We start from the raw sequence: 71206 nt of genomic DNA, 5'->3' as shown, positions 1-71206 counted from the left end.
CAGGTGATGTTTATCTGTGTAATGAGGGAGGGTGTGGCCTAAGGAAATTAACACCCTATATCAAGGTGAGCATAATTATTAGGCAGCTTCTTTTCCTCAGGCAAAATGGGCCAAAAAAGACATTTAACCTACTCTGAAGTTAAATAAAATTGTAAAAAGACTTTCAGAGGGATGCAGCACTCTTGAAATTGCTAAGATATTAGGGCGTGGTCACAGAACCATCAAACATTTTGTTGCAAAAAGACGACAGGGTCGCAGGAAACGTGCAAAAAAAAGACGCAAATTAACTTCCAAAGATTTGAGATGAATCAAAAGTGAAGCTACCAGGAACCCATTATCCTCCAGTGCTGTCATATTCCAGAACTGCCACCTACCTAAAGGGCCCAGAAGCACAAGGTGTTCAACGCTCAAAGACATGGCCAAGGTAAGGAAAGCTGAAACCCAACCACCACTGAACAAGACACATAAGTTGAAATGTCAAGACTCGGGTCGGCAAGAACTATCTGAAGACAGTTTTTTAAAGGTTTTATGGATTGATGAGATTTGAGTGACTTGACGGACCAGATGGATGGGCCCGTGGCTAGATCGGTAGGGCACAGAGCTCCACTTCGACTCAGATGCCAGCAAGGTGGAGGTGAGGTACTGTTATGGGCTGGTATTATTAAAGATGAGCTTGTTGGACCATTTTGGGTTGAACATGGACTCAAAATCAACTCCCAAACCTACTGCCAGTTTTTAGAAGACACTTTCTTCAAGTAGTGGTACAGGAAAAAGTGCATCTTTCAAGAAGACCATGATTTTTATGCAGGACAATGCTCCAGCGCATGCATCAAAGTACTCCACTGCGAGGCTAGCCAGTAAAGGCCTTAAAGATGAAAGAATAATAACATGGCCCCCTTCCTCACCTTACCTAACAGGAGATTTACAGTGCAGGAAAACAGTACACCTCTCTGAACAGTGTCTGGGAGGCTGTGATGGCTGCTGCACAAAACGTTGATCATGAATGGAAGGATTATTTCTGTTTATTGACATTTTGGATTGACCGAGAGCACAGTAGTAAATACAACTTGCCTTATAATTGTGCACACAGTGTATATCAGAAAAACAGACCAGGTTGTTACACACATAGCTTTATTGTCAAAGGAGTACAAGTTCCGTAGCCTCAAACAGTGAAGCTTCTATGGCCACATGAATCTAATTTTGAATACAAATTTGAATCTTGAATTGGTTCCAGTATTCGTCACATAGTGGGGAAAAAAAGGATTTGAAGCGTGTATACATTCTCCTCAGGGTGCCATAGAGCAGTCCCTACATACCTAGAGAGGTTTCATGTGTTGTTTGCAAATGGTGATAATTTTGGTTTCTAAGTGGCTTCACCGCAGCAAAATAGTACTAACTGGTGCGCTAACCCTAATGCTGAAGAAAGCTATTCTGATAAGCTCCTTGAAGATGACTTTTTTTTTTTCTCCAAGCCTTGCGGAGGGAATATTTGGAATTCACCACCACAGCTGCAGCTGCTGTCTCCTGGAATCGCTGACGTCTATTTTGCGACCCTGAAGGAGAAGAGCAGTGGGCTGCTTGAGAATTACAGAAAACAGATACCAGTTTACTCCTGTTTTTGAGATGGGCAAGCACAACCATGGTTACTCTGTTGTGGTCGAAAATACGGCAGGAGCAAGTACTTATCAAATGTAATTAGGTCACCTGTATTTTGTGAGTAATGTTAGTACCTGGCAGAAGGAGATCATGCTTTTTTCTATGTGATCAATGGATGATCATACTCCAGACCCAACATTGCAGATTGTGTGGTAAAACATACTTATAAAAGTATTTAATCCCAATAATACTTTCCAATTTCCCACCTCCCACAGTTTGCTGTTTGTCATTGCTAAATTCAGTCTCGTCCTTAGCACATCTACCCTCAAGCTGCACAAGACAAGCAACAAACGGAAAGAGGAAGATGGTGCCCCAAAACATGAGATGCTGGTATTATCTCAAAGGGCTATGTACTTACACGGTGGTCTGTTTGTAGCGGTCCAGAGCCTCCTGTGCCACCACCTCTGAGAATTTGGGGTCACTCCAGGGGATGTCCCCTGGTACAGTGAAGGTCATGGGGGGGACGTCGAACAGCTGCACTGAGACGTTGGTGTCGCTTGGCTCTTTAGAATCCTCACTGCTCCTGCTCAGGATCTACGTGCAACATTATGAAGGTTGCACTGAGTATCAACTTCACAGTAAGTGGTAACATAAGGTGCAGCATCATTTGGTGTTGACCAAACCCTCACCGTTTTAACCTGAAAGAATCCATCTTTGGTTTGGGTGTTGTTGGCGAGAGTCGAAACCCAGCCGAACTGCTTGTTGAACATGTCCAGCAGTCTCGAAGTGTTGAACATCTCCTCCTCAAACTTGCGCAGGAGCCTGTTGTACTCCTGAGTAAACCCCTCTGCCCTTTCCAGAGCCCTCTCCAGCTGCTCCTTCACTGGGCCTTCCAGAGGCTTCTTTCCAGAACAGTCTAAGGAGAAACAGACAGGATTCTTGTGAACCTCTGTGCCCAAAAACACTATTTCAGTACATTAAAGGTACAGCGATTCGGTTTCGCAGTCAATCAAATTACACCTCTCCCTTCGTGATCTTAAAACACGTTGTTGTTTGGCTGGGATTGTTTATGGCTCTGTCCGAGCCACTATGTTTGTTTGTTTTGAGTGAGCGGACAGCTAGAGAACCATGGGAAGCAATACATTCAATTTGACAAAAAGTGTATGGGATTAGAATGGCGGACCTCCCATTTAAGTTTATATTTTTACAAGGCTTATAATGTAAACCCATGTGTCACCTTGCAAATCCAATATGGTTCTATGCAGTGGTAATATTAGCTTTTGTTGGGTGAACAATGTCTGGTTGCTGAAGTTCTGACAGGTGTTTTGACAGGTGTACACTGACACTGAAGTTTCAGGGGCTGTAGCCTTTGACATCAATGTACTTGTAGCAGCATTGCCCAGATGAAATGTCTCACTGCCTCTTACCAATGTGCTGGATTGCCTTGCATTTCCCGCATTCCTCCTTGAGTTTGATGCAGCCGGCCGAGTTCCTCCTTATTTCCCTGCAGGTCATGCGGTTATTGCCGAAGGGCTTGGTAATGACAACGTCCTCATTCGCACTGCCATCTAAGAGTAAATTGAACAATTATGCTATATCACAAAATATTATAACTACCCAAAATAAATCAGTCGACCTGTGAACACGGGACAATAGAATGCAAAAGACTAAACTGATACATTGATGGTAACACAAAGGTACTATTACCTCCAGATGGGTTAAATCCAAGGTCCCCATCACTGCCCGTGTAAGGTCCTAGAGAACCGAAGACGTTCCGGGCCATGTCCATCATTGGCTGGAACATGCTCTGGAAGCCACGGAAGTGCGGTTCTTCAATCAGGGACCGGTAGACACGGGTGCGGCCAAGGACACCAGGTGAGCCAAAAGGGCTGGCAAAAAAGGGGTGGTGGAAGGAGCGCATCTGGTCAAACACCTGCATGCTATCGCGGAAGATACCGTCCACACCGTCGGCCACCTCGGAGTAGCGCTCCTCCAGATCCTGGAACTCGCGGCTCTGTTGCTGGTCCTCCTTGGTCAGCGTGTCGATGTTCTCACCGTTGATCCAGATGGAGAAGGGAGAGGTCCTGTTGAGAACCTCTTCCAGCTGAGAGACCAACAGTGATTGAAACATGGGTTCAACAATTCACAATTACTCTCATGTATGGACGCAGTGTAACCAGCTGCTGTGGATTAACCTTAAATGCCTTACAAGCACCACAGACTAATTATATGGGTTAACTCCCTGTGATGATGGTAAATGATAGATTGTAGTTCACCAGTTTGTATGTGACCACATACACATTTGTGGGTGTATGGTTGAGGTGCTCCGTCCCACTCAGGCAGTGTGTGTGTGTGTGAGTGTGTGTGAGTGTGTGAGTGTGTGTGTGTGTGTGTGTGTGTGTGTGTGTGTGTGTGTGTGTGTGTGTGTGTGTGTGTGTGTGTGTGAGAGAGTGGTCTTGATCCATGGGCGGTGGCACTGTCTCTGCTGCTCACCTGTCTGCCCACCAGGCCGGAGCCGCTGGAGCAGGTCCTGGAGTAGAACTTGATGCAGGTGTTCTTCAGGCAAGGCTTGCACTCCTCCCAGAGGACCTTGATGGTGTCGTTGCACACCTCCTCCTCCTCCTCTAGCTTGGTCTCCATCTCCTGAGCTGTCTTCAGAGCCTCCTGTAGTGAGCACACACGGACATACAGTACATACACACACAAATCAGCGACACATTCTTATTCAACTTCTTATTCCTATTCTCTATAGTAAGCAGGTATAAGTCTGTTGCAATCAGTGGGATTTTCTAATGATCACAACATTTATAGCAGAGTTTCAAATTAAACCAGTTGGATTAGTGAAAAACAAAGAATGAAGATGTGACACATTGAATTGGAGCCAAAAACAACAACTTCCTGGATTTACTTGGATAATTGTCAGCAATGAACTGATAATATCTTAAATATTCATCTTGCTCTTGTTTACAGTCCACTCAGAGGTTATTTTTGCATTGTACATATAAAATTCTGGTTATCAATTTAGTTCTATCTGTGTGATTTTACAAGTGTATGCAAGTAATTGTTTTTCGCACAATTATGTTTGTTATGTGTGACAGCTCAAGACAAACACTGTGCTGCTGCAAGCTCAAACAGCTCATCTTCCCACAATACCTCTTTCTGTTGTTTTGTCTTCTCCAGAACGGTAAGGAGCTTCTTGTGGTCCTCTCCTGATTTCTCCATCACAGACTTCATCTCTTTCACCCCAGTGATGGCATTCTCAATCTGTTTGTCCAGATACTTCTCTCCCTGGACTGAGATCTCTGGGACACACAGAAGAGACATTCACAGGAGAAACAAACAATGACCAGATAGTTTCAACCACACACACACAATAAGAAAACACAAGGAAAACAGGTTAAAAGTTGCACACACACAAACACAACAATGTTTTTTTTTTTTTTTACAAAGACATACCTCGCTAGAATGTGGAGTTGTGGAGAATACTCTGAGGGGTATAACCCTTACCCTAACCACACAACATCCTTTCTCAATAATATTTTTTTTTACTGTAACATGACCACCATAACTACAGCAGGTGGATTCCTGATGTAGCTTTGTAACTCACGGCCGAGGTCTTCTTTGGAAGGGGGCAAAATACTCTCGGATAAGACGCAGAAAAGAGACAGAACTGCCACTGATCCACAGACCCTCATCTTGTGTGGCTCTCTGAGACCAGATTTTAGGTGCAAAGATAATACCTGAAACGGAAAATACATCAATTTGTCCTTGAGAGTTTGACCTAATGGTCAGCTGATAAGGGTTTTTCAAGATCCACTGTATGAACAGCTGCTAGGCAAAAAATACAATGCTAATATTGGAGAAGGCAAACAAGAATACAAACCACTATGAGTAATGGCACATACATAATTTATAATTTAAAATTTTGTAAATCTGTTGTGCAGCTTTAGTAAGTAGATTGAATTTCAGGAAGTGTAGAACTTCAAACCAAGGCTATACCCTAACTACATGGCAGCTTGCCTAAGATGTCCACCTCTGACCTTGTGGCATTTTATCACTGTGATTACTCAGAAACAGGCGCAAATCCCTGAAAGTCTGTAATCTCCCCTGATTATCTGTGAATACTCCTAATCCCATATGCTTTATTTTATGTTTCAGCAAGGCTTGTGTTAGGCCCTTGGAAATGTAACCCTCTAAAAAGTGTCTGCTGCTATTTCTACAGGATTGGAGATGGGGTAGCAACATACCATAATGAGAGAAGCAACATAATAAAAGACGGGGTGGGTGGGCTTTATATCAGATCACTTTTAATTAAAAACTTCACCATGGAGTTGCTGTACAGCTGCATAAGAGTCAGGAAGTTGAGGGAAATTGGAGTTCACCTCTCAATCAAGGGCAAAAATCTCACAAACATTATGTTTCTTTAGCCAAAATAGACACAGGGAGCCGTAGTTACATAAGAAGCATGCAATCCTCTGAACCTTTTTTTATATATAAAAATACTGCCTGTGGTGCAGTTGGTGGACTTTGAAAAAAGAGAGAAAGAGTGCTCTCTCTCTCTGGATTGCAGAGTCATTGAAACAGCTGTTTCCAGAGCAGACAAGTTGGAATAGGCTCTCCTCTTTCCTCAAGCAGTGAGCTGGACAAACATTGGGCGGACAGTGATGCGGTAGCTATCCACACAAATATACATTTCATAATTTAAATGTATATTTTAGTTAATCATTGACAAGTTGTTTTTGAGGCAGCATTTTAAACTAAAACATCTTAAAGACGTCTCTTCCACGCGCAGTTGACAAAAGCACTCTGGGCGGCAACGACTTGCTGCAGGAAAAACAATGCGCTCTACACTGCATGCGTCCTACGCTGCCGCTGGTTGTGGGTCTGCCCAATTACCGTTCATGTCAGTGGGACAGCGCGTCGAACTGCGTCGAAAAATGTATAATAATTCTGTGTCATTGTCAACTAAGATATTTGTAATCTGTGTCATTAGACTTGACAGCATTGCAGTGGTTGGCGGTGTTTATCGATTCATTTTTGTTTACCACTCACGTCACCTGGTTTTCAGCACAAATGTTTTCAACATTTTACAAACATTCGCCCACAAAATCTCTATATCCAATAAAATATCCTAAAACCGACTGATAGCACAACTCATTGAAGGGAGAGGTTACTAACTAATCATAGCCTAAACATTTTTGGCACATACGCAGGCATCCATCACATAACCGTTCTTTACATTCAAATGGTGGCTCTGTGTTGCATCTGAATGGGGATGGGGAACGTAACATTTCCACATACTTTACACAAACATATGGAAGCATTAGAACGCATCACTCACCTCGGATCTAGCCTTGTAGCCTTCCCAGTTGATGAAGTGCAGCAGAGACCGTTGGCCACCGCTAGGTATTTATACAGAGCAGCACGGTGATGCTGACTGGTGATTCACACGAGGAGAATGCCCTGTGGCTTTGGACTTTTCCAGAAGTTGTGTAATTTCTCGCGCAGCATGGATGTACATTTTACTTGGGCAGTAGAGGGCAGTGCTTCTCCATTAGATTAATGGTCATGTCCTGTGAGGGAAGGCCAACTGTTTCATGGGGGATGTTTTTTCTAATAGTCTAGAAATCAGGTAGCCTACACTAAGCATGTAGGATAGCATTCAGTTTTAATTTGTTCTGCAGCTATAACTTGCAAAAGAGTGTTTATGAAGGTATGTTTTTAATTTTTTCCTCTTCTCTACATGGGAGCGCCTGTGAATTTTCAGAAGCGAAGCTAGCAGGATAATGTGCTGACTCGAACGGATTCAGCCTCCAGTGGTCTACCGTCTGGGCCACGCCCATTGTGTCTAAATTACACTCCTGTTATGACATTACAACTCTTACCGGTACTTGTAAGCTAAGTGAAGTAGGCTACAGGACTTTAAACATTCTGTGGCTGGTAGTGTGTTCAGATAAAGAAACTAGCAGGAGCAGTACTCCTGTCATAACGTCGGGTAGAATTAAACCTGTTACCTCATGGTTCTATCACCATTTTACTTTTGCCAACTTACCAGACACGCGCCCTTTTAAAAGTTGTATTCTTAAAGTATGACTTTATTTGTGACGCACGAAGGTCATTATATGACTCCACTCAGACCCGAGGTTGGTCCAGACATTGAAAGGGGGGGGGGGGGGGGGGAATATACAGTATAAGCCAATATTTACCTCGTAAACACGGGGGCTTCACAGAGGCTGTCTGCTTTGGACCCATGCAGTGGGTGTGTACAGACAAGCATCCGTCTATGGTGCACCGCTCTGAGGTTTTCTGATCGGATCACTCTTCGTCTGCCACATTCGTGTTTTGCTCGTCTCTTGGTGTTTTTTTTTTGTCTAAAGGGCAAGGGTATGAAGTTGTCACATGTAGGGGAGAGTGGGGTGAGTTGTGCCAGTTTTTACTTAAAGTGACTTAAAAGCGAGGCCATGACAGAAATGCTTCCAACTAAAATGTGTACATATATTTCAGGATGTGGTGCATCCTTGGCAACAATCACTTTGGATCTGAAATATAGTATTTAAGAAATATAGCTTTCTGAAAAAAAGTGGTCTCGTGGCACTACTTGCCCCAGGTGCGGGGTAAGTTGTGCCTTTAAAGAGAATACATTGGGGTATACAGATCACTGGCACAACTTAACCCAGGCCCTTTGGCACAAATCACCCCAATCCCACCTTTTTGGAAAAAATGCATCATCCAGCTGTTTTGAGCTAAAATCATGCTAGCTATATAGACTTATAGTGTAGCTTACCAAAGCAGTAAAACATGTGTGAAATGTTTTCAAACTTGTCTATAACTGTTCAGACACAACAATAAAGTAGGGGAGAGTGGGGAGAGTTGTGCCAGTTTTTACTTAAAGTGACTTAAAAGCGAGGCCATGACAGAAATGCTTCCAACTAAAATGTGTACATATATTTCAGGATGTGGTGCATCCTTGGCAACAATCACTTTGGATCTGAAATATAGTATTTAAGAAATATAGCTTTCTGAAAAAAAGTGGTCTCGTGGCACTACTTGCCCCAGGTGCGGGGTAAGTTGTGCCTTTAAAGAGAATACATTGGGGTACATTTTGCCATTGATTATTGAAGTAAAACAGTATATTTGCATCTCAGAAACTGGGATGCTACATAAAAGCTAGACAAATTAAATGCAAAATGACTCATTTAAGGTTTATTTAAAGTTATTTTGCAACATCAAAGGCAGATTTTCTGCAAGCCTATTGTGCCACATGAGCCCATCAAAGGTCCATTTTCTTAAACAAGGCCTAGGGCTTCCTGAACACATCAGAATTTACATGAACACATGTTCAGAACAAAATTAAATTCAAATTAAGACCAAATTCAATGCAATTCTCTATACAGATCACTGGCACAACTTAACCCAGGCCCTTTGGCACAAATCACCCCAATCCCAACTTTTTGGAAAAAATGCATCATCCAGCTGTTTTGAGCTAAAATCATGCTAGCTATATAGACTTATAGTGTAGCTTACCAAAGCAGTAAAACATGTGTGAAATGTTTTCAAACTTGTCTATAACTGTTCAGACACAACAATAAAAAAACGTGATCATAGACATTTTACTTTGGAAGGCAAAAAACAGTTTTTTGAACTGAAATGTGTTTATCTCTCATGCAAAGAGGCTCTCTTCTTTGCAGGATGAGTTAAATGGCTGACTCTTAACAAATGTGTGGTCACTTGACCAATTTTTTATATGGTTCCCTAGAAATAGGGGGTGGCACAACTTCCCCACTGGCACAAATCACCCCACTTTCCTCTACGATGATTCAAAGAACACAGATGGCTCCGACGGTTTTGGTAAGTGGAATAAGTCAGGCATACGGCTTTCTGGCTGTGGGGGTTGGAGTTAGTTAACTGTGGTGGAAAAAAACAGGTCCATCATTCACATCATCCCCACAGGCAGTCGTCCAACAGGCCTGAGACCAACAGTCTTGAGACCAAGCGCTGTGTTTATGCTTTCCACTATCCTGCTCTTCCACAGCTCTGCACTTCTCAAGGTCAAACGTAGATCCAGTGACCCATTCTGCAAAGAGCTGCTAGCTCACACAGTGAGTCAAAGCAACATAATTTCGCTCTCCTTAATCTGCCTTCCACATTATGGTGGTATAAAACAATGCATTACTTGTACCCCCACACCCGAAATCATAGCATCCAGATAATAACAGTTCCAAAATGTTATTTGTATTTTTATGAACAAAAATATCGCACCTTTTAAGCTAAATTCATTATTTTGTAAAGTCCATGATTTATCATTATAGAAAATATGTATTTTAATCCAGAAGCCTCTCGGTGGAAGTGAGACTTGTGAATGTAACCTGAGTTGTTTAGCCAAGCATAGACCCGCACCAAACTCGCAACTTCGGACATGGAAAAGGGACGCGCCAGGTAGTCTCTATAACTTATGCACTCTGGCTGCGTTGCATGTGCAGTGCAGCTGTGTTCTCTGTTCATTTTCATTTCGGTGCCTATGTTAACAGGTCAGAGCATGCACACTGCCTGCGTGAGACTCAGTCTCAGTCGCCGCTCGAAAATCAATGCAAAAAAAGAAAAGTACACGCAGCCAAAACGCACATGCAAGGCAGCCAGTGAGAAGCTGGCCTTGAGTTCTCAGATGAACAAGTCTGATAATAGTAAAGAAATTAACTTGTGCTGTTAACAAAAACAATGGATGACTTAGTGACATTGTTTATTGCCTATGCCAGATAAAAGCCAAGATTAAGATGACCTACTGAAAAGATGAAGAACTGACTTGCCTAACAGGGACCTTTCACATTTAAAGCAACCATGGAACTGTATCAGAAAAAATATGGCAAGCAGAAAGCTCTACACAACATTTACAGTGGGTACAAAATTGATGAGCGTTTTAACTGTTTTACCTCAAGTTTGCATGCTTTACAGTACGTCCGCTAGATGGCAGTGTATTTCTTTCAGAAATATTAAATTCTACCTCTATGTACTTTTGTCAATGATCTGCTATTGCGCCATAATTTCATTGCAGTAGGATAGCCAACAGCCTGTTAGTTTCTTAAAAGTTTTTGACCTAGGAATCATATTAACCTCTCAAACCCCGTGCATCTGTTCTGCAAATCTTGTCGACTACAGTACGTTCTAGTACACATTCAATTTCATCCAAGGGTGGTTTTACACCTTAATAAAAATGCCCTGTAGTCAACAAGATGTTGTATTGTACAAACCTTTGTACTTCAAAGAAATCCTCTTCTTGGCTTGAGAATGTATTTTCCTTTCTGCCAAATAGTTGTTGTACATGCCTATGTTTCTCATTGCAGGGTGCACTGTGCCATCTGTCTAGAGATCTGGTGTAAATATATGGACTGTGCTTGTCTCAGAAACCAGTGACAGCAGGGCACTGACATGCACATTTGTTTTCCTAAAGATTGTGTTTCTTCAGATGTTTCTTGTTTTCCTTAAGATTATGATCAGAATCGATCTAACAGAGATGGAATATGTTTGACATAGCCTCAAAAGTCAGGATTACACCAGGAAACCCTTATGCCGCCAATGTGTGGTGGCCCTACATCATCCAGATGGGTACTGCTTGTACTCATATTGTTTCATTTATTTCAATTAATAGTCAAAATATCTATAATGTCTTTGCTCAGAACATTCAGTGTATGTAGCTTGCCTTCTTAGAACATGTCTTTAAGGTTCTTCTCAGATCCCCTTTACCAGTGAGAGATTATATTCATAGCAGAGTGATAGAGCAAGGGATTCCAGAAGGTGTTTTGTGAATAACTGTTTGACAGGAAACCTCTGTGGGTCGCTCTGTTGGATTATGCAAACAAGCCTATTGTATGCACGTGTTTATGAATTAATTTATGTGTATGTACATCAGTATATATGCATGTCCATGACTTTCTGTGCATATGTGGTAGCCTTGTGATTTCTTGTGCTTTCTAGGGCCACGAGCATGACCGAGGGGGAACAACATGGAGAGCTTCCTCCTGGTTCTGTCTGGAGGACACATATCTAAACCTCATCTGTCCCCTCATGGCTGGGAAAGACTGGAGACGCCTGGAATGCGTCTATAAAATATGATGTGAGGACGTGTTCTGCGAGAGAGAATGTCATTTGGCGCCACAGTAAAAACTAGTAAACAGCTCTGTCTCTCCAGCAGACTGACCAGAGTTTGGCCAGAAGCATTTATCTTTCTGTCAGGGGATTTATTCTTTTCCCAATAAAATTCAGCATCAGGATAATGTTCTATCAAAATTAGCTCCCTTATATTTTGTCTATGTTCTGTATCCTCTTATTGTGTTTATTTACATCTCAAGTCAGTCCGGTTGGAATCAGTTTTTGTCTGTCATTTCAAATGAATTGATCCGGTATGAATCTATTCTTGTGACGAATGTGAAGAATAGTTTTCATGATTCCAAAAAATCCACCAGCAGAATAACAGCATTGGCAGGGCTCAGGTACTTGTATTCAAGGAAGCCTTAGAGCAGAGAACAGAGAACAGTCTGCTGATGTTGATGAGTGTGATGGAATGTTGTCAGTTTTCAGCCAATTGATCTTGTTTAATTTGTCTGTATGCATGATCATAGCAGTGCTGTTGTTGGGGACTGGAACCAAACGTGTGCAAGTGGTTCAAGAGAATCAGGATGGAGCCCTTTACAGGTACGTGTTGAACAACTAACTGCTGGTGAAAGTGAAGGACACCCTGCATTCTGATTGGCTCTTGTACATTATCCACACCATCCAGTATTCTTTGCCTGGTGTGTTAGGCAGTCCCTCCAGGATTTCTTCACAAACTCTAAGATTTCCAGCATAGTCCTGGAATTTCTGCATTATTTGCAAATGATTTAATTGAACTAAAAATCAGCACAATTGTACCCAAGTTTTGGAAAATCCTAGAGTAAATACTGTCACTTTTGGCAAACCATTACAAGATCCTGGTGGGACTGGTTTTGTGTTTACTCTCAACAGGTCTCCTAACTTACTGTAGTTTCATTGTTGTTCTTCAGTTACAAGTCGCTTTGGACAAAAGCATCTGCTAAATAAATGGATGTCAATGTCTTTGTAAATGTAGGTTGGGATGGCAACCAAGTGTGCCTTCCTGAGATTGTTGCACCAGAGGTGGTAGTGAAGACAAAACATTGTGGCCATCAGAGATGGAAAAACTGCCGCGATTACTGATGGCTGTTTCATTTTAAAACAACTTCTGTGCATGCCTTCTGTCCTCCCCTGTGACGATAGATGACCATTACATCTCCCCCTAGGATTTTTGTTGTCTTAGGACAGGTGCTGATCACATCAAGATGAGAACGTCATCAGAGAATAGATGACTCTCAGAGCTCCTATTCGAGGGCCACGCATCTAACCATCTATCTGGAGTGATTTATTAAGCCTTGAAATTCCACTTCCAGCATGAGGCTAAGGGGGAGCAACCTAAAGCAAGTCCGTTTTGTCACTTGGAGCGTAAAACACATAAATGCCTGTTGTGTGTTTTTCACCACAGGCATTCCTGAGTCAACAGCAACGATGACGGCTCAAAAGCATCTGGATTCAGATGCACTGGAGTTGCAGTTGTGCGCAAGGAATGCGGAGCTCTCTCACACATGGACCCCAGAGGAGGAGGAGGAGGAGGAGAAGTGAAGAGTTCATCTCAGGGTAGAGAGAAACAAGTGAAAGAAAGAGACAAGTGAACGATATAGGAAAAGCTTCACCATATTGTTGCATTAGAAGAATGAAGCATACTTCTGTCCTCCTCTAAAGACTATACGTTCCCCCATGTGTGTGTCTGTCTGGGTCACTGGTTGTGGGTTATGTGTGCAAATTCCACATGGGAAACCACATGGGGATGATTCATGTCCTTGTCTATTGACCAAAGACTCCAAAACGTGTTCCATGATACCATGTACTTTAAACAACTCAAAATTGCAAAATTGTCATCACATGATCCATGACTAAATCCAACTGTTTATCCAATTTGTGGATTAGAGCCACGCGAACAAGTGCTGAACATATGTTATGAAGATGAAGGAGGATGAATAAGGCAAGGGAAGGAAGTTTCATATGATTCTGTTCTAAATTCAGACAGAGTGAACATCAGGTCTGTATTTTCAGGACTCTGTTGTGTAAAGTTTTCATTTTTCATATCTATTTTATTCCTGCTGTTCAGTAAGATGTGAACACTTCATTGTAACCTGTGTGAAAAACAAGAAATCGCTATTTTAATGTTGCTGAAAAGGTTAATCAAACACCAATCTTGCCGTTCTTTGGCAGAAACTTCTATAAAATCTCCACAACCTTCAAACGAACCGTTTTCCTGCAAGTTTGAAGTTGCTGTGCTCCTGTCCCTCTGATCTTCAGGATGTCCATTAATTAGTACTGGAGGTCCAAGCTAAAGAGGGCGGGTTAGAGATCAAAGCCTCAAAAACATCCACTCTTACAAGAGAGAGGGGGGGCTAAAAATGACATTGGCAATTGCAGGGCCTTGGAAGGTGAAGGTGAGCGTCTCTTCTTGTGTTGGGACATTTGTTGGCAATTAGGCTGCAGGACTGCACTGCCTCGCTAAAACATATGCACTCACCCTCCCTTCAGCTCTCGCTTATACTATCCCACCTCCCTCGCTCTCTCTCTCTCGCTCTCTTTCTCTCTCTCTCCCCTCCTCTCTCTCTCACACTCTCCCTCCTCTCACACACAAAACCGCTCGCTCTCATGGCATGTTGCTCCAAGCTGCGCATGGTTACTGTCCAAGGTATTAGTTTCTCTCTGGGGTTGAGGCAGTGAGGCAGCATGTCAGAGAGGGAGAGGCTCATGCAGACTTTTAACAACCATGTAGCTTAGTTCACTTCTTCCTCCTTCTTCCACTTACACAAAAAAAGATGAATGTAAAGATTTTGTAAGTTCTCCGGAGGTGTGGTTTTTGTAGCAGTGATCAACCCCAAAGAGTAAGTCAAACTTTTGTCAGTATCTGGGCTTCCAGCATTCCTGAGATCTTTCACCAACTGATGCTCTTGGATGATTGTGCACAGTACAATCTTGACAGTCAACCGGATCCAAAGCTTCCCCTTTCCGCCTCTTTTTCCAGAGGACTGAAGCGCTACAGGAGCATCCACTGCTTGGGGAGACTCTACAGATACCTCTAAACTGAGGGCAACTAAGGAGACATCATGAAAGGTAGGAGGCATTTTTTCTCTCCCAGTTTCCCGGCTTTTGAGTGGCTTTGTGTCTTGCGGCTGAGTAGGTGGAGAACAGCGCAAGCACGATGGATGTTTGGGGGAAGTTGAAAGTGCAGCCGTGCACAAATGTGCAGACGGCTCAACTTATGGTGGGGACCGCACCTCTCAAGGTCCCGGGGGAAAAGGTCAGTTTGTTGTTCTTGGATGCGAGACATCCTCTACCCTGGCTTTGAACAGGAGGAGTGGGTGTGTGTCCGTGTGGGGACGTGCATTACAGCCCGGCTGTTCACATCAGACACACTTTCATTTGCCCTCTGAGCTTCCTAAAGGGATCACAGCGTGAGCCACAGCCCCAGAAGGATAAAACCCAAAAAGAACTGGCCTCCGTCAACATTGCGTGAAATCAGAACCATGCCTTTCGCTGAGACCCTGGGAAGCCGGTGAACATGAGGCAAAATGGGGGGGGGGGGGGGGCAGGACAGTGAAGACGTGTTTAAAAAGTATGTATGTGTTTAAAGTGTGTATGTATGTTGTGTTGACAGGTAGGCAGTCTCTTATCTCCCTGTCTGATGTTTACAGCTGAGGAATCGTGTCCATAAAGCATGGACACTAATGCGTTCCTTGTGTAGCTCAGAGTGAAGGGAGACAGAAGGTTGGGGGTGGGAGCAGGGTGGAGCAGCAGGTGTGTCCAGGCTGGCTGCCGGGAAAGAGAGAAAGAGAGGGGGAAAAAATGGAAAATCCATCATTCCTGGGACGCTGGGACATTGCGTGAAAGTCCTGAAGCAGACTTTAATCAGATGAGTGTGCGCTCAAAACACATGGTATGTAAACAGGATGGCGCTGCTCTCGTGAAAAAAGGGGACATTGATGTTGTTGCCATTAATGAGGAGCGAATTGTTCACTTGTTCTTCAAGTGGAAACGGAACAAGTGCCCTTCTTGTTTTCATGAATTTGAAGACATGTGCGAGTGCTTATAAACACGTCGAAAACATTCCCTTCAAGGGAGGTTGGGGGGGGGTCAGGGATGGGGTAGGGTGGGGGACGATAGATAAAGACAAGTGCATTGTTTCAGCCAAGAACTTAACTCTTTCATTTCACACAAACTAATAACACATTTCCGCAAACTATGCTGACCCTGGAAATCACGCTGATATGGCACCAGTAGGTCTATGCGTTTCAAGTCTTGTGAGTGAATCCCACACATTCTTTTGTAAGTGCATCTAAAACAGTTGAACGTTGACCAGAACCCTAGGAGACACTTGTCTTTATTAGTTGTGGTTATGGCCCACATTTGGGGTTTGGAGGGCCCCTTCTTCCCTGTGTCTGCATTCAATTAGGGGGTTTTCAGGAATTTGCGTCAAAAACCTCATGTCAAACGTAATGAGCTGGATCGACAGGGGCCAAAACTACAGTAGAACCGACTGAATTCATGTCAGTTGTTTTTGAATAGCTAACCATCCCCTATACCCCCCCCCCCCAACAAAACACTTGAAAACAAGTGCTTTAACGGGTAAAAAAGAAAAAAAAACATTTGGAGAAGATTAATTAATTTGATTGTTTAGCAAATGTATAGTTTTAGAAAGAAGAACAATGTTTTCAGCAGCACACAGTCCAGTGAGACTAATAGGGGAATATACAGAGATTAAGTGAAAACCTTTGAAAGCAGATGAAAACAAACCACAGAGAGGGTTGATAGGGTCAGGGCTGACCGAGCCAAGGCAGTCATGAGGCTTGTGTGGATTCTGGGTGCTGACTGAAGTGTCTTGTTCTAACACCGTGTTACACAGAGTTCATCACAGCAATATGAGTGTGTGGGTGTTAGCGAGCTCTTGTTTCTCATCTGAGACAGTGCCTATTTTAATGGAAAAACAGACAAAAATTATAAAGGTCTGATGGAAATTTGAGTCAAATTGGAATTGTAACACATGCCCAGCTAATGTCCAAGTTATCCACATCAACATGGATGGGTCATAAAATTGCAGGAAGCTTTCTTTTGAAAGAGAACTATGGAATAGGACATATATCAAAGACTTTTAAGGCTATGATGTGGTGTCTGACTATTAGTATTTTAAACAATTGCATTTCCTGTGCTGTCTCTGCAGTTCTCACATTGGAAGACCCATCAGTCATAATGTGGATTGGTGCTTAATCACCTACTAGGTGCTAAGTCAACTACAAGATGGTTGTTTTTTACCATGTAGCTTGTGCTTCCGAAAAAATAATCATAGTGGCAATACAGAAGAATGGCCCAACCCTCTCACGTGAGACATCACTAACAACATAGCTAACACAGCCCCGTAGACCCACCACAATGGATCTCATTTAATTTGTGTCTGCAGTTTCGTCAAGCGCTGTACCCTCACATTGTACAGTAATGGAGTGGAACTATGGCATACCATCTTTCCCTGGCTATGTTTGACAATTTCAGATCAAACTCTGGGCCGAACCGCAGAACTCAAGAGTGTGCAAATGAGGTTTTCATTTTCATTAGAGTCAGAAAATGTGATGGATAAATAGCCAGGAACCCATTGGTCACAGTAGTAAAAGAGATCAGACACACAGATATAAATATCAGGCTCATATGAATACATAGCCATGTCTTCGATTTACATACCTGCCTGCTATTCTCATATGGATGTAGTTACAATCACTCACTGTTTTGAGTAGAGACCGAAAGGTACTATGTAATGAAATCGCTAAACCTCTAATGTTCCTGCTGTCCACGATGTTTCAGCAGGGCCAAGGACCAGTGTTTTTATAGGTGTCTGCCGGTGTCGAAACATCTGGCTGAGAGACGAATGAACCGTGCTGGCCTCTCTATGCGTTGTGTGGCTCCAAATTAAATAATGTAATCCCTGCCATACCATCGGGGGTACCAACCTCTCCAACACTGTACACGCCCAGCAACAGAATAATATGCCCCTGCAGAGTCCATAGCTACAGGTGAGACCTGTCGTCTGGTCTGCTCGGAGATCTCCACCGTCGTAACATAACCTGGTGGTTTAAAACTGCAAATTTTCAGAGAGTTTTACTATCGCTTTAAACCTCGTCCATGATGAGAGAACACTGTCTAGTTTCAGATGCCTCACGGTCTGTAATTATGACGTGAAAGTTCAAATATTTACTGGTGCTGGTTCCAGGTCTCCAGTAAGTTGTTTATTGTTTATACAGTTTGGCTGAAGCAAGCAGTGCCACTTGACGGGCTTCATATTCTTTCTTCAGTGTTGTTTTATTGTTACATAACACATACACCGCTAGTTTACAGTGCTTTGGGAGAAATCAAAACACCTTAAAATGCATCAGGGCACAGGATGTTTTTCGAGATTTTGGTATGTGTCTGCCTCTGTCCTTTTCCACACTTTCTTACCTTTTTGCACATTCATTAAACACTGAGACTGCATATTTACAGCTTTTCGTACCAGTTAATGATCAAACATCTTCTATCCAAACACCACCAACAAGCACCATATCCATCCCGACATCATCCGTTAAATATATACTTCAGGAAAAAAGACGGGTTTCAAATTCAGGTTGGGGAGGTACACAATCTGTTGCCATGTTTTTGTTGAACACATGTACTGAGTTAGTGGATCTTTTCTCACAGCATATTGTTACAGTGGCTCTTTCATGACACCTACCACTTGGCTGGAGAATTGTGCTAATGACCATCACAAATCCGCTTGATTGACATTAAATACTGGGAGTAGGACTGTTTCTGGGCTTTTTTGACCCCAGACTTTTCCACCCCTGGAAAACAGCTGTGTTAATGGACCTCGCATGCTGGTTGGCATGGGCCAGGTCGGGACGAGGTGGTTCTGCTGAACACGGGGCTTCTGCAGAGAGAGGTGGGGGTTCAGACTGCAGGGCACGCAGCCAGACCAGAGGGTCGACTCCTTTCTCCTTCTTAGCAGTGACTGGGGGAGTGCTGGGCAGGCCGGCCCTGGCATTGGCTTGCTGAGTTTGGGTTTAATGTTTCAGAGACACAAGTGAGGGTCGAGGCCATGGCAGGTTGAGAAATACCGCGTTTGAGAGCCGATGTTATATTGCTGTCATAAGATTTTGAACAGTTCACCAGTTTGACCAGTGTAGGGATCAGTTCCCTACACTGCAGTCTCTCCCTCTGTCTCTAACTATCTGTCTATCTCTTGTTTTCTTTCACGTTGAATGATCAGAAAACATGAGTGCGAAGAAGTTACATTCTTTCCACATCTCCGTCCATGTATTCCAAACTCACACGCATCTGACACACATCAGGCAGGTCTCCTCTTAGCCCCAGTATGCTCCAAACACCCCTCGGTAGAGCTGGATGAATGATAGGCCTGGAAAACTCCAACTCCAACTTTGCAAAGCTTTGCATTCATTATGAAGCCAAATAGGGTGTGCATATGACACTGAAAATGCAAACAATGGCACCATGAATGCTATAACATACATATGTAGGCAAAACAGCCAATCAGTCATCATCAATGACATGCCAAAATGTGAAAGCAATGTGTTCTAAAAGTGTAAGGATTGTAATGGGTAGTGTACGAACCGTCTGGTCCATGTCATGCTCTTCTTGGTGAAGCCTGGGTCTTCTCTGTGGAGTGGGTCTCACTTCTCCAAATGCTGTTTTTGTGGGATTTGCCGAGTTCCCCTACTGGAAGCCGAACTCATCTCTAGCTCAGGGTCCCCCTCTGGCTTCTCCCATGATCCCCTCTGGCTCAGTGACCACAAGTGGGCAACGAGCACTCCAGGAGTGACGCCATGGCGTCAGAGGCCTCCAGCGCAGCTCGCACACAGCACATAAACTAGTCTCCTGGTCTTGGGTTTCATCTAGGGTTGCCATGGGACCCCAGCATCTGACAGCCCATTTGTTCCCATTCTTCCCCTCCCCCCTCTCTCTCTCTCTCTCTCTCTCTCTCTCTCTCTCTCTCTCTCTCTCTCTCTCTTTCTCTCTCTCTTTCTGTCAGAAAAATATTGGTAGTATTGGTTTTACAAAAAGACCCAAGCACAGAGGAAACACTTCTCTCCCAAGCTTAAATTTGTGTAATTGTGTTCATGTAACATCCACGCCAAATATGACCTCATGCACTCAAATGAGCAGGGCTGAATGGATTGTGTCTAAGCGTGTGCACACAATGAGGGTGGATGTGTGTGAGTGTGTGTGTGTGTGAGAGAGAGAGAGTGTGTGTGTGTGTATATGTTCCTTGTGGTATTTGTAATGATTTATGACCAGAATAACAAGGCTTGTGCCCTGTTCTACCCCAATACCGGGTTTATGTTTCAGGCCGTTGACCTTAATTTGGTATCATAAATCTTAAACCACGCCCTCTTTGTGTTTTTCAGAGAGCTATTGCGGCTATGAGAACCAACTCTTTAAAGGTACGTAAAAACCTTGTCCCCTAACAGTGTTCTTTAAGTAATTCCTAGTAATCAGTGTCTGAGTGGTGACATCAGTAAGACAACACCTCTGTGCTCTCTGCTAGAAGCTCACAGGAAGCAGACTGCCGCTCTTGGGGGACCTGAGATTGTAATTAAAGCGGATTTAGTATGGAGATTGCCGTTTTGCTGTTATAACCCTGGAAACAATTAAAGTATTACAGTGACTCATGCTTCTCTTGCAGAGGAGGACCTGACCGGGGAGGAGGAAGAGATGCCTCCCTTCAGAGGTAAGCGGAAAGCCTTGAGGGCAGCTGAGCTATTTTAAGTCAACTATAGTCATCTGATTCACTTTGAGAGGCAAGGAAGATTTATAGGGGGGGGGGGTTACATCATTATCGTATTTGCATTGGCCCATGAGTTGTCGTATGTAAGCTATTTATCAAGTTGAACACAGTCCAGTGCTAGTGTGTTTGGGCAAGGAGATAATTTAAGGTCTCAAATTACAAACATATATGGAGCTCAGAATGGGGGCTGTCTAAATTGTGTTTGCTTTATATATAAAAGGCACAATTTAGTCGCTGGCACGTGTCTCTGGATGAGAGTGGCGTGTTGCTGTGCGTCGCTTGTTTGCTTGCTTCACATACATCTGCAATTACGCTCTTGTTTATGTGCGTGCGTTTTACATCTGTTTCAAATATCCATTCTGAGCCCAGTTCAACAGCGCTGGCCATCCCTGGTGTAAACTCCGAAAGAGAGGCCCGCTTGGCAGTGGGAGTGCAGAGCTCGGCCCAGCCCAGCCCGGCCAGTAGTTCAGTAGTGGTTAATAACGCTCAATCAAAACAGTTTACGGTCTTCGATGCAGGTATTTTGCTCCACTTTAGCCATCGCAGAGGAGAGTCAGTGATCGCTCGGTCTGTGTGTGTGTGTGTGTGTGTGTGTGTGTGTGTGTGTGTGTCTGTGTGTGTGTGTGTGTGTGTGTGTGTGTGTGTGTCTGTGTGTGTGCGTTCACAGGAAGGACACGGGGCGGATGTGTGAAGTGCCAGCAGACATACTCTGTCCAGTTGGCTGTAAAGGTGCTCTACGGCTTCTTTGCCTTCCTTATCATTGCTGTGGCCGTGTTGGCATCGCTCGGTGAGTTTAAGCCCGGCAGGAGACAGAGAGACGGCCGTTAAAATAAATCTTGCCTGAGTTCTCTCTGTCTCGTAATATCTCCTACTTGATCCCTCCCTTGCTTCTCTTTCTCAGTCTGTATTTTCCATTTGTTGCTTTCTGTCATGGTCAATCACCATATCATTTCACAGGTGACATGATAGTTGTGGGCAAAGCCATTATTTCACAGCTGTGTACACTCTTTAAGGTAACCCCTTGTTATAACCTGACTGAACAGCAAACATTTGCAGGACAGTCTAGGCCTGTGATTTCAGCAAATTACCTACTTCATGTGTCCAAAATGACCTCATCCCAGACATCATTCTGTCATCACATAGAGCAAGCATCAGTGGCGCTGAAATCATTTTCAGATTATTCAGAAGGCTCCTATCTCTCCCGATCTCTTCTGAGGCAGCTCTGGTTGTGATATGATTAAACTCAAATCCTCCAGTGATTGAAACAATATAACTCCTACGCTACTAGACCCCTGGGGCACGCCTAGAACACCACCAACCCACGTTTGGCTGGATGGCTGTGGTAATAAACACTATTAATCCCAGATATGGGTATAAGTGAAGCCTGCCGGCACCCTGGGTTGAACCGTCAAGCTTCACCTCCTCTGGCATCAATTCCCCGATCGAAACTCTCTCTCACTCCGTCATGCTTGAATCAGCCACACACTCCACAACTCTCGTTTATGACAGAGATGGGGTTTCAATTGATATCTTGCGGCTGTTTTCTGTGTGTGTGTGTGTGTGTGTGTGTGTGTGTGTGTGTGTGTGTGTGTGTGTGTGTGTGTGTGTGTGTGTGTGTGTGTGTGAAAAAAATGGCTCCCTGATTCCCAGCCATCAGGTGAGTTGACAGCTCTGCCTGGGATGCAGATGGCTGTTGGCCTGTCAGTGTGTTATGGCTGAAGAGAGCTGTAAATCTGATCTTACATAAGCAGTGAGCTCCTTTTGAGCCTGGGCCTTAACCCCTCCCCAACCCAGAGCCCATATTACCCCTACCCCCCATCCAAAATGGCCATGTGTTTTTATGAGCAAGCTGGGGGTCACATCAAAGTTTATATCAGCTTATGACACATCTCAGCGGCGAAAAGCAAAGCGAGAACAAAGCGGGGCAAACTACGAGTTGTGAAATTTGAAAGCGTTGTTGGCCTCGTATCACAGCGGCCGAGAGAGAAAAACCCCAGCCTAAAACAACAGGGAAATTTCCATATCACTTCGCACATCTGTTTCATATCGTCCCAGGATTCCAGATGAATGTTTTGTTACATAATAATAAGCAATCACCAGGTTGCGCAGCAAGTATCACATTGCACTTTATTATCATACTTGGTTCAGTGGGGGGGGGAAACTAAATCATAATCAATATGCCCCTGTCTGTACTGGCAGATCTGAATCTCAAAGGCTGTAGTAGACAGCCAGCATTAGCAATGAGAGCGGAGTTAAGTTCCCTTTTCACCCTCAATAGAACCAAACAGGTGGTATGTGCACATCTGGAACTGTTGCAAATGGCAAGAAATTGAGCCTGGCTCCGTAACGTGTTTTATTAATCCCTTAAGCCCCAAATAAAAAATGGCTTTGTGTGTGCTGTGTGCCGGAACTCTATTTGGTTCACAGTAACCAGTTCCTCATGAGATTTCTCCAGTTGTGTTCAATCATTTTCTATTGTTTGTCAATGTTATGATTTTATATCATAATCAGTATGTTATTGTGTGTCATCATTTTTTTTTATCTCCGTAGTATTCAGGAAAGTTGACAGTTTATCTGAAGAAGAGTCATTCTATAAAAAGAAGATAACCAAAGTTCAGGAGAGTATACAAGGTGAGATTAGTTTGCCTTTTTATTCATTAACTTTATATTTATTCTATTCATTCATAGATCAATCAGTGTTTACTTGGTATTCATCTTTCACACAATTGAACTCCATTTCTTGTGCTAAGGTTGAGGATTGTAAATAACACTAAGCATGAATGGATTAAAAAGGTGTTGGAATACTGACCCACGTCTGAGAGCAGGTTATATTGAACATATGGACGATCCCTCAGTGAATGGAACAGTATGGGTGACTGGAAGAAGGTCTTGGTTAATGTGTTTTTCAGTCTCGTGGTTGCGTCCAGTGGTAGGTGCTACGGTCTTCGGAGGCCCATATTTCACGGGCAGTCATATTATGCAAACAGTCACATGGGTCAGCTGCCCATAGAGGGAAAGTGAGAAAGCCTCTGCAAGATCATAAAGGAGTTCTGTCATTGAACTAGTTGAGCATATAGATTGTGTATGGGTTCAATTCCCAGTGAGCACCAATAACAATAAACTGAAAGCCTCCATTTGGAATGCAGGCCATAGTAAATTAAACTAAACAATTGAACCAGAGAAAATATTATATGTTTTGGAACAGCTAATGGTTCAGTAAAGCCCTCAGTGGAGTGTTTAAAAATCTGATCTGACAGTCTGATACTGTTTAGAATACTTCAGATAGCAAATTGCTTTTTGGTTCGAAGACTGTCTCTGAAACCACGAAAAACCTCTGTAGTCAGTAACTAAAATGTCAACACTGTTTAGCCATAGCAACCAAACTACAGGGACTAGCTTTGTTTCCCACCAAATATTGTTGATCCAAATATGTGCATAGCACCCAGAATGGACAGACTAGACGCCTCCGGTGGCCTAATCTCATTTTTATATCTCTCTGTTACAGATCTTGGCGCAACCAGCAACTGCACAGAATGCTTCAACCTTGCACACTTCCGAGAGGAGGTCAGCAAGCTGAAGAAGGAGTTTGAGGACATCCAGAAGATGGTCCTGAGCCAGGAACAGACTTTAGACCAGTCCTCTCAGACACAGCAGACTCTTTCACAGTCCAGCAACAGGATGCTCAGGGACCTCCAGAGCTACGCCATCACCATGAAGCAGATTAACCAATCGCTCGACCAGTACCTGGGCCAGGTGAATGGCTGGCAGGTTGTGATCAATGAGACTGACCTGGGCATGAAGACCCTGGTCCAGGACCAGTACGACCTCAAAGCAACGGTGCAGCAGGTGAACACAACAGTGGGGTTGAGTGCGATATGGATCGAAGCGCTGCGTTGCAAATCGGACGAGGAAACGCTGGTGCTGCAGAAAATGACGACAGAGTGGCAGAACTACAGCCGCATCCTGGGCACACTCAAGTCCAACTCGAGTGCCACCATGCAGGCGGTGCGCAGTGTCCAGAGTAGCGTCTCAGCCACGCACCAGCGCATTACCATGAGCTCGGAGATGGTCCACGACCTGACACTGCAGGTAATGAACCTGCAGATGCAACTTGACAACGTCTCATCGTTTATGGACGAGCACGAGGAGAACATGCACGACCACCAGTACCACTCACGCTACTATGAGAACCGCACCAGCGAGCGCTTTAGCACACTGGATGCCCGCATGAGCACCATCGAGATGGAGATCGACACCATCGCTTCCAGCATTAATGCCACCGTCAGCCACGTGCAGAGCATGTACAAGTACATCAACATCGAGAGTTCCTCCTGCCAGACGAAGCTTGGCAGCCACACAGAGGACCTGCAGAACCTCAACAACACAGTTCTCCTTCTGCTACACCTCGCCGACACCCTGCGGACCCAGTACATGCTCATGAGCGTGCGGCTTGATATGGACGTGCGGAACCTGTCCATGGTGACGGAGGAGATGAAGCTGGTGGACACCCACCATGCCCAGGCCCTTCAGAACTTCACCATCCTGAAAGGTATGGTTGGGGAAGAAAGGGAATGCCTTAGAAGAAAATGGTCTTTAAGCAGTCTACTGTCAAATAATGTCATTAAACAGTATAATGTTAACACATACATTTCACATTACTCCCTGTTCACTAGTTGACTCACCTGTTTGTTTCCCACCGGTCCACACAGGTGCTCCAGGACCACCTGGCGCGAAGGGAAATCGAGGAGAATCTGGCACTAAAGGATCGCTAGGCCGATCTGGAATCAAAGGAGACCGGGGGGTTCCTGGAACCTCTGGGCCCATGGGAACGAAGGGTATTATCGGCCCTAAGGGGGAGCTAGGTGAGCCCGGACCCACTGGGATCAAAGGAAACCCCGGAGTCAAAGGTGCCAAGGGATCTTTGGGGCAGCCAGGATCACGCGGTGACAAGGGCCAGAAGGGTGACATGGGAGTGCTTGGGAAAGATGGACTTTCCGGTCCCAAAGGTCCACCGGGAATACAAGGACAAGCAGGCTTACCTGGACTGCACGGCATACCTGGGCCAAGGGGAAAACCTGGTCCTGTTGGTCCAACTGGCCCGCCTGGAACACCAGGACCTCCAGGGTTATCCTTATCGGAGACGCACTGACAGTCAATTGAAAAAAAGGAAGAATGAGTACTTATTTTTAATTCCTCTGTGTGGATCGACGAAGAATCCACCTTTGACATGGGATAGGATCACGTGCTTCTGAGCCTCAAAACTCTTAAAACCATGGCCCGCTTTAGAAAGAAGGAGCCAGTCCTCCAGCCACAAGGGCCTGCTTTAATGTGCTGGAAATTCACAGAGTGGGGATTCATTTGCCTAGAACTGGAGCGTGGAAGCAGCTGAGTGTTTATAGAGGCATATTCTGTTGATACCACAGTGTGCTCAGCAGGGGAGCCCTTCTGAGTTTACAAGGCAGATTTTGGTTTCAATTTCGATGGCACTTTAACGCTTTTGATAAAGTGTAATATTGTAGTCCTGTTGTTTGTGTTTGCTTTCTGAAATATGGTCATTCAGAGCGGGTACTCTGAATAAATAACAGGTTTTAAAGTCAAAATCAGACAGTGCTAAGTAGTTATCCATCTACATAATATGTTGAAAAACTTTAGTTACAGAATATCACCTGAGAAAAGTCTAATACCTTAGCACAAAATTGGACTCCATAAGTCGGATGGCTAAAACCAATGAATGGTGAGAAAATAGATAGAGATGTTTGTCAACAAGAGGAACTACCTGATTCAGTTGGCCCTTTCTAACATGCTGAAATGATCTGTAAGGTGACAGTCAATCTGTCTGATGTGTACAGTGTACCTAAGTATATGTTTTGAAAAAACATATTTACTTGTTTTACTTGTCTTCGAAGTATGACACAGACTGTATTCAACATTGTTTTTAAGATGTTGTTATTTTCCTTATATTCTCCATGCACATAATCTATAATTCATGATGAAATTTATTCCAATTTAAGTTTTGCAGTGCAATTGCAAACAATAAAAAAGATTAATCTCTCAAAATCTTCGCTATCCACCAGTAAAGGGCCTATAGTAATAACAATAAGAGTGTTCTCCTTGTTTTATAAATAAATTCACTTATGGTGCTGCAACGTACTGATATTATTAGTTTAATCAGTATGGAGATTTTTCCTTTGAAAGTTTTTTCACTTCCCACAACACTTGTCATTAAATGACATTAAATTGTCTTTTGTACCTCAGGTAGTTTTCTTTGGGAGTTTAGCTGCTTATGACATATAGAGGTTGCAATGGCCCAGAGCAGACTCAGATAGAGACATTCAGAAGAAGGTCACATCGCTCCTTGTGTCTGCTGCTACCGGGGTGCTTTGCTACTGGCTCTAAGGGTGACTGATGAGTGTTCTCTGGAAGATTCCCACCTTAGTGACTTAACTGCGGCCAAGATCCTGAAGGAAAGTAAAAACAAGAAAACACACTAGGCTTTACTGTCCTAAGGACTGAGCTGACCTCGTTAAGAATTTAACTGTTCAAAGGTGTTTTCAGCAAGGTGACAAATTTGAGAACGCTTTTCATCGTTCAGACCTTGATTTGTGAGTCAACATCTGTTATTTTACAGGCTTTAATTTCTGCTGTTCCAAGGTATCATCCTGCAGAGCTGACATCTTGCTCTGTATATGTTGCAGTGTGACCATGCGTAAAAGCTTTACTCTTCTCAGCATTACTACATTTGGACAGCCTTCTGCTGGCAGCCATTCACCCTGAGCTATGGGCCAGGCCTCAGAAGATCTAAGGGACCTGCACTTCCACACAAAGAATTGTCCCATAAAGGTCTTTGTAAATTCCACATATTTGTGGCCAGATGGGTGTCAAGAGGAATTTCATGCATTTCTCAGCCTGCACCACACTTCATTTGCAGAGTGAGCCCCATAAAGAACAAAGCAGGTCAGCTCGACAATGCAGAGCCGTGGGGGCGGGGAGTGGGGCTTCTTAGGGATTGTGTAAAGCTCTTTTCTACGTGAAATCAGAGAACGTGCATCCGACTTCCATGCTGGGTTGTCTTAAGGCACCCCGTTAAAAAACACAGGAACACACGGCCCGGCTTCTCTTTCTTTGCTGTCACCACATGTGGCGCACAAACTGCCGCGAGATACCTGACCTCTCGCAGCTCCCCAAACCTTGCCAGATGTGCACCACTAAATCACCATCACAGCTATAGTGCACCGTGGGGGAGTGGCAGGCCATGGCATGACAGACCGTTACAAATGGGACGTCGCGGCCCCAAGACTACAATATTAACAGTCTGCGCGGAGCCGAACATCAACAGCTCAGATGCTGGTTGTGATGGATGTTGTGCCGAGCCTGTTTTGAATGGTACAGGATGTTTGAAGTTTTACAATAGGCAACAAATACCAGTACGTTTTTATGTTAGTGCTTTTTAAATACAGAGACGGAGTAATATTGTTGTGGAATATAAAGAACATGAAATGCTGCATTTATTGTAAAGCATTGGGCGACTGTTGGACATCCTAATGTGACTTTTAACAGGATTGAGCGGAAGTTCCACAAAGTTCCTTTTTATGTTTTTCGAAATCCGAAGTAAGTTTTTCATTGTAGAGAGACTTCAGTAAAGTAAAAACATGTGTGGTTGTTTTAATTTCGTATTTAAGTGCCAGCCACCACCAACGCCTTTTCTTGTGGACAGAACTGGTTGTATTAGTAAGTGATACAGTATTTTTTATGGACAAGACTAAAGCGAATAAGATAGTGGTGTCAGGTCACTTTTTGTTATTTCCTTGTTAGTCAAAGACTATCACTGCCTTCCTCTTTTTGACCAAAGTGATGATTAATTATTCTGAACCTCACATGGACCAGCCTCCATCCAGACTTGATCTAGAACTATTATGGTTATTTATATCCTAACAGTTCCAGATAGGACTGTTTAACCTTAGAGGGTTCTGCTATGCGGAAAACTGAAGTTCCCTTAAGGAATCTATTTTCTAAGACTGTGTCAATTTGTCATTTTGAATAACTTTGAACAATAGTTAAGGTGCCAATAATTCATGGACACCTGCTGGAGAAAGAACCATGGAATGAGATACAGAATGCAAAGAAATGAGAGCTGGATCCAAGCCAGCTACCTGCAACACTATGGCTGTCGATGAATTAGCTTTACTTTTTAACAACCTCTACCCAAGCTTGTTTTCACGTCTACCCAAGCAGCTACTCCAGTTACTGGGCCTGACAAACAGCATATAGACTATTTGGGATGTGTTACGGGCTAATGGCTCCTTAGCCTTTTTTGTGTGACTGCATTCTGCACTGTGCTCAGAAAAGAAAAGGAGAAAAAAAAAACAAGAAAACAGTCCCCATGTGTTGGCAGCTGGCGAGCAGGACAGCAGGCCAACGCCACTCCAGGAACCGAGTCACGCTCTTGGCTCAGGTCGCCTTGGCTCCACCTATGCACCCATCCATCCAGCCATCCTTTACATCCATCACCTCCAGGCCAGACTGCAGCGAGGCAGTGCTGTGTGCAAGCACCTCCTCTGCCAAGCCAAACACGGTGACCTCAGGCACAGTTAATCATTAGTCTTGGGGGCTGCTTAATTGATGGGCAGGTGAATATGTAATATGTGTGGAGGTTGCCGTGGCAAAGTCTACCCGTGTGTCAGAGCTGCTGGTTGTAATGAGTGTGAGGTTGGAGGACCACAGCTGAAATCCATCATATTACAGACTTCAATATTTGTCTGTCACTTCTTTCAAAAATGCATTTATGAACACTAGACTTTGGTCTGTGTTGTCAGCTCATGGTAATTGTTTTTGGGTTGGGAGATGTTTGAGCTTACTGTATCCTGGGGTGAGGAGGTGTGTTTGACCTTCTGTCAGACCAAGAGAACAAATGTTACGTGTGGAGCATTTCAAAAGCAGTCAATATAAAGTTACTTTGTCAGAACTTCAATACCACACATGGTAGCAACCTAGGGTGCCCAAAGTGAATGTTATAGACAGGAAAATCAAATGCAGCTATGCACCCGTGAAGGATGTAGGCCTGCTAAATACTTTCCTTTTCTGCCATGAACACCAACATGAAGTAAGTATACTTATTCTCTTTTGTATGGTATAAATAAATACAGTTGTATTTTTGGAAAAAACACAAGTTCATATTTCGGTTTCAACTGTTCAACAAGATATCCAAAAGTAAGAGGGCGTTGTGTTTTTGCACCTCATGGAAAACACAATAGCTGCCAGAGTCAATGAAGCCAGATGTTAAGACTCAGAACCCAGCCAATGGGGACTTTTTTACCCCTGGTGGAATATCTTTCGCACATATTCTTTTCCTTGTCATGCACTTAATGAAACATCTGCCACAACAAAGGGTGAAGACTTTCTTTACCCTTGTGTTTGCATTTGAAACTAAAATAGACACAAAGAGGTGATTAAGAGACTGGATAAGGAACTGGAGTTAGCACCAATCACATGCTGGATGTTACTGCTGTTGAAATATGCATTCTAATCATGAGTTCTTACCACACCGCCTTGTATATTATGCCCCAATCACCTTTATGCACACATGCACAAATTTGCAGATGGCATATTTACCGTAAAATGTGAATATTTAAATTAGCTGAGACGTTCACGGCTGCATTTCTTTTTTGTGCCCTCTGCTCTATGCCCTCTCCCTCTCCTTGAGTGTACAGAAAATTGTATTACCTCAGAAGGCTTGTGTCACATTACAGCATTCTTGAATGCCTGCATTTGCCAGCACTCAGAGGATAATTGAAATGGGGGAAACAGATAGCATCTAATTGCATGACTCCATTCTCCACTGCCAGCCAGTGAAACTTGATTATTTTATCCTTCAGTGATCTTTAGCGAAAGAGAGCTGTTGTGGAATGAGACAATGTCACTCTTCGGGCTCACTGCAATGACAGATGGGTCTTACTTAATGAGATTAATTAAGCTTACCATGAATGTGGTGAAATAACGAGAGGAGAGAGATGTTTTGAGGATGAAAAATAGCCACAAGAGTCTGGAATTACAAACTTTTTTTCTCTCACACATCTGGATTGTGTTTTCAGGCAGCATAACCTTGGATTATATGTTCAGTACATAACTGTTATAAGCAATAAAGCTGAGGTGAACTCAAGGTTATCCATCTGGGCAACAATTAAAACAGCTTTGTCTTACTACTGAAGTCAATGCTCATATCACGCACATAGCAAGGTACCCCCCTCACAAACACACACAGCCACACGAATAACCAACCTTTTCTTTTCCATTCTTTACTTATTTGGTAAGTATCCCCTATACTCTCCATATCTGTATTTGCAGGGCACTTTTAGATTCTTACTTCTGGTACCTTTCAGCAAAGCCACGTTGAGCTTAATACACCACTAAAACTGACGTCAGCATCTTTACATCGTCAGCAGACAGGCTACTTGGTACAGCTTGCTTGAAGAAATAGTGACCTTGGAAAGGTGTTACGGGCTGATTCCTCAATTACGTCTGTTTCCACTGCCAGTACGTAGTGACCAAAGTCATGGTACTTTACCCAAACTGGTACCTCAGCTGTACCTGTGCGAACACAGCTGTTCAAATACCTTGCAAAGAGAATTATGTCAGGTGTCTGGAAGATTGTTATTGTATATCACGCTGTGTAAACACTGTTTCAGTCTGGCTCCTCAAGTTGAACCCAACTCTGCTGCATGTCTATGGTGCTCAAACACAGACACACACACGTAGGCCTGACAAAACCGCAAGGTCACTGCACTGACATCATGCCAAGGCTGAAAATCTGCACAACGGAGGCCTGTAAGCTGTATGATACTCTTATAGGGCCCAATAAGATTTTGATATTGACAGATTCCAAACCATAGTGAAAATGTAAATGTTTAAAAGTGCAATATCATGAAGATTCACATTACTGTGGGCCAAGACAGGATTATAAATACATTTCTTATATTCAGGAAAACACACCCTGAAGGTTTGGACATATGAAGAGACATCACTCAAACAGTTAATTTTATATCTGTGTACCGAGCCAGATTCATAAGCTTAAAAAAATAAGTCAAATAAGGACAAGCTGATTCATAACTGATGCAACATTTCTAACAGAGGGTACCACTGTACACATTGAGGGGAGTTGAGCAACCAAAGCTGCATCCTCACCCCCTCTGTATGGGTGAAAGGCTGGCTCTGTAAAACTGTCTATCAACAATTTCAGTTAAACCATCTTCACAAGTTAACTGGGTCAATTCTGCAAATCACCAATCTTACTTTTGAGTTTGGATGCCATTGTCCAAGTGTCCCACACAACACACTTACCAGAGTCACCACTGAGGTACAAAGTAATTTGTGGTTTTAGTATCCATGTATCCTAAGATGGAGAATATTGCAAAATGTTGACATAAAACGTTGCATAAATATCATCTGTACTCATTCACAGCAGATGCTTCAGCAGACTGTATTCCTCTCTTCAGTAAATTCAGTTGAGGTTATAGTATAGTATACAGTGTCTGGCAGAGAGTGCTGTCGAAGGATCACTTTATTTCCACATCCTCTTAAAAAAGGACTGCTGGTTGTTGCCATTTCAACAATAATTAACGTTCCTTAGGTACATTTTGCCATGCTCATTTTCATGAGTCATTTAACTCTTTGGAGAGCCACAAACTGCAAAGAAACACAATGAATTCATGTTGAGCTTAAATGAATTTTAGTGTTCAGCTGCTGCTTAAACTAATAGGGTCTTAAAGAGGTAAAAAATAATTGTCAGTAAGGCCCGATCATGCTTTCGCATAATCTGATCACGTTTCGAGTCGACACAAAATATGGCTTGAATTTATGCTGAAACTAAACGGCGTGTAGAGGTGAAAGAGCAATACCATTTCAAACACAATGGTCTCACAAAAGTCTGTTATGCATTACTGTCATCATGCACCATGCACATGGGCGGAAAGGTCTCCCCCGCAAGCCACAAGATCACAAGAGGAGCGTGCGTGGTCATTTTCATCCGCCGGGGCGAACCTCCGCGCCGGTGACAGCGTTTTCATCCACACAGGTGGTCTCCCAGTGTGGGGGTCTCTCATTTTCTCCCCGGTTTGTGGAGCGCAACGCAGCTGCTCTCGAAACAGGCCTGCCAGCTTTGAAGTGCCTTTTACTTGGATTGTTGGACAGGTCCCATTCCTGCCCACACGTCGCAGAGGAGGGGTTTATGTTTTATTTGGACCACATCAATGGTAACCCCCTTTCACAAAGTCCATTATTTTCTTGGGTGCCCTTCCTTTCGGTATCAGCATAAATTAAAGAGCCTATAATGGGTCGGTGGGGACCTTCACTGCGACACGCACAACACCAGACCAAGCAGGGCGTCTACGACGTGTGTGATTTAGTATCGCCATCCCTTGATCTGTAACTTTGTTTCGTCGACAAATCAGATAACTCTCTGTTAGCATGAATGAATACTTTGTTCACTGCCAGGAGGCTGCATGAAATCATTACCATTTAGCCAAAGATCAAACTGTGATAACTGGACAATGTCTGGATGGAAAGTACAGCGGGCGCACATTCATTCAATAGATGCTTTGGTAGCTCAACATAATGAATGTTTCACATGCATCTGATTGATAGACGTCGGTTTCACAATTGTTCTCGGAGCAAACACATTATCTGGGAACAATTTAAGTTCGAGTCATCATTCATTATATTCGCAGACAACTTCGAAACGGGAAGTTGCTTCCAACTGTCTGCTTTTGAAATGTATGCAGAAACCAGGCCAGAGGCCGCGCATAAATCTGAGGCGCATTTGCTCAAAGCCCTGCTAGCTCAGTAACGACATACATTCTAAAGCCAAAAAATAGAAAATGGAATTATACTGGATGATGTCCACCTCTCCACAAAATTCTTTCGAGGGTTACATGGGAACAGATAGGGAGTATTTAGGAATTTACTTTAGTTCGAATCAGCTCAGAATCAGCAAACTACTGAAAAAACAACAAACATACAAAGGTAATCTGAGGGGATATACACAAAGTGATTGTCTAATAGTACACCAGACACACACACACACACACACACACACACACACACACATGCACACATGCACGTGATGCTTGCCACCCTTACACACTTCTTTGGCACATCCCCAGTGGACTCCAAAACACTTAGATCACTCAGAGCCTGATGCATTCCTACTGTCAGCTGGCATCTGTGTACAATCCCCATTACCCCAACCTATGTACATGCATACATACATACAGACATACAGACATACATATGTATTTCACATGCCACTCCATCTGAATCCATTTACACATGTACACACAAATACATTTTCAACATATCTTTTACCCATCTCTCCCACGTTTTGAGATTAAATTAGCACACACTCTAGCCTGGGGTCTGCTCAGCTGCTGCCGTGGGAGCCCCTCTGGCTGGGCCTTCCCATAGCAATCAGGCAGGAATGGCAGCGTTGAGCCGGGCAGGGAGGAGAGGACCGGAGCAGAGGGCCCGCTGCTGCTCCCCGCTCCCCCGGCCTTTTCTGCTGAGTTCATCATCTGCGGTTTGCCTGCGAGGAGCCCTGGGGGGAGGGACAGGACATGACTGGCAAGATGCAACTAAGCGAGTCCAGATGCTGAATACTAGGGAGAGAAAGCGAGGGAGGGAGGGAGGAAGAGAGAGAGAAGGGGGTCAGGACTTGTTAAGACAGCTGCGGCTTTTAGGCAGGGGCTATTACGGGTGGTGGTAACGTCATATTATTATTGTTGTTTGAGTTTGAGGGTTTCAAAAAACAGCCCAAAATGTCCTTTGAAGCCAGACAGTACTAACAATAAAGGGAGAAAGGAAATGGTGGTGTGTGAGAGAGAGAGAGAAACACAGGGCCAAATGCTCTGTGTGAAACACTCAAAACAAATGCGAGAAGCCAAACCTGTAAACCTGTGAGAAAAACAGGGAGAGAAAGTGAGAGAGAGGGAGAGAGAGAGAGAGAGAGAGGGGGAGGGGGAATGCCAACCCAACTGGCATGGCATGAAATGCAGCATTCATTCACTTCCTTGTTTTGCACACCTGGAGGAGTGAAAGTCATGACTCATCGTAATGCAGCTCAGTCCACAACACCAATGGGACTGTTAGTGTTCACATCAAACATTTTCTTTAAGGTCTGTCTCTTAAATGTCCAAAATATCTCTTAGCTTTTTCCAGGGAAAACCCAGATTCATGGCCCAAATGCAACCCTACATCCTGCAAAACACGACGGCTTATTCCAGCTCACATGTGTCAGCCCTCTGAAACAGGATCTGTAGTGCAGTGTATGTTAGCCTGGAGTGGGATGATAAGCAGCTGGAATATGTTGATGCCAATATGGACCTCGACAGACACGGTATAAAACCCTGGTAACAATGGAAAATAATTGCTTTTGAGTAAAACGTCACCATTTCCATTTCCACAGTTGTGGACTCATTAGAATTGTGTGGCATGTGGGGATGAACATTCGATTCTCGTTGTGTCAATGGCATTGTTTCCCATCTGCAACACTGAGAAATTAGCATAGCAGTTAGCAAGAAAACCTGATCAGGCAAGAAAACACATGTCCCGCGTGTCTGAGAGGAATTTACTTGTGGTCAATTTGCTTACAGTCCACTGGTTTGTCCATGACTCTGCAGGAAAACTGGAGGTCAGTCTGCAGTCACCTGGTCATGAAACTGTCAGACATCTGATGGATTAGTTTGTTAGCCGTTCTCTTCTGACAGCATTAGCCTGACAGCGCTCAGCTATTGAATGTCAATGGTCCGGTAAGAATCCATTTGATCTGAATTTGCGCCCAGAGAACAAGAGTCTAAGAGAGTCTTAGAGTCATGTAAACTGAAATAACCCAGCATGAAGTAATACATGCTATATCGCTAATTGTTTTTCTTTTGGATGTGGGACTACTACTGTACATCTTTTCCACGTTAACTATTGCATGAACTCATAAAATGTGCAAAGTCATCACACATCAAGTCAAACAACAAGTACAGCCCCCATGTTGACCCAAAATCGACCCCCTCCCCTCTCCACAGTGGATATGAACAAACAATCTGATTTCGACATGTTAGGAATGACTTCCAGACAGAAAGACTGCAGCAACGCCTCTCCCTAAATGTGGCAGTTTTTGCAACCGCTGTTACTGTGGTTAAATTCCAGTGTCATTGAGTTTAACAGCACAATGCAAGCAATATCTTGTATACTTTTGTGTATGGTGGGCATCTCAGAGTGTTGCTGACTTTCTTTGGGGGACCAGGGAGGTGTTATTTATACACACCATCTCAGCTCCATTTTTTCTCAGGAGACTATTTTAACAGGCCGCATGTGACAAATGAGTGTAAAGGCTTCAGCTGTTTTGGTCTTCCCAATGAAACCATTTTGGCCTCTGGTGGTCTATGTGGCCCAGAGGAATGTCAGTGAAATGATGGCAAAGATGAGGGGAACCATAAAAACAGGTGACCTTGGAGAGCAGCAAAGGGACGCCTCATGTGGTGATTGAAGTGCTCTCTTGTGCAATTCCTGCACATTTTTGTGTGTTTGACTCATAGAGGACTGGGAAGACCTTCCACTAAGCGACTAATAAAATAAATTATTTTTTTATGAGGTGCTCTAAAAAAGATGGCGCACATTTTAGATCGCTAACCAGACGCTGCTTTTTCAGATTTCATCAGTAGTCTGTGGTTTAAATCTTGTAACACTCAAAGCAGTCCCTACACACCCTAGGTCAGGTCTGCCAACAGGTGTTCAGCCTCAAACCATCAAATTCTAGGCTATGCTAAATATTTCGCAGGCCTCTGGTACTTTCAGGGACTGTTTCTGCTGTGCAGGTATTGTGCACACCCCTTCTGCAAAATGTTCAACATTGCCTCAAGTACAGTCTGAAGTCTTCTATGGGAATAAAAAACTTGCCATGTTTTGGTCAAAAACCCAGAAAGTTATGAGGATAACTAGGACATCATAGCCACCTTTGTTATTTTAGACAGCTGTCAATGGCCCTCGGGGTGAATCAGCAGGATAAAATATGCTGACAATAAATCCAACTGGAGCCCTGCCTGCTATCTTGCCCCTGGGGGCTGAGTCATGTTGTGAAATCTGAACCCTCAGGAACAAATGTGCTGAGCTGTGACTTTAACCCTTTCAGTGCGTGTCTAGCATCTCCAGTGAGCTGTAATGAAGTCTCTGCTGTTGAGGGTGTGACTTTCACCCTCGGATCCCTTTGAACCCCTCCGGAGGTTTTGCATGCATAGTGTTTTTGGTGCAGCCTCCATTTTAAAGGTTTTGTTGCGTAAATGTGATCATGTACCAGATGTTCTGAAGATGGTCATGTTATTTCCACTCTGCACAAGTTTTCGAAAGTCTACACAAATTGGTTCCATAAACTTTTATAAGAAGCATGCAGGACCATTCAAAATGACATTCATTGGGACCCTTGGACATGATGTGAGTTGTTGGCTTTGTTTTTTCTCCGCCATCATGCTTTTGGCTCCCTCTTTTTTCTCTCTTGGTACCTACCTTCAGAGTCACCAAGGGAGACAGTTAAACTAGCCGTCGTGGGCTATGCTGCTCTTCTCCCTCATGCACAGGAAGAGTTCTATAACCCCCAGGTGTGTGCCATATTCCTTTACATCAGGACCGGCCGTCTCCAGTGGGCTGACTCCCTGGCCTTGGTTTTTATGGCTTTGTTTGCTTTAGTTGGAGGCTCCATCTGCTCTGGCCAAACAGCAGAGAGAGAGAGAAGGTGGGTGGGGGGGGACCACAGTGGAGCTGAACATCCCCCTTTGTTTGTGTGGTAGTCCGCACCCCTGTGCCGCCTATGGTCCTCCCACGCAGTCTCCCTCTCTCCCTCTTCTCTCTCGCTCTCTCTCACTCTCTCTTTCTATCTCCCTCTCTCTCTCTCTCTCCCTCTGTCTCTCTCTCTCTCTATCTTTCTATATCCCTCTGCCTATCCGCTGCCTTCCTCCTCCTGTGTCCATGTCTCTGAGGTCTCGTCCATGTTGGTGTGTGGTCTCTCTTCAGCTTCAAAAAGACAGACGTCTGTTATGACCAGTGCTGGAGTGAAGAAACTTTGGTCCACTCCCAGGCCACATCTACCAGGACATTCTCCTCCGTTGTGTCTTTCACTCTCTGTCTCTCACTCTCTCTCTCTAACTCTTTGTCTCTCACACTCTCAACAGGAAATTACAGGCCCCTGATAAGGTATCATGCAGTAAGTTTTTGGACTCCATGGTGGAGAATTTGAGAAAGGCTCCCACACTTGCCTTTGGCAGCACATAGCCGTGCCTTTATCCTGGGAAAGGAAGCTGTGCGTGTGCGCTCTCTTGTGTCTGTGGCGGTGCAGAGAAACTTCAGCTCTGCTGGATCGTTTGTCGGGGGCCATCTAGTCCCCCCACTCTCTGGCCACTGTTCAGCTGCATGGCGTTGGAATGAACATGGAGTGTTTGGGGCCCTGCAGGGGACCCAACAGCTCGCAAAAATGTGTGATTGGAATGCAAATACAAGCACCACCTTGCCATCAAGTTGTCCCTCGCACGTCTCCCAATTATTTTTTTTCCATAACACCCAGGAAGCTAATGACTCGCTGGGGTCAGCAGAATTTTTAACATTTTCCTAAACGCACAAAACACACTGAAACAGGAAGGAAATGAAAAAGGGCTGACCAAGAATATGGTTACAGTTTGGGGAAAAAAAGAGAACCTGTTCGTTATTACCCAGCAGCCCTGCACTACATCAAACATGCTTGGCCATGTTGACTTTCTGGAGCTAAAGTGAATTAGGAACAATTTGCTTTCACACTAAAAACAGCTCCACTGGCTGTTCCTCCAAGTCAAGGCCGGTTCCGACGTCTCCACCCGGAGACGTCGGCATATACATATGGATCATTTTGCTCACCAAATATCTGGTCTGTTCTGGTCTTCACGTAGCAGAGGGGACCAGGGTGCTCGGCTTGTTCTGTCTGGATAATGCCATGTGGCTGGGTGAGGGGATGACTGAAAGTTTCCTATAAACACAACCTGGACCTCTGTGAGGGACACCAGGAGAGGCGGCAGAGGGGTCATAGTTTCCAGACCGAGCTCTGCTCTCTCTGCCAGTACGTAGACGCCTCTCCTGCACACTGAAGCCATTCTTCAGTGTCTTCTCTGAGAGCCAAGTGCACATGAAAAGAATATGGCAGATAGATGATGTGTTTGGACAGATGATGTGTCACAAGGTTAAAATTCACAATTACTGTATATAAAAAAAATATCAATATCCAGACCCTTTAACTCGCTGTATCTGAATAGATCGTTTCTTTTTCAAGTTTTCAGAAATTATGTCGATGATGGGATTTTTTTTCTCCCCTCCGCACACCTGTTGGCTTGCCACTGTCTCAAAACGTCTTCCCCAGTGGGTACATTACAGAGTGCTTAATCAAAAGCTGGCAGAGATGTTTGTAAAGCTGAATGCTGCCTTGGAGACCTGGGCATCCATTTTAGTTATGGATTCAGAATAGATCCGTTCTGACAGCGTTGGATGGCCGCCCTGCTAAGGCCCCCTGTCCTCATTTGTCCTCCGAGAGAGTGCCGGGCCTCGGCACAGTGCGGCCAAGTTATTGTCTCGTGTATTTCTGGGTGAAGCCTTTTGTCTTCCCTACTCAGCTTAAATTAGACGCGCCCTGGCAGAGACACATTTATTTTTTCCACTTGAGACTCCATGCAGACAGCAGCTCGTTAGCTGAAAATTCCGTGTGCTAACCCACACACCCCAAAAAACAACAAAAACAGTGTAATTGAAAAAAGAGTGAAGAAGGTCATTTGGGTTTTAATAGAGTTTTTCATTTACTTTAGGTTTTTATATTTGGTCTAAAATAACTATTTAAAAGGTTATGTGTGGGATCAGAAGGATAAGAAGTCATTTATTTAAATAGATACCACTTAAGTTATTAGTACTTTGAATGTTAAGCCATTGCCCTAAACCCAACCAAATACCCCCCTCAAGCAGAGATTTTGCCCTAACAGGGCTTAAAGTGGCTTAATATCTCTCCATATTTTTAGAGTGATTATTTCCTTATATGTCAATGCACTTACTAGGAGACAATACAATGTCTGTCAGTTACACCAGAGTCAGCATACTGAAAGCAGCACCAAAGGGAATGAGACATGACAGTTTTAAGACAAGGGTAAGCCTCCTCACAGTACATGCCTAAATGCATTATGTACACTGTTCTTGCATTTATATGCTAAACATTCCCTTAGTATTTGTTAATGCTACATTTATATTGCAACACAGAAAGCTAAGGTTGTTTGTCCAGTCCAGTGTTTCCACTTCATCACTGAGGTAAACTTTATAGGTCAAAGCTGCCATCTAGTGGCGTTTAGTTAAAAATGATATGAAGGCGAACTTTTTGTAATCTGCAGACCAAATATGGTTTATCTCTGAACTGAACCAAACAACACTACTTTATGCTCTTTTTATACCAACCCGGGAAGTGTTTTCCCTTGAATGGAGCATTCTGTGTTTCAAAAACTCAAGTACTTGCAAATACTTAATTCTGACATAGACTGCCAGTAGACCGACAGACACACATTTCAGTTGAATTTTGAGTTACAAGGAACAGAGCACAAACATACTTTTTAAACAGAAAATAATATAATAATATGACAGAACTCTCTGTGCTAACGATATCTGCTCTACTAAAAACCTTTCAAAGAATAGCCTTAATTCTTTCCTCACACAAGTTTTCTTTTACCCAACAAGCCCAAATAAGAGAAAAACTCCCCTAAAGATACATACTTATTGTTTTCTATAGTAGAGTACAGAAACATCTAATAATGAATGGTCACTATGAGACTTCAGGCCATTTGCCAAGAATACGATTCTATTACTGGAATGGTCTCGCACTATATCAAATGTGCAATATTTATACACTAATCTTGCAGTTGTTGTGTAAACGTGAGATTTCTGTGAATCATTTAGTTTGTTAATGATCCTTTCTGAGCTCTTTTAAGCCTAGTTAACTCTTCAACCCCAACACACTGATTCCATTTCTGCCATTTAGGGTATTGTTATTGTTGTCTGCATGAACTACCAAGAGCACAGAGGTAAAAGCTAAGAAAGAGGCATGATTAGTGCCACCAAAAGGAACTAAGGATACCAGGATTAAGCATAATTACACTCAGTGTTGCTAAAAAAAACACTCAGCCAAGAACTTGAAACATTATGTTGAAGCACATTCTGTCAGTTCAGCAAGGACAGCAAACTCATTTGCTCATCATAATAGGATGTTTTAATGAGGGGAAATGGCGTACACTAATGGCCTTAGTCTTGGGCACACCATGAGAGGGGACATGAACAATGCCTGTCCACACAAGTCCCCACATACGACTGCCTGATGTTCACATAAATTGTCTTGACGGTCTTTGTGAAATGGCAGCAAGTCAGGCAGTACTACGTGGGGGTAGAGCGCTCCTACAGTCAGGCAATGACAATGATCGATTCAGGCACCGTAAAGCAGAATCACATGCTGATCGAAAAAAAACAACAGAAAAAAGACTGCTTATGCAGCTGCCAGGGAAAATGATCAGTTACTGGAAACACATTGGAGATGACAATTCCTGTCATCTGGCCCCGTGCCTGTGACTCTAAGCAATGTTCTCTGCATACCATTCGGTTGTTTACTTGGAAGCCATGAACTGGCATTTCACCTATAAAAAAAAAAAAATCAGTCACAATGAATGCACCGGTTTCCCCAAACCTATTTAATTCATCATGACATCTATTTGTCCTCAAGGGCATTCGAATAATGCTTTCTCTTTACATGATTTGCAATGGCAACACATCATCATTTCACTCCAGTAACATGACAAACTCACTGACAGAATACATAACAAGGCGCAAAAAAGGTGGTAAAGCTTTATTTGGACCGGTCACCATCCTCTGTCACACTGACAAGAGCAAATCCTAGATAGAATTTCACAACATGAGGTTACTCTCTGGGTCCTGACTCTGCGGAGCAGCACTCATGGTGATGTAAATGATACATATGTTCCTGTTTACGTGTTAACCCATCGCCAGGGAGACAGAGCCAGAGCAGGACCATTGGCCGTGTATTTAGGTCTTCATGCAGCACTGACATTACCAAATGACAGAGACATCTTCAGAGTTAAGGACTGCAAAGTTCCAGGATTAAGGACGTATTCGTTATTCATTTTAACAAAGACCTCAAACCATCACAGGTATTTTCTGCAATTTCAGCAGGCCTGGTTAAGAGAGACCAGTGGTGATCTTGGTTTGTTGTTGTTGTTGTTGTTGTTATTATTGTTGTTAGATTTTGTAGTTGTTGTTAGATTTTGTAGCTCCGTACAAAGTGTAGCTGTTTGAGCACTGACATAGTCTTGGTATTGTGCTTCATTGGCACGACTGTTTATTTTTTCAATCACGCAGTGACCAAGTTCATCTGTTCATCAACGCACAATTGCAAATGCCCGCCCCCGATGCCCTTGACGTGGGCGCACGGCAGCAGTGGTCAGAGTAACGGTATGGAAAGACGTCTCCCGCTCCCTCGCCTCACGCCCCCAGAGCGCCCCCGTCTCTACATGAAGTCGTCCGAGTCGTTTCCGTCCTGTCGGGCGAAAAACAAACCAAAGAGCCAAGTCACAATCTGAGCAGACGAATGAGATCACTTCATTCCCACATCGTTTCCAAGCAAAGTTACCTCATTTGTGGTCATGTTTTCACTCTTCATGAGAGACGAGTAACTCCTGCAAGAGGAAAGAGATGACATTTCAAATTTATTTTGTTTTTAGCAACAAATAGGAAAGACGTGGAACTCCAATTAAATGAATCAGATAAACTCACTCAAGAAGACTAAAAGAAAGGGTAAGAGTGGGAACATTTTGACTGGGAAAATAGTTCGGCTGACATTTGAGGGGAGAGCTTCCAGCTTGACTTCACCCGCTGTGTGGATATATTTGTGTTTTCCTTTGTCTGTTTGTTTACCTCATGTCCTCCACCTCCTTCCTTTTCTTCACATCTTCCTTCTCCTTTTTCTTCTGGTCCTGAACTAGTACTTTCTTCTCATTTCGCTCCTCTCGGTCGCGGTCCTCTTTCTCTGCTGCCAGGTCTGGGTATCGCTCATCTTTTGTCTTCTCCAGACGGTTGGTGATCTCATTGATCTTCTTCTCAACTGCGACAGTTTTAACCTGTTTAAAAACCCAAACAAACAACATTCCATTGGTATATACTAATGACACATGCACTTGAGGTTTGTTCTGGTAGTACTGTCTATATAAGTCAAGACTGAGGTTGAAATGGCTGCATGATAAGGTTAGGTCAACATGCAGATACAGATAGATTGTGTACATCCTTCAGAAGGTCTGTACAACTAGAATTAAAATGGTAACAAAACAAAATGGTAATAAAATAATTGATACTGACTGAAACAAGGCAAATGTGCTGAGGCCTAGGAAATAAAAGTTGTGTTTCCTGTTTCCCGACCGACCCTAAAAAACACTGCCGACCCTAGACTTTTTATTTGGGGTGGGCCGCGTTTTCTAACTGTTTTCTTATGGACTTCGGAAGACCATAGACAGAAATATCTCTGAACACAGCTGAAGTGTTCTCAGGAGGATTCTTAAATTGAACTTGAAATTGAATAAGGTGCCATATTTCTAGAGACTTCCAGGCGAAAAACACATCGTTAACAGCCCTGTATCCAGGTTTGCCCAAACAGTAGATGCTGCGTGTGCTTTATATTATTGTGTACGCATGGCAAGTGTGAGAGCGCCAAAGTTACGTAGTGGCCGCGAGCGGTATTGCAGACAGCTAGAGATTTCCAATTGGATATGAAGATGAAAATCTGACACATAGTTTCAGCGTTAAACTAATACAATAATTGCTGTCTGTGGTTCTATATGGGCTGTGGAAATAATTTAGAAAAATTATAGTTTGAGATGGATTGATAATTGATATAATTGAGAACCCCTGGTTAAATGTTTTCTTGGTCACATCAATTTGAAAGCTGGACAAAAGTGTTTGATTTAATTCCATTACAACTAGGCCCAATACAAAGATAAGCTGTAAGTGCAGTTTGGAGTCTGGACAGTCTTTTTCTCTCGCCTCAATAGGTAGATCTTGGGCCTAAAAAGTTTAGGGACCACTGCTTTAGAGGCTTAACAGAATTATGTTCTTTGTGAGATTTGTGAATGCCTGATGGAATGGAATTAATGAGTTTGTGAAATAATGTTTGGATACTTGAGCTTGTTGCCATACCCACGGATAGACGATTACCGGGGGCTCGGTCCGTCACAATTGTTTAAAAAAAAAAATTATAATGATAAAAAAAAAGATAATCCCTACCTACCCTAATTTTTTCAGGGCTGAAACAGGAAACACAAAAAAATGTCCTAGGCCTGATACTGAAACAAGGCAATATTCCTTGAATGGTGGAAGTATAAGAAGTCTGATTAGACGATTTATAGTTGTATAAAGTCCATGCACAATACATTGTGTACTTAATGAGGCAACAGAGAAAAGACTTGCCTCCTTGTGCCGGAAGAAGCCTATCTGGCCAACATCCATGTCTCCTGTTTTCTTGAGGTTGCTCCAAGGGGTGTACACAACATTGATGTTATTCATCTTGCAGCCTAAGAAAAAAAAATCATAATCAGTCCTGTAAATAGTTAATGCTGATAGGAAGGTTATTGGTGATTGAATCAGTATTTACCTTGAATGCTGTTATTTTTCACCAGCTGTGCACAATCAATCAAGACCTCTTTAGGGATGGCATCAATAGTTTTACCCTTGGAATGAGAGTATGTGTCAAGTTAATCTATGTCCAGTCTATGCCTATTTGCTTAATACAGGTGCTAGAGCAAGATCCTAGACAATGGTATATTGTTACACATAGTACCACTCTTTATCACAAGAGGTTTGTGATCACGTTTTTAACTAAGTATGTGAATTAGATGGAACTGGAACGGCATGTACCTTAGGCATTCTGAGGTACACGTGGGCAGAGGATAGCTTGTCCACATGAAACCTGTAAAATACCCAAGTTAGGTTCAAGCAAAGTCACAACGCGGTTCCTAGTATTTCCATTTAGTATTACATCATCTCACCGGCCACCTTGTGGACACTTTCGTAAACGAATGCCTATATGTATTTGTGACATTAAATGTTTGTATACAAGGATCATTTTGCTCACCAAATATCTTCGGGCCATCCATATTTTATGAGGTCTTCATCTTAATACAGGAAACAATTAAGTTTAAGAGTAAAGCTTTGTTATATTATTAAATTATTCACAGCGAAGATGATATATGCTATTGACAAGAGCCACTTACTTTCATATTTGTCTTTTCCCATGTAGATCGTGTAAGGTGGAGTCACAACTGTCATAAACAGATAGTACCAGTCAGTAAAATGCCGTGTATGTGGCACTGGCACAGTCAATTAACTGCGGGCAGGTATATTGTTTCAGGAATAAGAATGACACCTGGAAAAGCTCATATTTCATTAACTGACAGATTTGCTGCGCTGGCTCTTTCGAGAGTAACTTAAGTTCTACGTTTAAGTTATCACACAAGACAAGACATTAGTGGCTAAATTATCTTAAATACAGTTAGTTGTTGACAAGTCACAAAGTAACGACAACAGCTAACGTTAGGCAAATAGCAAGCAGTCTAGTCAAACAGACGTTGCAGTTCAAGTTAGCTAGCTGGGCTATTAGTTTCCAAAACATCATTCCTGAAGTCCAGTAAATATTTATCTATATTATTTATATGTATTAAGTCAGAGTAACAGCTGATTTGTAAGAACGTAAAATTAAACTATTCTGATCAGAAGTGGCATGGCATGCTCTCCCTTTACTAGCCTACTGGCCCACCTGGTTAATGGCTAGCTTGGGGTGGTTCGAGTAACGTTAAGGTTAGCTTGTGAAAGCTACTCACCAGCGCTTGTGAAGTAAAATACCATCTTGAATAAAACAATAAAGTTGCTAATCCACTATGACAACGCACACTATGTCGTTACAAAGATGTCAGTTTGCTTTAAAAGTGACAGATACACAACGTTTACCACAAAATAAATAGCAAAGGTGGAGACAACCTAGCCGTTCATGAAGCGATACCGGAAGAGATGTATTAGGAAAAAGTCTACATATCCGTGGTGCAGTGTAGTAGGCATCAACGAAAAAGACATTTTAAAATAGGATGTTATGTATCCGGAATGTTTAAACTAAAAGCTAAAGCATACGGAGCGATGACAGAAAGCAAAGTCATCATAGGACATTGAACATATTTGCACATGGCTGTTTTTACTGTCGTTGGTCAAAATAAGCTTTACAATTTGATCCATCTCATGAACGAAAATCGTTACTTTTACTTTGAAATGTGTGAAGCATTGAACTTCCTCTATATACACTGTTGATTCTGTGATTCACGCAACTTGGCTACGCCCAGACGGTCTATCGTTGCACCAATGACTTTTTAGAGTCATTGCGTTGCACAATCCCGCGTTCGCGCGCGTTATTCAAAACAAGTCGTGAACCGCGGTCAAGAGGACAGGCATACTTGTTTTGAGCGGGTTACTCAGTATCAGCTGAATGAAGCAGTGTGGATAGTTTTTTTGTTGCTTCGTGTTTAACATGTAAGTTTTCCCCACCATAAACAATTTACTGAGAGTTTAGGTAACTTTTAGACCTACTGAACAGAATATAGTTTTATGTTAAAACCGATGTTCTGTTTTGCTTGTTCAGTTACTTATTAGCTGGAATGCCGTTTCGGCTATTTCAGCTAATGTAGTAGTTGCAGAAATGTTCACCCCAGACTTTTCATAACTGCGATGCAGCCTTTTTTCCAGTTACATAAGTTTTTTAATGATGATGGGATATGCAGAAAACATTGCAGAACTACTATGTCTGTTTAATTGCGCAATAGCTTAATAGCTGCAAGAGCTGGTTGGAGGCAAACTAGGTTAACAAACCAGTCAGCTAGCTGGGATCATAGGGCTAAGTTGGTTAACATAATCGGGTTGCTTTTACGTGCAACATAGCTGAAATAGTCTTTTCATCGTTATCAATATATATTTTAAATGTTTGTATTTATTTCAGGCACAGTTGACACGGTATTTGTTGTTACAGTGCTTATTTTAGCACCACACATTTTAGCTAGATTAAGCTAGAACGAAGTTAGCTACTGGCTGTGCTTCGCGGGAAATACCAATAACGTCAGATGTTACGTTAGCTATTTTACCTGCTAAATCAGCTCGGTCATTTCCATGGTGTTAACGTGGTAGCTATCATTAAACTGAAATATCTGGTCAGCTTCATTCGCTCAAGCATGATGATTGGAGGTTGCTCAAAATCTCATTGTTGTATTTTGCTAGAAGAGTAATTTTCCACGATGCATTGCTATAATCTACTAGATAGGATAACGGTAGATGTATTTACACACGTCTGTTTAATCCATTATTTTGTACTGCTGTCTTTTCCTTCCTTAACAGTGGTCCTGAAGATGCTTCCCAACCTTACGTCAAGAAAGAGGAAACATGGCTCTCCTGCTCTTGATGGGTAACTGTTTACGGCCTTTCAACTCTCACATCTAAACTTGATGTTAATGGTAGAATTAATCAAAGGTAGAATTAAACTTTACTTGCCATATTTTAAATGCTAAAGTATCCACCCTGTATTCGGCAATGTACATAAGTATATTACACTATAATGGGTAAGCATTACCTCCTGAAGTGTGTTCTGTCAAAGCCTATTTTTTGGCATTTGGCATGTGTACTTATAATGAGAAACTTTTAAGAAATAATTGCTTAGTATCTTACAAAATTAGATTTTTTTTCCCTTACAATGTCTAACTTTCTTAAAATGAGTACTCAATAGTACAGTATTATTTCATTATTTGTCATTATTTTGAGGAAGTATCTAGTCACAGGATCTATTTATCCATCGCATTGGTGGATTCCAAAGTTTTGAGTTGTGACGTAAACTTTAGAAATGTGGTTTAGACTATAAAGTGTACCAATGTACCCTAATTAGGAATGTCTCATTCCTCCTTTCAGAAACCCCACAAAGAGGCAGATCCTCAATGGCTATAGCCCTCCTCGGAGAGCATCCCCTCGCAATACCCAACCTTCCATCCAAAACTTGTGCACCAGTCACCAGGAGAAGGAGAACCAGTCACCCATAAAATCACCGGGAAGGAGACAACGCCCCTCCCCGCCAATGCCACTGACCCCCCAAAAGGGCTCCAGGAACTCTCTGCCAGAAGATCCCCCCAAACAGCAGAAGTCTCCTCAGAAACCCACTGTGGCAGGTTCCTTTTACAGTAAACAGAAAGTTATGTATCTCACGCCCTTGGAGAGGAAGCTGCTGAAGGAAACCAAATCTCCGCCATCCAAACCCATTGAGGAGAAGCCCAACCCTCCGCCTTCTGCAGGGACACCCAAGAGAAAGAGAGGCCGGCCAGCCAAAAAGGTAACGGCATCCAAAGTCCAGAAGCCCAGCATCAAGGGCTACCTTTCAGCAAAGACCAGTGTGTTTAAGGTGACTCCCAGCACCAAGACCGACACAGTGAACTCTGGATCAGAACCCTTAAAGGTTTCTTCCATGATTACCTTTGGCCACCTGAAGAACAAAGCCAAACCCAAGATCTTTGTAGGTGCTGCTTTCTTTGCCTCTGGCAAGAAACCTGCCACCATGAACAGAATGACGGTGCCATGGAAGCCAAAGCAGGCTGAGGGTCAGGAGAAAAGCAAGACTAAGGACCCTGAGAAAAAGAGCAAGGAGAAGGAACAGAAGGTGCGTTCCCCAGTTCGACAGGCTGTCTTTGTCAGGAAACCCCCACGAAAGGACATTCCCAGATTACCTGCCGAGCTCACAAACACAGAGCAACTGAAGGAGGTGGCCATGGACATGTCGCCGACCCCTTTTGAGGGGTCCCCCCAAGCCCTCCTGGAGAAGTACGGCATCAGAAAAGACATCCGAGTTGTGCTGAGCAGATCTGTGTCTCCCAGTGACTCAATGTCCTCCCCAGGCAGTGTCTGCCTTGTAATGGTAAGGATCTTTCATGGTCACTCTTATGCTGGCGTTAAGGCATCTGCATGGTTATCCAATTCACCTCGTACGACTTCACGAGAGACACGCCCTTTCTAATCTGATGATCGTACGACTCACCTCTACCTGCATGGTTCTACGAGGGGCTGTGGAGATTGCCAACGGTTTATTATGATGTTACAAGGCCATTACATCATCATCAACAACAAACTATAAAATAAGAAATCGTTTGTTTTTATCCCGTGTATTTTCAGTTAATGATCAGAGGCTGTTGTTGTGAAATGAATTACTAACGACAATGACCAAGCTCGCGGTTATTGCCGAATATTTTCTATTATTATACCACAACAGTTAACAGTTCTGCTTTTTTACGTCTACAATTCAGGTTATTTTACAATTTAATCATTTACACTGCATGCTCTGCTAACTCAAACACAAAGAGGCTGTTCGAAAACCAAGAAATGTTTTTATTATTGCTGTAATTAGACGACGTCTCCCTATGCTTTATATGCGGCGAGAGCCACGATAGAGCAAGGAAGAAGGGAGATGTCGGTTTTCCTCCTGCATCGCCGCTGGTGCCCTTCATAGTTTTTTTTCATGTTTACAAACTTGTCCCTGATCTTCCTCCAACTCCTAATGCACTCCTGTACCTCCAGCCCCAGGTTCCCAGCGATCTCTCAGCGATTTCCCAAAAAAAAACGGCGGTGCTGTCATATAGGGAACGAAACAGGAAACGTGATTTTAGCCAGGGGTGTCGGACAGCTCGGATCGGATAGTGAGAAAATTCAAGAGGTGCTCCAGAGGCCATCCGAGACCCTCGGATGGCTCTCCGAGGTGCTCAAAGGTGTGGTCCCACTTCAAGGAGGGCGTTTTAGGGCGTGCCTCGTGAGATCGGAGAGCACGATCGAATAAGCATGTGGGGGCCTTTAGTGTATGAAGAGTTGCTCAGCTGTGAAGTTGTGCGGTTGAATTGTAGGTGGTACTAATATAAGTTGGTACTATAATGACGGTATAGCTGGGCACTTATAGGTGGGTCCTCTTTAGTGCGTTTAATTTCTCAAGCGGGGGTGGCAGACCTGCCAACCTGCACGCATTTTGTGTACCAACACCTCCCATTTCCGCAGTGTAAGTCATATACACCCCATAGTGCACTGCAAGTTGCACTTCCTGATAACAGTTTCAATGGTTTGCCTGTGTGTGATAAAAGGGACGAGGGATTCTGCTAGTAAAAGTTCAATGGTTTTCTTCCCAGTTGTGCACCTCCATTTAATTTCCTGCTGGCTAGTTAGATTTAATACAACACGTTACAAAAAACAAGAGCCAGTCTGAGCACTGACATGAAAAATGCCTTGGTGACAAGAAAGGTGAGCATGGCTGCAAAGGGGACTGTCTGTCACATGGAAGGCTTCAGTGGGGCTCTGAAAAAGGGCCAAGTCGGGAAGCTATGAGGCAAAGCAGGCAAGAGCAAGTGCCACTGCAAATAGAAAGATAGGGTAGATACCTTAATAGGAGCTTTTAATTTTATTTTTTGGAGGTGCTAAATGATGCAAAATGTAAAGATCTCTTTTCATTAAAGGAATTCTTGTCAAGAATATATGATTGTATTGTTTGCTTCATAGCTGATTTATTATGTTGAATAACTAGATGATATGGCGATGAGTGGGGAAATGATCGTGTGCAGAGCCTCTGCCAAACTGAAACTGGTACTCAAAAAGTTGCTTCAAGGTTGGCAGGTCTGGGGTTGCTGATGCTTTACAATGGTTGTTTGTTTCAGCAGTCAACTAGTGAAATGGATTCAGACATAGTGTTGGACCTCAGTGACATCATTCATTCAGAAGATGACGGCAGTCAAAGTGAAGGTAATAGTATATTCATCTGTGTTCTAAGCTTTATCTTGTCCTGGTGAAAATAATGATTTTGGATGTCAAACGTTGAGGGGAAAAAGAGACTGTTGCACTGAAATAGTTAATACATTCTTTGTTCTCTTGTTAGAATCCTCAGCTGTGTACCCCATCTTTGGCTCCAAGAGGTAAGCAGACTGTTGCTTTTTTACAAAACCCTTTTCACAGTGCTGTGGCCTTGTCTCACTTAAGATGAAAACCTGGATGGCTACATGGCTGCTGTTCTCACTCTCATTTACTTGATCTGATTTCCGAGGAGCCAGTCAGGGACCATGTCATACATATTCCCTGTTGGAAATGAATATAGTCAAATGATTCCACCAAGTAGCCAGATAGGCACAGCTGCACACAGTTATTTGGGCGCAGCCTGTGTCTGGCTCAGACGTAAAATATCACTGATACTGGCAGTGAGACTGATGCACTGCCTCATGGCTTCAGGTCCCAAAGGAAGACAGGCCTGTCCTCCTCCCCCAGGACCTGCAGCACCCCTTCAGGCCTCCCCAACACCCTCACCCCCTCAGCCAAGGACAGGATCAGCGCCCGCACCAGGAGGGAAGGCAGGAAATGTGACGACGATGATCAGCTCATTATTGTGAGTTCATCTAAATCCATCTGTGTCGATCTCTATGTCTAACCTTACTTCCCTCCGATGTGCTGACTTCATCCCGATCCTGATTTCCAAAATATGTTGGTTTTGACTTCTCTTAGCATTACTGTGTAATCTGTGTATAGATGGACATACTGATTTCTGCAAACAAATAGGTATGTTGTAAGATGTAGTGTATTCGTGAGTGCAATCGCTTTGCAGGGTGATGCACGCCACAGGGGTATGATTGAGCTGAAAGTTTGTAATTTCCTTGTCATAATAGATGCATTAATGTAATGACCAAAAGAAAAGGCAGTGTCAGAAACCGTTTTTTAAAGGTCTTTTTGAAATATATTGAGGAGTGGTTGATATTGACTATGGTGTGTTGTATTTAGGATGCGGGTCAAAAGCAGTTTGGAGCCACTACATGTAGTTCGTGCGGGATGCTGTACAGCGCTGACAGCCCAGAGGACAAGATGCAGCACAGCCACTTCCACCAGCGCTTCCTCGACGCCATCAAGTTTGTGGTGGGTAGCTGGAGCTCAGTCCATCTATTTATCTATATTTATATATAAATAAATATAAATATATACATTTATATGTATGTATTGCTTTTCCAGTGCAAATTTTGCTTTCTGCTGCTTGTCTTTTTGGGTGAAGGTTCTCGATTTGATGGACCTACTTTTGTCCATGTCAGTAGTGGTTGTACTCAGAATATTGAAAGTAAAATTGATTGAATTCATTCTTGAATAATTTTAAATGTAATGTTTGCAATTGTTCTCACCTCTAGGGCTGGAAGAAGGAACGTGTGGTCTGTGAGTTCTGGGATGGTAAAATACTTCTTGTCCTCCCTGATGATCCAAAGTATGCAACGAGGAAGGTACGTTAGTTTTCAATCATCTTTCTATGAATCCATGCTGTAGAAAAATACCTTTGCACATTCAAGAGCTTAACCTGCACTGAAAAGGCATTCACTTCCTTCCCTACGAAACAACAAACTGAATAGACTAGCAACCTGTATTCGTCTTACAACCAGCAGACCTGTTATAGGGCATAATGAAGTGAATCCATGCATATGATATGTTTTGTAAATCGTGGAATGATGTGTCTGAGAGAGATAACCTTGATGACAGTATCCTAATGAGTGTCTGTCTCTGGCAGGCTGATGATGTGCGTAAGGTGGCAGACAGTGAGCTGGGCTTCCAGCAGATAACCTTGAGCAGCCCCAGCACTGCCAAAACCTACTTGTTCGTAAACAGCGACAAGATGGTGGTGGGCTGTGTGGTGGCAGAGCACATCCGACAGGTAAGCTGTGTGTGCGTGTGTGAGGGGAATCAAGCACTGTACACTCTAATTCAGGGGTGGGCAATTATTTTTCCCAGGGGGCCAAATGAGCAACTGAAAATATTTTGGAGGGCCGAGCCGAAATGCTGAACTCAATTATGCATTATATACATTTTATTTCTATATAAAAATCAGTAAATGGCATTGTTTTGACCGCTGGTAAGAGTGTATGTTATTATTTGGCAATTCAAATGTGATGTTAGCTTTCAAAAATATCATTTATTCAAATTGAATTTCCAAAATGTGAAACATTTGACTCATTTTCAGTCACATTAATAACAAAGGGCATTTTAAGTTTCATATACTATTGAAACAAGGATTTTCTTAGCTTTCTAAAGACATCACATCATCTTTGTAGCCGAAATAAACAAGACAACAAGTCACTGAACTGTGTAACTGTGTAAAGAAAAGTCTCCCAGTTTTGTTGCCTTTTTGACTTTATATGCCTATTCAGTGGTCCCCAAACTTTTTAGGCCCAAGAACACCAACCTTTGCCTTGGTGAAGGCAAGATCTACCTTTTTGAGGCGTTTAGAGAAAAAGACTGTCCAGACTCCAAACTGCACTTACAGCTTATCTTTGTATTAGGCCTAGTTGTAATTTAATTCAATCAAACACTTTGGTCCAGCTTTCAAATTGATGTGACCAAGAACACATTTAACCAGGGGTTCTCAATTATATAAATTATCAAATATCTCAAACTAAATTTTTTCTAAATTATTTCCACAGCCCATATAGAACCACAGACAGCAATTATTGTATTAGTTTAACGCTGAAACTATGTGTCAGATTTCATCTTCATATCCAATTTGAAATCTCTATCTGTCTGCAATACCGCTTGCGGCCACAACACAACTTCGGCGCTCTCACACTTGCAAATCTGGCATGTTTTCAGAACTGTGCAAAAAATCTAATTATCATGTAATCTTTCGCAGGCTGGTTAGAATCACCCGGCGGGACGGAAACATATTTTTCACACTAGTAATGTTAACTGGCATATTCTGAAAATTATGCATTTAATCTTCCATAAATACGGGACGTGTTTTATCGTTGCAGAAGGGCCTTTTAAGGATAGGTTAGCCGAAGGGATATTGGATGGCCCTATTGCATGTAGTCTCGTTTAAGAAGTTGATCTAGCTATCAATTTGGCTGCAAGAACGTAGCCCAATTAATTGACCAGATGAAACTGTAGAGAGAAAACGCTATACATGCCAAATGTATTTGTGGTATCGTAAGTTTCTGGTATCATGATATTTATGGCAGGTATTGTAGCAAAGTCATAATTTTGGTATCCTGACAACACTAGCACGGGATGCAAATTCTTTCCCCTCTGGTTTTTCTCCCTACTCTCATGTATTGTAATTATTATCTATAACATGTATATAACATTCATTACCATGTCCCCTTAGGCGTTCCGTGTGCTGGAGCAGCAGCCTGAGGAGAAGGCTGTTGATCCGGAGGACATCTTGGAGCGCCACCGGGCGTGGTGCTGCTCCACGGTGCCTGAGCGAGCCATCTGCGGGATCAGCCGCGTCTGGGTCTTCAGCCTGATGAGGAGGAAGGGCATCGCCACACGCATGCTGGACACAGTCAGGTAAATGCGCCCACACAGTGTGTCACACACACACACACACAGAGTGATGGTTGGTATAAAGACATTTTGCTCTTTGGATGTTTAGACACCAGAAATGAATGAAGCCATATAGTTAGAAAGATGAAATTACAACATTGTAAAACATGATTTGTGCCTTTCACCTTTAAGAGTAATGAGTATCCCATTGATAAAGTTCTGGGGTGTAATCATGAAAGATAATGATTTTTATTGAGAGGACGTCATGTGATCCAGGGCATGTGTCACTGTGGACGTTTGTTTAAGGGCTGAAATTATCTAATGATGTATGAAGTTATATTATATTTGTTTTGCGTGCTCTTATATTCTATAATAATCTCTTTTTTTTCAGAAACAATTTTATGTATGGAAACCATCTAACTAAAGAGGAGATTGCTTTCTCTGACCCGACACCAGATGGCAAACTCTTTGCCACCAAGTACAGTGGGACTCCAACTTTCCTGGTCTACAATTTCATTGGTTGATGTTGAAGTGTCTCAGCATTTTTTATTTTTTTTGGCTGATGTGATGGTTTTGTAAAGATTTTGTCAAGATATGTTGCATTCTTGTAAAAAAAGGAGATATTGTAAGTTGATCCTGTTTTTTACTGTTCATATTTAATTTAAAAAAGAACACCAATCATAGTTCGGATAGTATTATTTTTTATGTAATAATGTACAAACTGAACAGAGGATTTTTATTGTCCAAAATATATTTCATGTCAACTGAAAAGAATGACAGTTTAAAAAAAAAAAGAATTAACTGCATTCTGAAGTTCACTAGCTTGACCTCCATCTCTTGGCCTCTTCTACTTGGGCAAAGTCTGTTTATGAAAGTCACGTGATTTAATTTGAAAGTCCAATTATTGGAGTAGTTATTTTTTTCCCTAGGCATCCTACAGTTGCATTTAGTGCTAGATGTATGCTTTATTATATGTAAATAAAAACGTAACTTGTAATGAATTAATTATTTGGGCATTGTTTAATTACTCGGTTAACAGCAGAGAAAATGAAGCAGCCTAGTCTCCATGGGCAATCCTTAACCCATAGCAAGACCAGAGCAAATGAAAGGTGACATCTGTGGCCTCTTCCCATTTTGACAGTTACTGTTCAGTGCAAACTCTCGAATCCCACTCAAGATCAACGAAACAGGACGGGAAAACAGTGTTAGATATAGGCATTTTCATAACTTCACATAATATGATTACATCTCAACAACCCTGTGCAATATAGTTTGCATAGCACTAGGCCACAGCTATCAATATGGCACCTGGCCATTTGTCTATGTTGATGGGCCATCAGACCTGGTCCCTAGCTTTTGTGTGTCTCCGAGCCAGAGACATTAGTTGGCTTTTGTCTTCAGCCACGACAAGACTAGCTGAAGCAAAGACATTAGCATCCATATGGCCCTACCTGTTCATAGGTGTGTTCCAAGCTAGACATCCCCTTTGACCTCAAGACACACCCATACATTAATTCTACAGTATAAATGTATGTACAATGTTTGTAATGTTTAAGAAGAAGAAGCAAGGAGACCGACTTCTCAACATGCAGACGTGCCTTGTGCATGCTTGTGTTGTATGGAGCTGACCGTGGCATGTGATTGAATAAACACATTCTTTCGCTAAGCCGTCTTCCACAAGTCTGTTATTTTGAACAAGCTAACTTGAACCAAGCGTGGGCATCCGAGGATTTTGCCGGAGGACAGCACAAGCTTTCAACAGTTTTCCCAAGGGAGGCGAGTTGCCATATGTGTTCTTTGAGATTCTTTCATCTCATCTGAGTGTCTCCAATTAAAGGAACACATTGGAAATCATTTCCCATTCTGTGAAAAGTGGACACAAAGCAGCAACTGTTCAATTAATATTTTTCAGTTTTATATTATTATTAACACTTTCACTATGCCACAAGAGACATCATTGTACAATTTGTAACAAATCGTAATTGGAATTCAAAGACCCTGATGTGCACACTCATACCAAAAAAACACTCAGATGGAATACAAGCAGTCATTTTATTGGCCATGATCTGTGTGTGGGTATATATGTACCATTTAAAACCACATTTGACACTTATAAACATCCAAAAGGTCACACGACATGAGCACAGTACAGAAATAAGACATGACAAACAAAGGAAAACGAGACAGACAAAATGAATAAGCTTGATGAAAAGAAATTTCCAGTCCAGCCCATTTCAGCAGTGTAAATCTTATACATCCCTTAAGATGTGATATTTAGAACCATTCTGGTACATTCTCAAAGGAGAACCTTCAACAGTGCTTTGGGTTCTTGTGTGAAAGTAAATTTAGCCTACTTCAGTTCTAGTCGATAACTATGACCTGGCTGTTTGTCTCGTTGGCCTGTGCGTGGTTAGCCTCCAGAACCTGGAGGATTTGTGCGGCAGATGGGCGTTTGCGAGGGTCTTCCTCCGTGCACAAGCAGAAGAGCTCCACCATGCGCTGGTAGGCTCCGCCCAGCGTCTCTGTGTCCAGGGGCGGGCGGCTGCCCAACCGGTCGTAGTACGCGTCCTCGTCAAAGTCCTCCTCAAAAGACTCGTCTGAGCAGAGAAGTTGGAAGACAGCAAAACATGACTGATTATGACCACTTGCCAAACTTGATTGTGCAAAGTTTGGGCAAACCATTGAAGACGGCAACACCAGGGAGTAATTTAAAGGACCAGGCATAAGAATAGCTTAAGCCCCAACCCAACTCTCACTGACATCAAGCATAACTTGTGTATTGTGCAGAATTTGGGTAATTTGATCATAGACGACTTAATCTGTACCATCAACTTCATAATCATCGTCGTCCTCCTCATCCAGCATCTCAAGATGGGGCATGGACAGCGTCATCATCTCCCAAAGCGTCAGGCCGTAGGCAAAGATGTCCGACTTGTCTGTTATAATCCCTCCTTCCAGGGCCTCCTTGGGCTTCCATGGCTCTGTGCCTATGTAGTGAGCTTTTGGGTCACTCACTGAACAGAAAAAGGGAAAAATAGTTAGAGGAAGCAGTAGAGGGTACCCCCCAGGCCCCGATGTCAGAGAGTCTGGGTTTTTAAAAAGACGGTATGCAACAATTGAGAGGAAAAAAAAGCTTTAACAGCATTGCCTAGACATGAGTTAGAATACTTGCAAGCCTTTAATTAGTGCCAAGTGAGCTGCTGTTGATGTTTGTTAGGTGTTTGCATGCCTTTTCAGTAGTAAGGTGGCTAGTTTTCAACCCAAATATCTTACTGCTGCTTTAATACGAAAGACTTGAAGATTCTAGGGAGCAACGGACAAAAGTAACTAAAATGGCCCTTTACCCTGCATGTTTTCATCCAATCTGAGGGACACCCCCACATCACAGATCTTGACGGTGTCAAAGTCGCCCCTGATGACCACATTACAGGACTTCATGTCACCATGTAGAAGTTTCTTCTCATTATGGAGGTACTAGAAAAATACACAAAACAAAACATCACAATCTATACAGTAAACAAACACATTTGAACATAATAGAAGTCTGAAACACGACAGGAAGTGAGAATTAAAACAAGGTTAACAAAACAAGGAGGCAATAACGGTTATCCTACAGTGTTGAGGGTATGAATACCGATACAGTAAGTGACGAACCTTTAGGCCGCGAACCACATGCAGAGCCACTGTCTCGATGACTGGAGCGGGGAAAGGATTCAGCCCTTCCTCCCTCCTCTTTTCGATGAGATCATTGAGAGACTGCTCCCCTCCGTACTCCATGGCAAGGCATTTGGAGCCATCCTTCGCTGTGGTGAAAGCGCGGAAACCTGTGCAAGGGTCGGTGGGAAGCATTAGAAATGACTGGACTGAGATACTGGGAACATTGCACACAGACATTGTAATTCTGAGTACTGGCCGTCAATCAGTAGTTCTGTTCATAAATTGCTACATTTTTGTAAGAAGTGACACCACGTATGCTACATGGAAATTGGGTAACAATTACCAACAATGTTGGGATGTTGTATGTCTTTCAGAATCTTCGCCTCGTCATTCAGACGTTTCTGGTACACATTCTGTTGGGTCTTCGCACAATTGCTGTTGATTTTTTTAATGGCCCACGGAGATTGCGTCTGTTTCCCCATTCTAAAGAAAAGTTGACAGCATTGGGTACACTTAACGATACCAGTTCAAATTATATCAATAAAAGCCTTTCAGTAAGTTCAAAACTAGTACGTTTTAGCCAACACTCTTCCATGTGTGCCTACCTTTCCATGAGATAAACATTGACCCCAGTTCCACATCCAAGCTTCTTCATGAAGGGAGACGCTGGAATTGTGACGGGGGTTCCAGTTGCTGGATAAGGGGAGTAAAATGAAGTTACTTTTTTTCCTCGGTATTACAAGAAATGGCAACAAACAACGACGAAACCGACATTAACACTTACGAGGGCTTTTCAAGTTCCTCTTTTTGGGAGTCTTGAAGGCATTTGGAATGTTGTCTGCCATTTATCTGTCAGTGGACAAAAGGAAAACAGTTGAATTGACGTTAAGCAGCTATCATTAGCTAAGTTTACCTAGCCAGCGATTGGGTCAACTAGAACAGCACGATATGGCTACTGTATATTGTTGCTTCTATCGAAAAATTAACCATAGCTTGTCTTTGTAAATTCAATACAAATAAACTTAACTATTTGTCTATTTAACTGTTTACGAAGACTTCTTTCCTCGCGCCGGATTGTCTACTCAATTGGTAAAAAAAAAAAAAAAAGACCGCGCCTATGATTCAAAAACCCAGGGCTTGTCATGACGCAATTTTCTCGGTACAGGCACTTCAAGCGGACAAACCTTGCAAACGACAAAATCGCATCTAAATATTGCCTGTCGATGTCAGATACGTTTCTCCCTATTTGAAAGGCCTACATGGATTTGTATATTAAATATATCACGGTTTGACCATAAAGGCATAAGATATAATGGTAGGCTATGTGTTGCGATGAAAATATTACTCGTTTTCTTTATGATTAATTCTCACTCATTTTTTCAACCTTGTAAGCAGAGAGGATTGAGTCGGTTAATATTCTAAATGGTTGTTAACCTCCTTTTTTATATGAAATTCAGTGTCAGTCAATGGCAGGTCTAAGTGCTTTACACTTAAAACTAGGCAATGGAAGTTATAACTAATTAAAGCTTTCTGCTCATCTGTCTAAAAAGAATCTGTCTTTAATTTGCCATCTGCCAACAGTGGTTGTGAAGACAGCATCCTTTTCCAGTTGAGTGATGAATTTACTTCTTCCATTCCATGCATTGTCAAGTGTGGAATTTCCGATTCATGTTTTTGAGGCAGTGACTGATGACCTAGTTGCTTCTGTCAGAAGCCACATCTCTCTACAGTCCTATGCTTCCAGCAATAACAGTGAGATAGATGGTTTGCCAGATATACCAGGGGTTGACTTCTCCTCTAAACTATTTGGATTCTGTTGTCACAGCTGTTGGTCAGTTTGTGAATGACATGCATATGATCGCTGAGTGCCTTCAGTCCAATATGCCTGCATGCTAACCCAGTGGGCAAAGGCTTGTCAGACAGTGTCAATTCATCCCTCTTAATCCTCTGCTTCAAAAATACATCAAATCCTGCATAATAAGTGGAAAATTACTTTTACTCAGTGCTTTGTGTAATGGTTTAGGTAAACAGCTAGAGGTAAAATCTGCAATGAGCACTGTATTTGTGAGCATTCCAAATCTGATTCAAATGGATGAGCATCTGCTTCCTATGGAAGCCCATTTCCGCCAGTAAAAGAAAAAAAAGGTGGTCACAAAAAGTCATAATTATGAGATAGAAAGTCATAATTATGAGATAGAAAGTCAAAATTATGAGATAGAAAGTCATAATTATGAGATAAAAAGTCATAATTATGAGATAAGTCATAATTATGAGATAAAAAGTCAAAATTATGAGATAGAAAGTCATAATTATGAGATAAAAAGTCATAATTATGAGATAGAAAGTCAGTCATAATAATGAGAAACAAAGTAAGCATGCTTCACTTTGGCTTGAGTCTGATACAAAAATGGAGTACATTGAGGACTACTTTAAACGTGGCTTTACCACAAATTAAATGCTTGATTTGCTTGCTGTTTCGCATGGAGTTGTATTACTAAGCAAGCGTACTCTTGAGAGGTTTTTAAGCAAGAAGAAGTTATGGCGACGGAAAAATAAAACCGATGTGGCTGAGGTGGCAGCATTCATTGATCAGCCACCAGCGTTCCATTCGCTGGTTTGCAGTACTAGGACCTAAGGTTACGCTGTCTGTATCTGAGAGGAAGCTCTGCATATCAGCTACATGCCCATTTTCTGTCCCCAAATCAAGTCTAATTCTGGAAGGGCATCCACCAGCGTGGATCACAGCATCCATAAAGTACCCAGCGATGACCTTCGGATCATTGTTTGTTTTATAGGCTTCAACCCATATCATCTTTCTTGAAAATCTGTCTATGCATCCGCTGATTGCAATTCCAAATGGTTTAAGCTTATCGTAGCCATCAATGTGCCAGACGTAGTTTGGACCACAGCTGTGGTAAACACGCCGTCGTAGTCTGTTTCTTGATCTCAGATCAACACCTTCACCATCTAGTAATCGTAACAATATTCGAACAGTCTCTCTGTCCGTCACAATTCCATTTAACCAACACTTTTGGTGCATCCATCGGTACCCATGACACTGACCAGATGTTTGCAGCTGCAGTTCAATGAATGCTGCCACCTCAGCCACATCGGTTTTATTTTTCCGTTGCCATAACTTCTTCTTGCTTAAAAACCTCTCAAGAGTACGCTTGCTTAATACAACTCCATGCGAAACAGCAAGCAAATCAAGCATTTCATTTGTGGTAAAGCCACGTTTAAAGTAGTCCTCAATGTACTCCATTTTTGTATCAGACTCAAGCCAAAGTGAAGCATGCTTACTTTCTATCTCAAAATTATGACTTTTTATCTCATAATTTTGACTTTCTATCTCATAATTATGACTTTTTATCTCAAAATTATGACTTTCTATCTCATAATTATGACTTTTTATCTCATAATTTTGACTTTCTATCTCATAATTATGACTTTTTATCTAATAATATTGACTTTCTGTCTCATAATTATGACTTTCTATCTCATAATTATGACTTTTTATCTCATAATTATGACTTTCTATCTCATAATTATGACTTTTTGTGACCACCTTTTTTTTCTTTTACTGGCGGAAATGGGCTTCCATAGCTTCCTGACCCTCTAAGTCAAAGGGAAAACCTCCAAGAAACTGACCCTCAGGGATGCACTACAGAAGTAATGGCAGAGCTTTTGATGGCACTTAACGTCCAGAGCATAAAAAAAGGACACATCTTGTTTGGAAGAGGAATTTCCTGCGGCCTCATAGCCTGGGATTCATCAGGTAGATGGATCTATGTTGCAGCCTTGAGAATGAGATTGCTTGCATTTCCCCTGCATTTGTTGAGAATTGTAGTACTGAGGAGGCTGTTAAAGTAGTCATCCCTTTAACTGAGTCAATTCGAATTTGGCATCTGATATTGGTGTTGTTGAAGTGGTTGAAGGCATAAAGACCCTTTTGAATTATACATCCCGTGAAACCATGGCCAGCGCTAGCTCTGACACCAAAGGAAATGGTGAAAGAGGGTTGTCAAATTTACAGAAGAGGTCTATGTATAGAGGATTTGAATTTAATCCTCTCAGCTTGTTCAAAGTTTTGCTGAGCAGAGATGTTAGAAGTGGGGTTCAGCGACTGCTTCTATTTCCTGTATCAAAATGTTTATTTTAAAAATAAATGATGGATTGGTGCTTGAATTTGTCTGACTTTCATTTCTGTCTTTCATATCTCCCTACAACATAAAGAATACATGCTTTCATAGCCTGTAGGCCATGTTGTAGGTCAATATATCCAGACAGCACATTTTAGGCCAGTCAACGGTCCAGGTTTCTGGAAACAGTGTTCTACAAAAAGGCATGTAACTCCTCTCTCTGATATGTGCTAGTAACGTTAATTTGGTACATCGGTTTAGAGGTTATATGGTAATTGTTTTGGTAGTGATTCATCTGCAGCAAAAACATTGCTGTTGTAGGTTATTTGATACAAATAATGTCAATAATAATTCATGGGCACATAGGCTGCTTATAATTGGGAAAAACAATGACTATTTATCTATCTATCTATCTTTCCATACTACAAAGGATATATTTAGGGTTCATGCAGCGAAGCTGCAGAAACCTATTGTGTTTCTCTTTGTTCTTATTAGGTTTCCTCCGGTAGGAGGTAACCTATTGTTATTGTAGGCTTTCTTATTATGTTAGTACCATGGGAGTCAATGGCAGCCCATAGAACCATATGGTAACTTTTTGTGAAATTTGGCACACTCATTAAGGACAGTCCCTTCTTCATTCACACCAAGTTTCATGGCTCTCATTACACCACTCTAGCGCCACCAACAGGGCAAAGTTGGACTTTTGTAACACACACAACTTTTGAACCGTATGACCGATTTTCAAAAATGAGGTACCATTGGATTCCCTGGATCAAGACGAATTAAACCCACCCCATGGCGTCAATTTCCGGTTATATAGATTTTCCGCTATTTCCGGTTTTATCAAAAACCTTTGAAAGCCTACTCCTCCTACAATTTTTGGCAAATCTTCTTCAAAATCACCAGAGATGATCTTCAGACCTAGCCTCACAAAAGTTACTTTTTAGAATTTTGATCCTCACAACCGTTTGTCCGGTACAGCCACTCAAATTCAGCAGAAAAGTCGCCAAACAGGAAGTGAGGTCATATCTTGGCAAATCTTTGACAAATCAACACCAAACTTGATATGTCACTGGAAGACACTACAACATGTTGCCATGTGCAAAGGCAACTTCATATCTTGAAAAATGATTGATATAAAGCAAATTGGATAGATTGTTAACGCTAAAACAATGCTTTACACATCAACAGGTCAAAAAGTGATAATCTGATTGAATCACAAGTTCATGTGAAGACACTTGAGAATGTTTAGAACACAAATCTGAAAAAAATTTGACTGTAAGATGAAAAGTAGATTTTTGGTGAATATTTGAAATACGCATGCTTGGCTAATTGCTAGGGTGTTTCTCAAGTCTGCCTCTCTGGTCTTGCGCGCGTGTGCGCTCTAGATTCTCTCTCACACACACACACACACACACACACACACACACACACACACACACACACACACACACACACACACACACACAGGGACAGGCTCCTTTGACACGCGCAAGCACACACACACATCATTTAAGGAAATTTAGGGATGACCACACCCCTTCTCACTCTTAGCTTGAAGCCATGGCCCTTGAGGATCTTCAAAGTAATGCATTTGAAATGTAATATCCCATTGGCAAGTCTGCAGCATGGATTTTTCTATACAGTGACAAATTGTCACAAAAATACATTTTTCCCTGGTTCGCAATGTCTGGAGGAGGAAACCGCCATCGCTGCTTGCAGCTATATTTAGGTTTCCTCCGGTAGGAGGTAACCTCTTGTTATTGTAGGCTTTCCTATTATTATTAGGTTTCCTCCGGTAGGAGGTAACCTATTGTTATTGTAGGCTTTCTTATTATGTTAGTACCATGGGAGTCAATGGCAGCCCCTAGAACCATATGGTAACTTTTTGTGAAATTTGGCACACTCATTAAGGACAGTCCCTTCTTCATTCACACCAAGTTTCATGGCTCTCATTACACCACTCTAGCGCCACCAACAGGTCAAAGTTGGACTTTTGTAACACACGCAACTTTTGAACCGTATGACCGATTTTCATAAATTAGGTACCATTGGATTCCCTGGATCAAGACGAATTAAACCCACCCTATGGCGTCAATTTCCGGTTATATAGATTTTCCGCTATTTCCGGTTTTATCAAAAACCTTTGAAAGCCTTCTCCTCCTACAATTTTTGGCAAATCTTCTTCAAAATCACCAGAGATGATTTTCAGACCTAGCCTCACAAAAGTTATGGAAATAATTGTGATCCTCACAACAGTTTGTCCGGTACAGCCACTCAAATTCAGCTGAAAAGCGGCCAAACAGGAAGTGAAGTCATATGTCAGCAAATATTTGAGTGAAATTTACGCCATAGGGTGTTTTAGTTCGTCTTGATCCAGGGAATCCAATGTTACCTCATTTTTGAAAATCGGTCATACGGTTCAAAAGTTGTGTGTGTTAACACAAGTCCAACTTTGACCCGTTGGTGGCGCTAGAGTGGTATAATGAGAGACATGAAACTTTGTATGAATAAAGAAGAGACTGTCCTTAATGATTGTGCCAAATTTCACAAAAAGTTACCATATGGTTTGTCCGTTACAGCCACTCAAATTCAGCAGAAAAGCGGTCAAACAGGAAGTGAAGTCATATCTCAGCTAATCTTTGAGATATCAATACCAAACTGGTATATCACTTGGATGACACTACACTATGTTCCCATGTGCAAAGTCAACTTCATATCTTGAAAAATGATTGGTATAAAGCAAATTGGATACATTGTTAACGCTAAAATAATGCTTTACACATCTGCAGGTCAAAAAGTGAAACTCTGATTCAATCACAAGTTCATATGAAGACACTTGAGAATGTTTAGTACACAAATCTGAAAAAAAGTTGACTGTGAGATGAAAAGTAGATTTTTGGTGAATATTTGAAACATGCATGCTTGACTACTTGCTAGGGTGGTTCTCTATGTCTCTCTGTCTCCTCATCCGCGCGGCTCCTAAATCTCACACACACAGTCTCCCCTTAACACACGCGCAGGCTTTGTTTTACGCACACACATTCTCACAGACACACAGCTTGCTGTCACACACATACATTCTCACAGACACACAGGGTAAGCGCACACACACAACCTCCACTCAGTCTTAACTTCAAGGCAAAAGCATTGTAAATGTTGGATTTGAAATGTAATATCCCATTGGCAAGTCTGCAGCATGGATTTTTCTATACAGTGACAAATTGTCACAAAATTAAATTTTTCCCTGGTTCGCAATGTTTGAAGGAGGAAACCGCCATCGCTGCTTGCAGCTATATTTAGGTTTCCTCCGTAGGGAGGTAACCTATTGTTATTGTAGGCAAAAATTCTTGTACCATGGGAGTCAATGGCAGCCCCTAGAACCATATGGTAACTTTTTGTGAAATTTGGCACACTCATTAAGGACAGTCCCTTCTTCATTCACACCAATTTTCATGGCTCTCATTAGACCACTCTAGCGCCACCAACAGGCCAAAGTTGGACTTGTTTTAACACACGCAGCTTTTGAACCGTATGACCGATTTTCAAAAATGAGGTACCATTGGATTCCCTGGATCAAGACGAATAAACGGACCCCGCTCCGCGAAAGCGTCCGGTGTATAGATCTTCCGCTATTTCCGGTTTTATCAAAAACCTTTGAAAGCCTTCTCCTCCTACAATTTTTGGCAAATATTCTTCAAAATCACCAGACATGATCTTCAGACCTAGCCTCACAAAAGTTATGGAAATAATTTTGATCCTCACAACCGTTTGTCTGGTACAGCCACTCAAATTCAGCTGAAAAGTCGCCAAACAGGAAGTGAAGTCATATCTTGGCAAATCTTTGACAAATCAACACCAAACTTGATATGTCACTAGAAGACACTACAACATGTTGCCATGTGCAAAGGCAACTTCATATCTTCAAAAATGATTGATTTAAAGCAAATTGGATAAATTGTTAACGCTAAAACAATGCTTTACACATCAACAGGTCAAAAAGTGATACTCTGATTGAATCACAAGTTCATGTGAAGACACTTGAGAATGTTTAGAACACAAATCAAAAAAAAAATTGACTGTAAGATGAAAAGTAGATTTTTGGTGAATATTTGAAATACGCATGGTTGAGTAAGAGCTAGGGTGATTCTCAAAGGAATGTGTGCCTTTGCGCCGCGTGGTTTAGACACAGTGACGACACAGGGTACCCATAACAACGCTGGAAGGTGAACAGACAACCATTTTGTCACTGAGCAATGTACACGATTTTTTTGGAGTCTAGAAGATTGTCATTTACATTTGACCGTAAGTAATGGAAGCATGTCTACTACTGTTTAATTTGTATGTTCAATTCAATACAATTGAATTGTGTTTGTATTCTCGGTTGCTGTGTAAAGTTGAGGTGCTGAATTAATGTGTGTTCGTAAGCAATGGGCTATGTCTTTTAGCATAGCAAGGTATAAAACATTTTGACTTGTGGGACGGCGAGTGAAGTTAATGTAATGTATGTGCATGTACAGTTAGGTTATTTGTTCGTCATGTAACTAATTGTGTTGTTCAAATTTCTGGCGGACTTGGGCTGGGCTTGGTTATTACTCTGTTGAACGCTGATTGGGCTTGGACAGAAAAGTTCGGCCCCGTTCATGCTGTGATGTTCATGTGTTTGCAGAGGTAATTGTGTAAGCTTTAAATATTAGCATAGTTGCAGGGCTCGACTAGAAGGCAATTAACAGAGGCAATAGCTAGATGTGTTCAGAAAGTGATTTAACCAAAGGATAGAACTTTGACACAGTTCGTTTGCGTTGATGAATGAAAAGTAAAGCTTTATTGACATCTTCCAGCATCGCTTTTTGGTTTCGTATTGTGGATGTTAGATGTGGTTTCGTATTGTGTTGTGGATGTTAGCCTATAATTAATATCTTGCAGAGATAATCTTCCAGGTTCTCTATCCATGGGGGGGCAACTATCTCAGCGTATATGGCAGTGACGTAGTTAGGCCTAGTTCAAATTGTATGTGGAATGTTGACAAGCGGCTATGGCTTGATAATACAGTAAATGACGTGTGAAATGAAACTAAAACACATCACAGTTAAAGTTGTATAAATATTGATTGATTCACAGCTATTTGAATGGATGACATGACTAACAAGTGGTCGAAGAGTAATTTGAAAGTATTTGTTCAGTGAATTAACGCGTTCGGTCAAACAATCGGTCACCTTTTTTGTAATGTTTACATAGCCAGGCTACCACACAACTTTCATCTGAAATAGCATCCTATGTCGCAACATTTTTTGAATTTGACAGAATATTCAGTATGGAATGGCAATATCAGACCAGTATGGTTTTTAGCGGTTGACATTATTACGGTTTGACTGCTTCTTTTGGACATATGTTTTTTTAGGCCAAGTGGAAAAGAAATGGTCTTTGCCCACTTAGATAAGGTAAAACTCAAACAAAATAAAATGCCATTTTGGTTTTATGGGCAGCTTGAAGGTTGTAACGACAGCCCATCAATTGTGAGCTAGCCATTTTGTTGATAACTAACGTCAGTTAGTTGTATTTAATATTTCACTGGGTATTGCAGTTGTTTAATTAACTGAAATAATTATGAAATGTTATGTTCTATTTGCCATTCACTTAAGCAAGTTAGCTACAGTATTGGCAAGCATTGATAGCATGAATCTATTGAGAGACATGACACTTTGTGTGAATAAAGAAGGGACAATTTTTCTATACAGTTACACATTGTCACAAAAGTACATTTCCCCCTGGTTCGCAATGTTTTTAGGAGGAAACCGCCATCGCTGCTTGCAGCTATATTTATTATTATTATTATGTTGCTGCAATGGAAGTCAATGGCAGCCCCTAGAACCATATGGTAACTTTTTGTGAAATTTGGCACACTCATTAAGGACAGTCCCTTCTTCATTCTCACCAAGTTTCATGGCTCTAATTACACCACTCTAGCGCCACCAACAGGTCAAAGTTGGACTTTTGTAACACACACAACTTTTGAACCGTATGACCGATTTTCAAAAATGAGGTACCATTGGATTCCCTGGATCAAGACGAATAAACGGGCCCCGCTCCGCGAAAGCCTCCGGTGTATAGATCTTCCGCTATTTCCGGTTTTATCAAAAACCTTTGAAAGCCTTCTCCTCCTACAATTTTTGGCAAATCTTCTTCAAAATCTCCTGAGATGATCTTCAGACCTAGCCTCACAAAAGTTATCAACAGAATTTTTATCCTCACAACCGTTTGTCCGGTACAGCAACTCAAATTCAGCAGAAAAGTCGCCAAACAGGAAGTGAAGTCATATCTTGGCAAATCTTTGACAAATCAACACCAAGCTTGATATGTCACTGGCAGACACTACAACATGTTGCCATGTTCAAAGGCAACTTCATATCTTCAAAAATGATTGATATAAAGCAAATTGGATAAATTGTTAACGCTTAAACAATGCTTTACACATCAACAGGTCAAAAAGTGATACTCTGATTGAATCACAAGTTCATGTGAAGACACTTGAGAATGTTTAGAACACAAATCTGAAAAAAAATTGACTGTAAGATGAAAAGTAGATTTTTGGTGAATATTTGAAATAGGCATGCTTGGCTAATTTCTAGGGTGATTTTCAGTAGAAGGACTCTCTCTCTCTGCTCCTTTGCGCGTGTGTGCTCCAGATTCTCTCTCTCACACACACACACACACACACACACACACACACACACACACACACACACACACACACACACACACACACTGACAGGCTCCTTTGAAGCACACACACACAACATTAAAGGAAATGTAGGGATGACCACACCCCTTCTCACTCTTAGCTTGAAGGCATGGCCCTTGAGGATCTTCAAAGTAATGCATTTGAAATGTAATATCCCATTGGCAAGTCTGTAGCATGGATCTTTCTATACAATGACAAATTGTCACAAAAATTAATTTTTCCCTGGTTCGCAATGTTTGAAGGAGGAAACCGCCATCGCTGCTTGCAGCTATATTTATTATTATTCTGTGCTGGGATCCTATGGCAGCCCATAGAACCGTCTGGTAAAAAGTTGTGAAATTTGGCACACTGATTGGGGACAGTCCCATGATTCATTTCACCAAGTTTCATGTAGGCAGATGTAGCGCTCTAGCGCCACCAACAGGTCAAAGTTGGACGTACGTTCACACACGTAACTTTTGACTCGTTGGCCCGATTTTCAAAAATGAGGCATCCTTGGAATCCTTGGACCAGGACGAGTTCAACGCACCCTATGACGTCATTTTGCGCCATGATGGATTTTCCGCCATTTTGGATTTTATCAAAAACCTTCAAAAAGTTTCACGGGTCACAATTTTTGTCCGATCAACACCAAACTTGACACAAATCATCTTCAGACCAAGCCTCACAAAGGATACTGAATTACATCTTCGCAACTAAAACCGTTCGCCCGTGACAGCCAATCAAAGTTTGCGACGAAGTCGCCAGACAGGACGTTGGCTCATATCTCAGCAACGATTTCATATATCAAGACCAAACTTACTACATGGACCGCTTACCTCATCAGGAAGACGCTTAAGAAATTTGGTGACCTTTGACCTCTAGGTGGCGCTGTAATTACAAAAAATGCATTTTGGCCTGTAGCTGTTGATGTATTTGGAATTTCAACTTACTAGTGGGATCCATACATGCTCTTGGAGGTCTTTAGATTGACACATGCAAATATGTGACATTATCATAATTGATCAGGGCGCCATATTGAATTTAGTCAAAAACACTAAAAAGCAAACACAGGTCACAAATTTGATCTGATCTTCACCAAAATTGGCGCAGACCATCATTGGACTATGCCTTATAACTGCATTAGTTTATGGAACAATTGATGAAAGCGTTCGCCAGTAGCAGCCAATCGAATTAGGCGGCGAAGCCGCCAAACAGGAAGTGAGCTCATATCTCGGCAACCCTGTAATGTATCAAAACCAAACTTGGTACATGGACTGCTGACCCCATCTGGGGGACAATCAATACATTTGGTGACCTTTGACCTTAATTTAATCCAAAACACTAAAAAGTTTGCACAGGTCGCAGATTTGATCCGATCTTCACCAAAATTGGCACGGACTTTCTAAAGACCATGCTTTATCACTGCATTGCGCTCTGAAAGCATTCGCCTTCAACAGCCAATCGAATTTGGCCGATTCGCTGCATGAACCCTCCATTGCTGCTTGCAGCTATATTTTGGATTGGTATTAGGCCTAACAACCCTACAAGGTCTGACATAACTGTTTCACCCACAGCTAATAAAAAACAAGACAATGCTGTATTTAGGATACGCAATGTAACGGAATATGTTACAAATTAAATTTTAGGACATGTATTCTGTAATCTGTAGTGGAATGGGTTATAAAAGTAACCCTCCCAACACTGGCTATATGTAGCCTTTAGCCACTGCCACCTCTATTTACTAGCAAGTGTTGTCTGCTAGCAGTGTCAGATAACATTAGTGGTTACTCTGTAACTGCTCAAGGGCTTTATTGAAGATCTACAGGGGTCTGTTGGCCTCGACTAAGTTTATGTAACATAGTAACGGCAATCAATGTACAGAAACTTCACAGACAGTTGTGGGCAAGCCATCTTTTAATCATAGAAATGTTTTTTTTTATATATTTGTTATAGCCTTCACCATTTTGGCCAGACTATTTTGTTATTCCCACCCCTCTTAAGAATATCACCTATTACAAACTTCAGACTCTTAGCCTAAATGACTTGTTTTCACACCGCAGTAAAAAAAAGATTAGTTCAATGTTAACCACTGCTGCAGGGCAGACCACCCTGACAGAACCCTGAGGGAAGCTGAAAGAAGAGTAACACCTTAGCAGGCAGAAGGGGAAGGCTATGCCACCCCACAAGAAACAGTTCAGCATCAGGATGGGCAGGTGAAACCACCCAGCAAGAGACAGCTCAGATCACAGAAGAAGCTAGGGGAAGCCACGGCGCAGCTAGTCAGGCGGTCTAGGAGGCTGGCAGCAAACTGACAAAGCAGTCCCTCGGTGAGGAGCGGGTCATTGCCGCCCAGATGAGAAAACATCGACTCGTCAACTAGTCAGACCACCAGGTCACCAACGAGTTGCGACAGCACAGACTTGAGAGACAGAGAAATGACGAGCCGTGCAGAAAACCTGGAAGAACAGACAGCAAAGAGAGGCAGGGAGCAACATCAACAGGAGAATCAAGCGACAGCGAATAAACAAACTTAATTAGATAAAGAACTGAGTCAGGAAGTTCACGAAATCTATAAATACTATAAAATGTAACCAGAAGGCTCAATAACGTATATGGGTCATTGTGACAGTCTAAGTAGTAGTGCAAGTTCTCGGAGCAGTCCCCAAACCAAGAAGTAATGGCAGAGAGTCGGCTCACATCTTAAATCAAAGGTAGATCCAACCAGCA

General features: G+C 42.4%; 5 protein-coding genes across 5 annotated transcripts; 2 read left to right on the top strand and 3 right to left on the bottom strand.

Moving 5' to 3' along the window:
* Positions 1-1158: 1158 nt before the first annotated feature.
* Positions 1159-7041, bottom strand: clu (clusterin). Its single transcript, XM_080833730.1, has 9 exons — positions 6938-7041; positions 5204-5336; positions 4750-4898; positions 4090-4260; positions 3304-3700; positions 3024-3164; positions 2286-2512; positions 2015-2190; positions 1159-1553 (listed from the first exon to the last, which is right to left on the bottom strand). Exons 2-9 carry the CDS (start codon positions 5289-5291, stop codon positions 1541-1543), a joined length of 1362 nt encoding a protein of 453 aa, XP_080689856.1. The 5' UTR covers positions 5292-5336; positions 6938-7041; the 3' UTR covers positions 1159-1540.
* Positions 7042-14389: 7348 nt separating this feature from the next.
* Positions 14390-26494, top strand: scara3 (scavenger receptor class A, member 3). Its single transcript, XM_080833525.1, has 8 exons — positions 14390-14558; positions 14699-14787; positions 20118-20153; positions 20396-20440; positions 21165-21284; positions 23048-23128; positions 24003-25046; positions 25207-26494. Exons 2-8 carry the CDS (start codon positions 14781-14783, stop codon positions 25644-25646), a joined length of 1773 nt encoding a protein of 590 aa, XP_080689651.1. The 5' UTR covers positions 14390-14558; positions 14699-14780; the 3' UTR covers positions 25647-26494.
* A 14916-nt stretch (positions 26495-41410) lies between these two features.
* On the bottom strand, positions 41411-45619 carry ccdc25 (coiled-coil domain containing 25). Its single transcript, XM_080860664.1, has 9 exons — positions 45451-45619; positions 44845-44892; positions 44706-44745; positions 44489-44540; positions 44226-44301; positions 44042-44145; positions 42500-42702; positions 42216-42261; positions 41411-42122 (listed from the first exon to the last, which is right to left on the bottom strand). The coding sequence occupies exons 1-9, from the start codon at positions 45473-45475 to the stop codon at positions 42093-42095; spliced, it is 624 nt and encodes a 207-aa protein (XP_080716790.1). The 5' UTR covers positions 45476-45619; the 3' UTR covers positions 41411-42092.
* A 1394-nt stretch (positions 45620-47013) lies between these two features.
* Positions 47014-54483, top strand: esco2 (establishment of sister chromatid cohesion N-acetyltransferase 2; the record flags this gene model as incomplete). The annotated part of the gene is made up of 10 exons (XM_080832082.1): positions 47014-47069; positions 47567-48560; positions 50335-50419; positions 50553-50589; positions 50900-51053; positions 51443-51574; positions 51838-51927; positions 52209-52352; positions 53799-53983; positions 54351-54483. The coding sequence occupies 10 exons, from the start codon at positions 47014-47016 to the stop codon at positions 54481-54483; spliced, it is 2010 nt and encodes a 669-aa protein (XP_080688208.1).
* Positions 54484-56320: 1837 nt separating this feature from the next.
* On the bottom strand, positions 56321-58461 carry pbk (PDZ binding kinase; the record flags this gene model as incomplete). The annotated part of the gene is made up of 7 exons (XM_080831742.1): positions 56321-56556; positions 56785-56973; positions 57304-57433; positions 57614-57783; positions 57960-58099; positions 58222-58309; positions 58401-58461. 7 exons carry the CDS (start codon positions 58459-58461, stop codon positions 56321-56323), a joined length of 1014 nt encoding a protein of 337 aa, XP_080687868.1.
* Positions 58462-71206: the final 12745 nt, after the last annotated feature.

This window comes from Sprattus sprattus, assembly GCF_963457725.1.
Source record: "Sprattus sprattus genome assembly, chromosome: 2".
In the NCBI taxonomy this organism is placed as follows: Eukaryota; Metazoa; Chordata; class Actinopteri; order Clupeiformes; family Clupeidae; genus Sprattus; species Sprattus sprattus.
Note: the sequence above shows the minus strand (reverse complement) of the source record. Positions and strands in the feature narration are given on the sequence as shown.

Bases quoted from the DNA above. Each gene is read 5' to 3' on its own strand.
- ccdc25 (XM_080860664.1), bottom strand. From the start codon at position 45,475: ATGGTATTTTACTTCACAAGCGCTG. The intron at 42,262-42,499 runs GTAAACAAACAG...TTCCTCTTGCAG, and splicing joins AAGGAGGTGGAGGACATGAG to GAGTTACTCGTCTCTCATGA. The intron at 42,123-42,215 runs GTAACTTTGCTT...TTCGCCCGACAG, and splicing joins AAAACATGACCACAAATGAG to GACGGAAACGACTCGGACGA.
- scara3 (XM_080833525.1), top strand. The intron at 20,441-21,164 runs GTAAGCGGAAAG...GTGCGTTCACAG, and splicing joins AGAGATGCCTCCCTTCAGAG to GAAGGACACGGGGCGGATGT. The intron at 23,129-24,002 runs GTGAGATTAGTT...TCTCTGTTACAG, and splicing joins AGTTCAGGAGAGTATACAAG to ATCTTGGCGCAACCAGCAAC.
- clu (XM_080833730.1), bottom strand. From the start codon at position 5,291: ATGAGGGTCTGTGGATCAGTGGCAGTTCTGTCTCTTTTCTGCGTCTTA. The intron at 4,261-4,749 runs GTATTGTGGGAA...TGCTCACTACAG, and splicing joins AGACAAAACAACAGAAAGAG to GAGGCTCTGAAGACAGCTCA. The intron at 2,191-2,285 runs GTGAGGGTTTGG...TGTTGCACGTAG, and splicing joins GATTCTTTCAGGTTAAAACG to ATCCTGAGCAGGAGCAGTGA.